At 36.4% G+C, this 72,089-nt stretch overlaps 4 protein-coding genes and 1 pseudogene across 4 annotated transcripts; 3 read left to right on the top strand and 2 right to left on the bottom strand.

The window, feature by feature from the left end:
* Positions 1 to 16,514: 16,514 nt before the first annotated feature.
* On the top strand, positions 16,515 to 17,555 carry LOC143564093 (uncharacterized). Its single transcript, XM_077051476.1, has one exon. It carries the CDS (start codon positions 16,515 to 16,517, stop codon positions 17,553 to 17,555), a length of 1,041 nt encoding a protein of 346 aa, XP_076907591.1.
* An 18,401-nt stretch (positions 17,556 to 35,956) lies between these two features.
* LOC143564086 (E3 ubiquitin-protein ligase UPL5-like) lies at positions 35,957 to 41,365 on the top strand. The gene is made up of 3 exons (XM_077051470.1): positions 35,957 to 37,856; positions 39,902 to 40,491; positions 40,942 to 41,365. The coding sequence occupies exons 1-3, from the start codon at positions 36,023 to 36,025 to the stop codon at positions 41,206 to 41,208; spliced, it is 2,691 nt and encodes an 896-aa protein (XP_076907585.1). The 5' UTR covers positions 35,957 to 36,022; the 3' UTR covers positions 41,209 to 41,365.
* Positions 41,366 to 42,625: 1,260 nt separating this feature from the next.
* On the bottom strand, positions 42,626 to 48,713 carry LOC143564085 (uncharacterized). The gene is made up of 13 exons (XM_077051469.1): positions 48,149 to 48,713; positions 47,979 to 48,063; positions 47,803 to 47,905; positions 47,640 to 47,724; positions 46,954 to 47,034; positions 46,471 to 46,874; positions 45,607 to 45,688; positions 45,350 to 45,526; positions 44,499 to 44,552; positions 44,315 to 44,407; positions 44,179 to 44,244; positions 44,042 to 44,088; positions 42,626 to 43,701 (listed from the first exon to the last, which is right to left on the bottom strand). Exons 1-13 carry the CDS (start codon positions 48,299 to 48,301, stop codon positions 42,738 to 42,740), a joined length of 2,394 nt encoding a protein of 797 aa, XP_076907584.1. The 5' UTR covers positions 48,302 to 48,713; the 3' UTR covers positions 42,626 to 42,737.
* A 5,626-nt stretch (positions 48,714 to 54,339) lies between these two features.
* LOC143564076 (acyl-CoA--sterol O-acyltransferase 1 pseudogene) lies at positions 54,340 to 55,480 on the top strand (annotated as a pseudogene).
* An 8,445-nt stretch (positions 55,481 to 63,925) lies between these two features.
* On the bottom strand, positions 63,926 to 64,657 carry LOC143564092 (uncharacterized). The gene has a single exon (XM_077051475.1). The coding sequence runs from the start codon at positions 64,655 to 64,657 to the stop codon at positions 63,926 to 63,928; it is 732 nt and encodes a 243-aa protein (XP_076907590.1).
* Between the last annotated feature and the right edge of the window lie 7,432 nt (positions 64,658 to 72,089).

The raw sequence follows: 72,089 nt of genomic DNA, 5'->3' as shown, positions 1-72,089 counted from the left end.
GTTCACAGGTCTTGAAGGAGCCACCGTGATGCTCCAGTGGCTTGAGAAGATAGAAAACACTTTCCTCCACACCCAATGCCCCTCAGACAGACGAACCCTGTATGCTTCCAGTGTCCTGGAATCCAGAGCGCTTACATGGTGGAATGGAGTAGCTCATGCGCGTGGCGCAGAGGCTGCTTCTAGCATGACATGGGAGGAATTCAAGGAAATTCTTACGCGAGAATTCTGCCCTCCCAACGAAGTTAAGCGCCTGGAGGAGGAATTTTGGAATCTTAAGCAGTACAGCGGTGAAGCGCGCGAGTACGCGATGCGCTTTCATGAACTAAGCCTGCTTGTCCCTCACCTTGTTACCCCTTCCCGCCGAGCCATAGAGAAATTCCTTGGGGGTCTCCCCATGGAAATTCAAGATTCTGTATGGGCCAGAAACCCAGTAACCCTCTCTGACGCCATCGAGTTGGCCGCTGTGCTCAGCGACAACCATGTCAGAGCAGGAACCCTGTTCCTGCGGGGAGCTGAGAAAACCAAACCCACCAAGACTGTCCCTGAACCAACAGAAACCAAACCTGAACCCTCAAACCGTAACAACCTCAAGCGCAGGCGCAAAGCCTATGCGCTTACCAACCCGCCCATTGCCCAGCAACCCATTTATCAACCTCCAGTTTACGCGCCTAACCCTCTGTCAGCCTACCCAACACCTCCTGTAGTCCACAACTATGCCTTAACCAATCCCGCACTCCCTGCCCCGCCACCTAAGAAACCTTACACAGGAAATCAACCCTTTTGCCCAACCTGTAGACTTCACCACCCAACCCAAACCCCGTGTCGACAATGTAACCGATGTGGCCGCGTTGGTCACTCTGCCAAATACTGTAGAGTCCCTCCCGCTAACCCAATTGCGCCAACACCACCAGTCTACCCGCAGAATCCACAACCAACCTACCAAAACCCACGACCCAGGTCGTGCTATAACTGCGGTGATCCCAGTCATTTCCGGAACGCGTGCCCGAGACTACAAGTTCAGATTACACAAGCGAATCCGGTGAATCAGATTTCGAACCAAGTGACGCGTGGACGAGCTTTTAACATAACCGCGCACCAAGCGCAAGCGAATAATGACGTAGTTAATGGTACATTTTTGCTTAACGGATTTTATGCTTCTGTACTTTTTGATACTGGCGCCGATCGAAGTTTTATCTCTCGCGCTTTTGAGCAGAAGCTTGCGCGACCGCGCATCGATTTAAAAGAAAATTTTTCAGTTGAATTGGCTAACGGTGAAACTGTTTTAATTAACTCTGTGATTAAAAATTGCACGCTTAACCTTAACGAAAACGATTTTATGATTGACCTCATCCCCATGCCTCTTGGAAGCTTTGATGTTATCATTGGTATGGACTGGCTTTCGCATAATCGCGCCGAAGTTATTTGCGCCAAGAAATTGATTCGCATACCTCGAGAGAATGGTGATCTTCACATCTACGGCGAAAAACCCTCCAGTGGTCTTAAGCTTATGTCTTGCGCCGAAGCCCAAAGACTCATGCGGAAGAAGTGTATTGCATTCTTAGCCCATGTGGTTAAACCTGCTGAAGAGAAGAAGCTTCGCGATATCCCTGTTGTGCGTGATTTTCCTGAAGTTTTTCCTGATGATCTTCCTGGTGTCCCTCCCGCTCGTGAAGTCGAGTTCCGTATTGATCTTGTCCCTGGTGCTTCCCCCGTAGCTAAATCTCCTTATCGTCTTGCACCCGCTGAGATGCAAGAATTGGCAAGCCAACTTCAAGAGTTGACTGCTAAAGGATTCATCCGCCCTAGCTCTTCGCCCTGGGGTGCTCCGGTGTTGTTCGTTAAAAAGAAAGATGGATCGTTTCGCATGTGTATTGATTACCGCGAGTTGAACAAACTCACCATTAAGAACCGGTATCCCTTACCGCGTATTGACGACCTCTTCGATCAACTCCAAGGTGCCTCTTGTTTTTCCAAGATCGATCTCCGCTCTGGCTATCACCAGTTGCGCATCCGCGATGAAGATGTTCCGAAGACTGCTTTTCGAACTCGTTATGGCCATTTTGAATTCTTGGTCATGTCCTTCGGTTTAACCAACGCACCCGCCGTTTTCATGGATCTAATGAACCGGGTGTGTAGGCCTTTCTTGGATAAATTCGTGATTGTGTTTATCGATGATGTTCTGGTGTATTCTAAGACCAAGGCCGAGCATGAGCAACATCTCCGATTGGTATTGCAAAAGCTTAGAGCTGAGCAACTCTATGCTAAGCTTTCCAAGTGTGAATTCTGGTCTGATGAAGTACAGTTTCTTGGTCATGTTGTTAACAAGATGGGTATTCATGTCGACCCATCCAAGATTGAAGCAATCAAGAACTGGATTACGCCATCCACTCCTTCTGAGATCCGTTCCTTTCTGGGCTTAGCTGGTTATTACCGGCGCTTCATTTCGAACTTCTCGAAGATCGCTTTGCCTTTAACAGCTTTAACGCACAAAGGTAAACCGTATATTTGGGGCTCGAAGCAAGAAGAAGCCTTTCTAACGCTCAAGCGTTTGTTGTGTGAAGCTCCTGTTCTTGCGCTACCTGAGGGTAATGATGATTTTGTCGTGTACTGCGATGCCTCCAACCAAGGTCTCGGTTGTGTTCTTATGCAACGAGGCAAGGTTATCGCTTACGCATCAAGGCAACTTAAGGTTCATGAAAAGAATTATACAACTCACGATCTCGAACTTGGTGCAGTTGTTTTTGCCTTAAAGATCTGGAGACACTACCTTTATGGTACTAAGTGTATCCTTTACACTGACCATAAAAGCCTTCAGCATATCTTTGATCAGAAGGAACTTAACATGAGGCAACGCCGATGGAACGAACTCATCAGCGATTACGATTGTGAGATCCGGTATCATCCTGGTAAGGCTAATGTGGTAGCCGATGCGCTCAGCCGAAAACCCTGCCAGCTTAACTGTATTTTGCCGCGCACGCATCTTCACTTTGCGTCGATTCAAAGCAACCTTGAATCGCGTATTCGTGACGCGCAGCGCGCATCCATCAGTAATGGTAACCTTCGCGCCGAGTTAGCGTGTGGCGCGGAAGCACATTTTGTGCCTAATCTGAGTGGAATTCTCTGCTATCTTAATCGCATCTGGATTCCCTTTGATGAGAATCTTCGCGCTGATATCCTGAGTGAAGCGCACAAATCTCGGTATTCTATTCATCCCGGCGCTGATAAGATGTACAAGGATTTGCGCATTACTTATTGGTGGCCCGGTATGAAGAAGGATATTGCTGTGTTCGTAGCTAAATGTCTGACTTGTTCTAAAGTGAAAGCTGAACACCAACGCCCATCTGGTTTGCTCGAACAACCAGAAATTCCTACGTGGAAATGGGAATGTGTAGCGATGGACTTTATTACCAAGTTACCTTTGACAGCAAGCAAACATGATAGCATTTGGGTAATAGTGGATCGTTTGACTAAGTCTGCTCACTTTCTGCCCATTCGTGAAAACTACCGTGTTGAGCATCTCGCGCAGCTTTATGTCAAGGAAATCGTCTGCCGCCATGGTACTCCTTTGAGCATCATATCCGATCGCGATGGCCGTTTTATATCTCGCTTTTGGAAATCTCTCCAATCTGCGCTAGGAACTCGCTTGGACATGAGTACGGCATATCATCCTCAGACTGACGGTCAGTCTGAGCGAACTATTCAAACTCTTGAGGATATGCTCCGATCTTGTGTTCTTGATTTTGGAGGTAATTGGGATTCGCACCTGCCTCTGATCGAGTTTTCTTATAATAACAGCTATCATTCCAGTATTGGTATGGCCCCATTTGAAGCACTTTACGGTCGTAAGTGCCGCTCCCCGATCTGTTGGAGCGAAGTGGGTGAAACTCAAATCACAGGACCCGAACTTGTTCAAGAGACAACCGATAAAATCGCCAAGATCCGTGATCATCTGCTGACTGCCCGAAGCCGACAGAAGAGTTACGCAGATCGTAGGCGGAAGCCTCTCGAATTTCAAGTTGGTGATCTTGTTCTCCTCAAAGTGTCGCCTTGGAAAGGTGTTGTCCGCTTTGGGAAGAAAGGTAAGCTTGCTCCTCGATATGTTGGACCATTTAAGATTCTCGCGCGTGTAGGAAAAGTTGCCTACAGACTTGACCTGCCGCCCGCGCTCAGTAATGTGCATCCAACGTTCCATGTATCCAATCTCAAGAAGTGTTTAGCTGACGAGAACCTTCACATTCCACTTGATGAAGTTCAAGTTGATGAAACTATGCATTTCGTTGAGAAGCCTGTTGAGATTATGGATCGCGAGGTAAAGCAAACCAAGCGCAGTCGTATCCCTATCGTGAAAGTTCGCTGGGAGTCCAAGCGCTGAGCCGAGTTTACATGGGAAAGGGAAGATCAAATGAAGATCAAGTACCCGCACATGTTCTCTGCGCAACCTACTTCGAGATCAATTTCGGGACGAAATTTCTTAAAGTAGGGGAGACTGTGACATCTGCCCTGATCCGACCCGACCCAGGTACCCGTTTCTCTGACCCGATCCCTTTCTTTTATGATTTAGTATTTATTTATACTTATATTTTACTTTTAATAATAATAATGTACTTTTCCTTCCCGCCTCTTTCTCTCTCTTTCTTTCCGCCGTCCCTCTCCTCCTCTCTTTCCGCCTTCTTTTCCCTCCGGGCGCCGTCCCGCCCTTAAGCCTTGTTTCCCTCTTTTTTCTTCTAACTCTTTGCTTGTCCTTTGTTCCTTCCCGCCTAAGGTTGTCTGCGCAGCTCCACGCGCCAGACCCCTTACAAGGAATCCTGCGTGAAGACCACCTGTTTCAGCGATTCGCGAGACGAACTCTTCTCGCAGCGCGCTAAGGATTTGTAATTCTTCTCGCAGCGCGCTAAGAACGGTAGTTCTTCCCGCGACGCGCTAAGGATTTGTAGTTCTTCTCGCAGCGCGCTAAGAATCGTAGTTCATCCCTCGACGCGCGAAGAATTATAGTTCTTCCCGCGGCGCGCTAGGAATTTTAGTTCCTCCCGCGGCGCGCTAAGAAATGTGATTCTTCCCGCGACGCGTTAAGGTTGGTTCTGTCTGCCTTCGCGCTCGCGCACTTTTGCCTTCGCGCTCCAGCCTTCTCGCGCTATGTCTTGAGTCTTTTCTTCTGTTTAATCCAGCCGTTTACTTTTGTGTTGTCTTATCTTCTGTGTTGTTGACCTGACCTATCTTATGTCTGAAAAGTTACTTTCGGCGCAGCATGCGCACCAACCCCATTGGTTGGCAGATAAAGTGACTGACATAATCTTTTGAGATCTGCTTTTGCCATGCTTGACCAGTACCTTTATCTGAACCGCCCATGCCTTTTTACTGTTCCCTGACAGCTTTATCTTGCCCCCTGCAGCTGCCATATCTTTTGATATCTTTTACTTGCTTTTGATATCTTTTGTTATCTTTTGTTTTGTCTTGTTCTGTTTGTCTTGAGATCCTTTCCCCTTTTCTAGGGATTGTGTCTCCTAGGGTTTTCTCTATAAATAATAATAATCTTATTTTTCTTAACACTACACACACAAACACTTAATCTCTCCTGTTCTCTTGCTCCTTGCTCTCTCTGCCGCCTCCTCTCTGCCTCCGTCTTCCTCTCCGTTCTGCCCTGCTTTTCCGGTAATATATATATTATATATAATAATTTACTTATTAATTATGCTAACTTATAATCAAGACTTAAATCAATTCATTAAAACAATAATCTTATTTATAGGTTAACTTGTGCTTGTTTAAAGTTGGTTCTTGCTTTATCTTACACCGCATCGTTTATCAAGTGAGTAATCTCGTACCTAATCCCTTTTTGCTTTTAATGTTTTGGGATGTTCATGTGTTCATACAAACTTAGTCTTAAACTTGTTTATGAACTTTAGTCGCGCAGTATCCCATGTGTTGAGGACGTTTACTTGGCTGTTTATTTGTATGTGTGTATCATTAACCGCTTTGTTCGGCCTATTCCGAAGTTTTCATGGATCCATTAGATGAACACGGGAGACCTATCGTTTACGGTTTTCTTGTTTTACACTTGCACAGATGTTTTCTCGTTTTTGTGCTCAATTGGGAGCACGGATTGAACTATGAACTATGAGCTATGATCTATCTAGGCTTGATCACAATCTGATTGCACCCTTGTTAAACACCAGACATACACGTGTTGCGCGCAGATTTATTGTTATCTATGTATTGTATTAAACTTGATTTCTCACCAACACGCAAGTGTTTGACGTTTATTTTAACACATGTTCAGGTTTTCAGTAGCTGTTTTGGAGCTTGTGGACACATAGGACGTTTTTACTTTTGGACCTAGATTAAAATGTATCAAGACAAGTTATTGCTGTTCGAATATTTTGATTTATAATATATTGATTTATGTTGGTTTATTTATATCTTATGTATACGTTGCGCATGCGTGAATGAATATATTTATTAAATATTGACACCCAATAGTGTCACGAGTAATGAAACAATATGTGGCGCCCCGATGTATAATCCGCCTTTGGTCGGGGTGTTACAATACACTTATCTTAAGTGATAAGTGTATGCCATATATGAATGATGTGAAATGTATGAATGATTGCTTGTCAGTACGTGAACGATCTTCGGATATTGCACGTACTGTCAGGTTGTAGTGTTACGTATAAGGTAAGTATAATGTATTTTCTCATATGTATGAATGCGATAAAGTTAATAAACGAAGGAAAGGCATGGTTGTATGGTAACGAAGAGGGACCAGACCCTAATAATATCTGTGATGTTAGGGACCAGACCCTAATAATATCTGTGATGTTAGGGACCAGACCCTTATAATATTTGTGATGTTAGGGACCAGACCTTAATAATATCTGTGATGTTAGGGACCAGACCCTTATAATATTTGTGATGTCAGGGACCAGACCCTTATAATATCTGTGAAGTTATAGGGCGAAAGGCTCTTTAAAACGTATGATTATGTATGTAAAGAAAGTATGAAGGTAAGAATGAAAGTATATGCACTTATGTGTGTATGAAAGAAAGTTAAGAGGTTAAGTATGAAATGTAAGAAGGTATTGTATGAGTATGTGATTAACTAGAACTCACTCAGCGTAGCTGACTTTTAGTATGCACGCAGGTGAGTAGAATGAGGCAGGTAGCTTGAGGAGGACACATGGCAGAGTTGGACGAAGCTGGCATCTGAAGATTTTGTTATGATGTTTTATTTTAAAAGACTATGTTTTGTTTTTAAATGACTATGAATGCTCGATAAGACAAGAATTATGGTTATGAAATGTAATGATTTGAATGTTTTTAATGTTCCGCGAATGTTTTAATTAACTCTGATATTTAGAACTGCGTTTATGAGTAAATCCAACACGAAAGTAGGGCTACCGGTAACGGGGACTTACAATTAAATCTCTAATACTTTTCTTATAAGGCTAGAATTTGTATATTGGAGACTAAAATTTTGTCCTTTATCCTTTCAAATACAAAAAGGCGTTCAAGACTAAATATTAGTCCCTCACTTGTGACTGAAATTTAGTTGTGATTAATATTCAGTCTCAAATAATGTTACCGGCTGATTATCAGTCTCTAACATCAGTTGCATAAAAAGTCAGTTGCCAATATTTTCAATAACTGATGCATCAATCCAAAATACTACGTATTCGAGACTAATATATCAGTCCCTAGAAATGTAGTCTCTAATGGTGACTTTATTAAGAAATGATTGTCAGTCTCTAATATGTTCCTTCCATGTTGGAGACTGGAGATTAGTCACCATGCTTTCGCGACATTTTTTGTCATCTATTTGGGAATGAAATTCAGTTGCAATAAATGTCTCATCAAAACCTTATATTGTCTACACCTATTTGAGACTGAAATTTAGTCTCAAATAATGTTAGCGACTGATTATCATTCCCTAACATCAGTCTCATAAAAATCAGTCCCCAATATTATTAGTAACTGATATATCAGTCCCAAATACTAGGTATTCGAGACTGATATATCAGTCCCTAAATGTTTAGTCTCTAATGGTGACTTTTTTTGTAGTGGATTGGTGGTTTGTTTTCTTTTTTGATAAATAATAATGAGATAATGATTGGTGGGGCTTCATCCACTACACATTTTTTTGTCAAAACGCTCCTATGATGACGTGGTGTCACATACCGCACAACGCCCCAATACGGGCTTCATCCGCTACACAAGGCCTAATTGATGAGTACACTGTTTATTGTAACTCTGTATGATTTGTGTAGGATTATATAAGTTACTCATGTAATTAAATTGCCTACATTATAAATAACTAAGGTTAATGTTAAAATACAAAGGGTTATAAAAATGAGAAGTGTGAGAAGCAATTTAATCCATTGATTTTATATGTGAATGGTTATGATTAATTAAGAGGAAAAAAATCATAAATGGGATAACTCACATTTGTTGACTTTCTTTCCTCACACGCAAGGCACATGTCAATTCCCGGCCATTTTAAAACGTGCATAACTTTATCATATAACATTTTAAAAAATGTTATATGATAAAGTTATGCACGTTTTAAAATGGCCGGGAATTGACATGTGCCTTGCGTGTGAGGAAAGAAAGTCAACAAATGTGAGTTATCCCATTTATGATTTTTTTCCTCTTAACAAGTGTTTTTTTATCTTCAATATGAGTATCATGTTGTTATATAAAAATAATAAATAAATTAGTGTGTTTTTATGCATTGTGTTTATGTTTTATCATTTTATTTTCAATTGGGTTTTTCTATGCATTGTGTTACATATTTTGATCATTGTGTTTTCCAATTTATACTCATATTAAAGATAATAATTAAAAACAAAGTTATGTCATTGTGACTTTTTTGTTCGTCATAATATCTTTGTCAGTGGCGAAGCTTGGACATACATGTCGAGGGAGACGGACTCAATATGTATAAAAAAAATCATAGACTAGAGGGGGGCGGCTTCAAAACTTCGGTCGGAAATTAGTGAATTTACACCATGTATAAAAATTTTTGGCTAAAAAAGGATAAATTCACACTACTGAGCAAAAAAACGGAAGAGGCCGAGCTTAAAATTTCAGTCAGATCGGGTAAATTTACACTGTGTATAAAAATTTACGGGAAAAAAACGATAAATTTACACTACCGAGCAAAAAACCGAGGGAGGCGGCCTCAAAATTTCGGTCGAAAACAGGTAAATTTACACTATGTATAAAACATTTCGACCGAAAAATGATAACTTTACACTACCGAGCGAAAAAACGCAGGGGGCCGGGGCTACCTCTAGCCCCAACTAAGCTACGCCCATGGTCTTTGTGCTTAAATTTTTTTGTTCGGCATAATGTCTTTCTACTAATCATTGCATTTTAGTCATTGTGTATCACATTCATTGCTTTTTGTTCGGGATTGACACGTGGCATCCATTAAATTTGAGAAAAAAAAGTATTACGTTCATTGTGTATTACGTCCAATGGTCCAGGTTATTGTGTAATATATATTATTGTGTATTACGTTTAGGTTATTCTGTATTATGTAGTTTCCATTGTGTTTTACGTTAATGTCATTGTGTAATATGTATTTTCCATTGTGTTTTACGTTTCAGATCATTGTGTTATATGTATTTACCATTGTGTTTTATGTTCCAGGTTATTGTGTAATATGTGTTCACCATTGTGTTTTACGTTTTAGGTTATTGTGTAATATGTATTCATCATTGTATTTTATGTGTTACATAATTTATTGTTATTTTATCACTATATTTACATATTATGATTACACAACAATATTATTAGTATTAAAAAGAAAAAAAATACAATAATGAATAGAAATACACAATGACAAAAAAAACAATAAATAAACAAAGAAAACATTATTTTTAAGTTTCCAATAATTAGTATTATTAATAAACATGTGTTTTTACTAATATAACTTCAATATTTAATTAAACAAAAAAAAACTATGATTAGTTAGAATATTTTATTGCACTTCTTACACTGAGAAATGCAATAAGATATTATATTGAGTTTAAATAATTGAATTTTTAAATGAACCTGTTTGATACCACTGAAAATAACTTCTTACACAAAGAAGTGCAATAAGCTATTATGTACATGCATGCTTGTGTGTGCTACTTCTAATTATAATTATAACTATATATAATTTACAAGTTTGGTGCCGCAAGTGGCTTATTAAGCCATTTTGTGGCACCGTATTGGCCATAAACGTAATGGACGCTGATCAAACGTCAATTTTTTTAATTTCGGTACCATAACAAATTTGAAAGAAACTGGCTGAGTTCGCGGAGACTTGCGGCTTTATTTAAAGCCCATGACCGACAACGCTACCGACCCCCCTCCCCCAAATTAGTCGTTGGTCCACCTCAAGTTTTTTTATTTTTTTCGTTTTTTAGTTCCGGTACCGTAAGGTACGTAATCAAAACCGGCCAAATTCGTGTCAAGTTACCGCCTCAATGCTCTGGACCGACAACGCTTTGGTTTTACCACCGCCTGGGTTTGCCAACCAATTAGACACCGTCTTAAATATTTTGTTTTTTTATATGTTAATGCTTTTATATGTTAATTTTGACGAATTAATATTTTGGGTTTTAAGCCTCAAATTTTACCAATGGTGTCTATATTGTTACGAACGCAGTCCGTACTGGCTGAATTTGTGTCGACTCATCGTCGTAACGTTCAGGTTTTACCAACGCCTGGGTTTCAACGTATGGGTTTTGCCAACTGTCACGGCGCAACGCGCCGAATTGAAAATCTAGTTATATACATAAGATATATAAGAATAACCGCGTACTCAACACATAGTTGTATCGAGGATCATTAAAAAAGACCAAATATGAAAAAACATTTGGGCCTTAAGCAAGAGAGTTTTTTTATTGAGTTTAAACAATTGAATTTTTAAATGGACTTATTTTTTTACGATTTGGGTTGTGCGGAAGAAAAAATTAACGGGCTAAAATGAATTGGGTAATTGGGTTTAAATAATAAGAATACATATTTTTGTCAAAAAAACTAGAGAAAAATGACTGTTTGCGTCTTTGTGGTTTCAGGGCGGAGGCACAATGAGTTCTCAAAAGAAAATTTGAAATGGTTGAGTCCCTGTTGTTTCAAAAGTGAACCATTTGAGTCCCTGCCAAATCTGGAATTACTATTTTACCCTTTTTTATGATCCATATGAGTTCTTGTGGTTAAGTAATTGCTTAGTTTTAGTCCTTTAAAAATTACCTCATTACATAATTAACCTCCAAACTCTAATCAATCAAGCCATAATCAACTAACCAAACTATAATCAAGCAAAAATAAATGAACCGGACTTTTCTTTAACAAAAATAAAAAAAAAACAAACTTTTTTTAACAAAAATAAACGAGCTGAACTAATTTTTTTAACAAAAATAGACAAACCAGACTTTTTTTAACAGAAATAAGAACCGAATTATCTTTTAACATAAATACGAACCGAACTACATTTTAATACAAACAAACGAACCAGGCTACTTTTTTAACATAAGTAAACGATCGAACTATCTTTTTTGCGAAAATAAACGAACTATTTTTTTTACTAAACTAAAAGAACGTAATTGGCTCTATAATAAGCTATCAAATCGCACTCCCACTCCACCTTAGAACAAGCTACGACGATATTTTTGTTAAAAATAAGTTCAGTTAGCTTATTTTTGTTTAAAAAACTTTTGGTTCATCTATTTTTGTTAAAAAATGTAGTTCGATTTGTTTTTTTATCTTTGTTAAAAATAAGTTTGGTTCGTTTTTTTAAAGTAATTCTATGTTTCTTTTTGTTTAAACGAATTGTTCAGTTCATTTAGTTTAGTAAAAAAAAGTAGTTCGTTTTGTTTATTTGTATTAAAAAAAGTATTTTGGTGTTTTCTCTTTGTTAAAAAAGTTGTTAAGTTAGTTTATTTTTGTCAAAAAAGTAGTTCGGTTAGTTTATTTTTGTTTAAAAATAAGTTTGATTCATTTAATTTTGTTTTGTTAAAAAGTAGTTGGATTCGTTTATTTTTGTTAAATGAAATGAACTAAATTGCTTGTTAAAAAAAGTAACCCGGTTCGTTTAGTTTAGTAGACAAAAAAAGTAGTTTGTTTCGTTTATTTTTGTTAAAAGATAAGTTTGGTTTGTTTATTTTTGTTAAAAAAACAAGTTTGGTTCGTTTATTTTTGAGGGAAAGATAGTTTGATCCGTTTATTTTTTTTTAAAAAACAAGTTCGGGTCGCTTATTTTTGTTAAAAAAAGAGTTTGATTCGGTTCGTTTAGCTTGCTTAAAAAATTAGTATTGTCCGTTTATTTTAATTAAAAAGTAGTTCATTTCGTTAATTTTTGTTGAAAAGGTGGTTCGGTTGTTTATTTTTGTTAAAAAAGTGGTTAAGTTTATTTATTTTTGTTAAAAGGTGAAAAGGACTCAATGTGACCAATTATGAAAGTTCAAGGACTTAGAATGACAATACACACACACACACACACACACACACACACACATATATATATATATATATATATATATATATATATATATAAGTGAAATGTCAAATCTACCTTAAAGCTAACATAGTTAAGTAACAGCAGGGACTCAAATAGTTCATTTTTGAAACCACAGGGACTCAACCAGTTCAAATTTTCTTTTGGGGACTCATTGTGCCTCCGCCCTAAAAACACAGGGACGCAAACAATAATTTTCTCAAAAACTAACTATAACATTTTCTTAAGAAACAAATTGGGCCTACCAATGATCGGGCATGGATAGTCGCTCCCCCACCCCCAAAACCGCCAGTGTAGCAAGATGCTACATATATCCATCCAAGCGATCTACAAACATAATAAATGCCTTGATAGTTCAAAGCATAACTATTCAATCATAATACCTGTATTTCGAATTTTTATCACGTTTAAGTATATTTCCCTTTTAAGTTGGTGTTATTAGATGGTAAACCAATCTTAAATAGACTAGTTATCTATATCTTTGGTAATGAATACCTTATCATAATATTCACTTAGTACTCTTAAACCATCCATAGTGGGTAAATTGTGAAGGTGTTTCGAAATGCTGACCGGGCGTCACATGACATAGAACGTCTGGAGGTGATGAATTTGACTACGCATGGTCTTAGTAATTGATGCTCATTTGTTTAGGTTAAAACAATGCAACTCGTCTAAAAGGTGTGGTGGTTATCATTGCCTTATAAGCGGGAACTTAACAATAGAGTTACCACTGCTTTAAATTTGTATTCAGCATTGTTATAACCACTGATTTGATAATCAAGTTATTAGCTTTGAATCACACAAGAAGCTTTGAGTTTTAGTATGAAAAAATGACAAGATATTTTAAGCATATTGTGAGTTGTGCTCGAAGGAAAAGTTAAATAATAAAGCTACAAGCACAAAGTGTATAGTAGTTGTACCGTTATCAGGTGCCTTAAAGCCACAAACATAAATCTAGCAACCATACATTCCTACAACTATTACGATTACTATTACTATATATAGTACAGAGAAATTTGGTGCCGCTAAATCTTTATTGGCTCAGGTGGCGGCATCAAACTTGTCTACACTATTTTGATTATCTTTTATAATATTGGTACCGTAATTAACGTAACGAAACTGATCGAGCGTTAATTTTGTTTTATTTACGTGACGGAAACCAACTGAATTCATGTAAACTCATCGCATCAACGTCTGGGACTGACAAAGTTCGGGTAATGTCCGGACCAACAAGGCTCGGGTTTTGACACCATTTTTTTAGGTCCGGTACCATAACGAAAACCGACCAGATGACAATTTTATTTTTGTTCTAGTTCCGGTAACGTAACATACGTGAAGGAACCCGACCAAATTCACGTAGAGTCATCGTGTTTTGTTTAGTTCCAGTACCGTAATGAAACCTACCGAATTCGCGTCGCCTTACTGTCTCAGCACTCGAGACTGAAAACGCTTGAATTTTACCATCACCCGGATTGCAATATGTTAAAATGCAAATATGAGAATTACCCAGCTTTAGTTTTTAGAAAGAAACTCAACTCAATCAGCAGCTATATTGGTTTATGTCGTTTTAAAGAGTTCATGCAACATTTTAGATTCAAACTTGTGGTGCTGCTATAAAGAGGTTAAACGTGTTAAATGAAGTTAATAGTATATCAAAATGGGTAATATTGTTGAAACATGACCCTATGGTAGTTATGTACTTAGTGATGATTGTCAAAGGCTATATGTAGTGTACTGTGATGTTTATGTATAAAAGTATGAATGAGAATCATCACTGTTGGCTCTGAGAATTGACAAAAAAAAAAAAAAAGAATTTGGGCCAAAGGCGAAAAATATTTTGAGCCTTAACTAAAAAGACGATTTTGTTGGGCTTAAACAATTTTAAGGGGTGTTTGTGATTGTTTATTTTCACCAACTTATAACTTATTAACTTTTTAAAAAGTAATAAGGTGTGAGATTGCTTATATTTTGAAAGGAAAATTTCCATAAGTTCCAATGTTGTAACTTATTAACTTAATGAAAAGTTATAAGAAGGTAAAATAAGGAATCCCAAACACCCCTTTAATTTTTAAATTGGCTAATGTACAAAAAATAGGCTTAACCATGTCTGAAATGAGACTAGAACCCACAACCTTTTGGTTGGAAGTCATATCTCTTTGCCACCAAACCACGTTAATTGCTATATAATTGAGTTTAAACATTACATATACATATTGTTTCTTATAAAAATACATATAATTAAAAAAATCGGACCTAACGGACAGTCGGGCCTATGATCGTCGACCACTTTGCCATAGGCCATGACCGGCCCTGAAAATCATAAGTTGATAGAATTGATAAAAGGTTAATTGTTCACATTGTAAATGGGTCAAAAAATGTTTAATTATTAGTATTGATTGTCAAGGCTATATATAGTGTAGTGTTATCTTATTGACCTATTTCTAAGCAATAGTTTGAATTAATAATGGAGTTGAAAATGTAATTCGAAATTTTAAAATATGTGTTTAACCTCATTGCTTGCAACTATGATGATGAGAAACAAGTACATGAAGCTCTGGATCAAGACGTGTGAGTTTAAGTTGAAATTTTTGATTCTGACAGGGTGAGCGTATTTTATGCCGGTCTTAGCAAATGAATTAGGGGTGTCTTCGGGAACCGTGAAAAATTTTAGGCCGAAGGCGGAAAATTTTTTTTGGAGTAACTGTGATTAAACAATAAGAGTATATGTTATTTTTAATATATATATATATATAATATATATATATATATATATATATATAATTTTTAAAAATAAAAAACAATTCAGACTATCGAGGTGTCGGGTCAGGATCAGGATCGGTCGACCACCGGGCTCTTCCTCATAGCCGGCCTTGCAAATGTATTATAAAGGGCGGATCAACTATCCAAGGTGTTAAGAGGGTGGGCACAGGCCCACCATGCAGCCCATGAATTCACACATATATTAACCAAAATGTTTTTTATTTTATTAAAGAATCAATCCAATTTTATAGAGATTTGTTTATAGATATATGAGGCCGGTTTAGACACTTATTTTCATCCATAGGCCCCCACTTCACTACTAACTACTCCGTATAATAAAAGGTTTTTGACTTTGATATTAAAAACTAAATTATTTAAAAACTTATATTCTTACTAGACCTCCCTCCCACCAAGACATTGACCAAGCAATTCTAAGCTTTTAGCCTTTTACTGGTGTTTTAAATTTTTTTATATTACCTTTTTAACCACACAGAAAATTTAAATAATTAAGTTTTGGTTTGTTTTTTTATAAATAGTTTGTAGGTTTGTTTATTGGATTAATTTCTATTCCGGGTCACAAGTCGGTGAACCGGGCCTAAGAGGTTTAACTAGTCGGTTAAAGTCTAAGGGGTATTATGAAACATTCTATATGTTTGGTGGCCAAGTTCACCTTGTTGGCAAAGTTGACCTTGTTGCCCAAGTTCACCTTGGTGGCCAAGTTGAGTGGTGACCACATCTTATGCTTGGTAACCAAGTTGGGTTACTAGTATAAATAGATGTACAAAATTAGTGTTAGATACAACATCAACAACAAACACAACAATCACCACCATCACTACCAAAGTTATTGTAATCAGTTTTTTGAGTTATATTTTCTGGTTATAATATAAGTCGGTTATTTATAAGTTATGCGTTAATTATCGTTTATCATTCTTGAATTGGTATCAGAGCTCGGTTCAAGAACGTGATAATTAACGGCCAACAAAGAAGGTGTCTCGATCGAACAAGTTGGTTTGATTTCCTGAAGAAGTTGTTATCGTGGTTGATCGAACAAGTTGGTTTGATCTCCCAAAGAAGTTGTTGTCATTGTCGATAGCATAGTTCGTTCAGTTGTTACTTTATTCAAACAGGTTGGGTTTGAGTAGCCAAGGGTGACACGACTCCACCGCCGCCGCCAAATGGGAAAGAGAACGGGCCATCTTCCGTTCAATGTCCAATGTTAACTACAACGAACTATACCGTGTGGGCTATGAGGATGAAATTAGTCCTAAGAGTTCACAAAGTTTGGGACACCATCAACTCGGGTGTCCCCGATGAAGACAAAAATGACATGGCTATGGCCTTGTTGTTTCAATCCATACCCGAAACCTTGATCATGCAAATTGGAGATCAAGAAACTGCTAAAGCCATGTGGGATTCGATTAAAACCCAACACTTAGGTGCCGAACGGGTTAGAGAAGCACGTCTCCAAACCTTGTCAATGGAATTTGACAATATGAAGATGAACGAGTCAGATTCCATAGATAACTTTGCGGGCAAGTTATCGAGCATTGCCTCGAAATCAGCGGCTCTCGGCGAAGTTATAGATGAAGCAAGGTTGGTAAAGAAGTTTCTCAAAAGTCTCCCAAGATCGAAGTATATTCAAATGGTTGCTTCGCTTGAGCAAATGTTGGATCTCAATAAAACGGGATTTGAAGATGTTGTAGGCCGACTCCGAGCCTATGAGGAGCGAATTCGAGAAGAAGAAATTCAAGGGGGTGACCAAGGTAAACTTTTATTCGGTAAATATGATTCATCAAGTCATAGAAGTTTTGAATCTAATAGGGGACGAGGACGAGGAGGTCGAGGTCGCGGTCGAGGCCGTTTCAATGGCCAATACCGAACCCCTAGTACTGAACAAGGGTCATCAAGTCGGGGAAAAGTAAGGGTGAAGAAAGATCTGTCAAAGATCTTATGTTACCGATGTGACCAGTTTGGTCACTTTGCATCCGGTTTCCCGGACCGAGTTCAAAAGGGTCAAGAAGCAAACAAAACCGAAGCCCGTGAAAATTTTGATGATGCGGCGTATATGCATCAAGTTGTGTTCTTAAATGAACAAAACCTAATACCAAAGAAATACGAGACCGAGTGGGTCGAAGATGATGTATGGTATTTGGATAATGGGGCAAGTAATCATATAACGGGAAACCGGTCATACTTTTTAAAGTTAAACGAGAACATAACCGGGAGGGTTAAGTTCGGAGATGGGTCATTTGTTCAAATCAAGGGAAAAGGCTCAATTCTTTTCTAAGGAAAATCGGGTGACCAAGACTTGTTAAACGAGATTTATTATATTCCGGAGTTAAAAAATAATATAATAAGTCTCGGTCAAGCAACAGAGTCCGGATGTGACATTCGGATGAAACACGATCTTCTGACCATGTACGATGAGAACGGGAGGTTACTCATGAAGGTCAAGAGATCCGAAAACCGACTCTACAAAATACGAATGTAAATTGGAGCTCCCGTGTGTTTGCAATCGAAGATTGAAGATGATGCATGGCGTTGGCACGCAAGACTTGGGCACATCAATTTCGAGTTAATGAAATTGATGGCTAAGAAGGATCTTGTACGAGGTTTACCACATGTTGAACACGAAAAATCAGTTGTGTGAATCGTGCTTGGTGGGTAAACAAACGAGGTGTTCGTTTCCGGCTACATCCTCGTTTAGAGCATCCCAACCTTTGGAGTTAGTTCATGGTGACTTGTGCGGTCCAATAACCCCATCCACTATCTCGGGTAATAGGTATGTCTTTGTTATTATAGACGATTACTCACAATACATGTGGACGTTTTTATTGAAAGAAAAAGGTGAAGCGTTTGAAAGTTTTAAGAGGTTTAAAGTCCTGATCGAGACGGAGGCGGGTTTACCAATGAAAACTCTCTGAACCGATAGGGGAGGAGAATTCACTTCACGTGATTTCAATCGGTTCTGCGATGAAAGTGGAATTATTCGGCATTTAACCGCCCCGTACACGCCACAACAAAATGGCGTGGTAGAAAGGCGAAACCGGACTTTAATGGGGATGGTGCGGAGTATTCTAAAGGCGATGCATGTACCGAATTATATGTGGGGAGAAGCGGTCCGACAATCAACCTTTTTAATCAATCGGGTCCCAACCCGGGCCTTGGTTGATCAAACTCCATATGAACGGTTCAAGAAAAAGAAACCGATTATTGAACACGTTCGAGTATTTGGGTGCATGGCGTATGCTAAAGTTGATAGTGTACATCTAAAGAAACTTGATGATAGGTCAAGACAGCTCGTTTATCTCGGGTCGGAGACTGGTTCAAAAGCATACCGTCTCTTCGATCCGAACACCCGGAAAATTGTTGTTAGTCGAGACGTTGTGTTTGACGAAAACAAAGGGTGGAATTGGGTAAAGAAATTCGAGAAGAATGACTACGAGCCGGGTATATTTTCTATCGTTTGGGGGGGGTGCGGTTGACAATGGAACTGGTCAAATCGAACCCACTATTAAAGAAACGTCTATAAGCAACCCGGGTAGCCCAAGCTCTGAACATACATCACCAGTTCAACACGAGTCCAACGACTCAACCGAACCAAGTCATATCGGGCCTAATTCCTCAACCCGATCCCAAGTTCAGTTGATGGGTAATGGGTCACAGGTCAATTCGTGTGAAAATGAGGCCCAAACGGGTCTAAGACGTTCAACCCGAGTCTCGATATTACCAAGAAGATTACAAGAAGATTATGTGTTACATATTGACTCTGACTATGACCAATTTCTTCTTATAGCAAGTGGTGAACCGAGTAGCTATTTTGAGGCTAAGTCGAACCAACAATGGGTTCATGCTATGAATACCGAGTTCGATTCGATAAACAAGAATGAAACATTGAGGTTATTCGAACTTCCAAAGGGTGCAAAATGTATCGGGTTGAAGTGGGTGTTCAAAATCAAACGAAACACGGATGGAACGATAAACAAGTACAAAGCAAGGTTGGTTGCAAAGCGTTACGTGCAACAACCCGGGATTGACTTTGATGATGTTTTCGCTCCGGTAGCCCGAATCGAGACCGTTCGGCTACTAATCGCATTGGCAGCATCTAACGGGTAGGAAATCCACCATCTTTATGTAAAGACGACTTTTCTACATGGTGAATTGAAAGAAGTTGTGTTCGTTTCACAACCCGAAGGATACGAGAAAAAAGGCGAGGAGGCAACAGTTTACAAGTTGTCAAAGGCCTTGTACGGGTTAAGGCAAGCTCCCCGAGCTTGGAACACAAAGCTCGATAACATCCTACGAGATATGAAGTTTCAAAAATGTTCCAAGGAACAATCGGTTTACCGAAAGACGGATGGGAAACATTTTTTGATCGTAGCCGTGTATGTGGATGATTTATTTGTGACAGGTACAAGCTCGAGTATAATTTCCGATTTCAGAAAGGGTATGGCGACCAAGTTTGAAATATCGGATATCGGGAAGTTGACCTACTATCTCGGAATCGAAGTAGTCCAACAAGAGGACGAGATAGTAATTACACAAGAAGGACACGCCAAAAGGATTCTAAAGGAGACCGGTATGCAAATCTGTAATCCGTCTCAAGTCCCGATGGATCATGGTGTGAAACACTCAAAAGCCGAGAATGAAGTCGAACTCGATGCGACCGAGTATCGAAAGGTAGTGGGTTGCTTACGGTATTTATTACACACTCGTCCGGATATTGCGTACTCCGTGGGTATTGTTAGTCGATATATGCAAAGCCCACGAGAATCTCATGGTATGGCAATACGACACCTATTGAGATATTTGAAGAAAACGACGAGTTATGGGATCAAGTACGGGAAGAACGGGTCTAAACGACTTGTAGGTTATAGTGATAGTAGTCACAATATAGATGAGGATGATGGTAGAAGTACCACTGGCCACGTGTTTTATTACGGGCAATCTCCAATTATATGGTGCTCACAACAGCAAGCGACAGTTGCACTCTCATTGTGTGAAGCTGAGTATATGGCGGCTTCAGCAGCCACATGTCAAGCTGTATGGCTCTGAGAGTTGTTGAGCGAGTTGACTGGAGAAGCATTGCAGAAAGTTATGTTGAAAGTTGATAACACGTCCGCAATAGCCCTTGTGAAAAATCCGGTTTTTCACAACCGAACAAAGCATATAAAGTCTCACTTTCATTTTATCCGAGATTGCTACAACGACGGCGAGGTCGATGTTGAGCACATTAACGGGAAAGAGCAACGAGCCGATATCCTCACTAAAACACTCGCAAGAATCAAGTTCACGGAGATGCGCGAGTTACTTGGAGTTGAAGACCTTACTAATCCGAATCAGAAATTAGGGGGGTGAATGTTGGATTAATTTCTATTCCGGGTCACAAGTCGGTGAACCGGGCCTAAGAGGTTTTAACAAGTCGGTTAAAGTCTAAGGGGTATTATGAAACATTCCATATGTTTGGTGACCAAGTTCACCTTGTTGGCCAAGTTGACCTTGTTGTCCAAGTTCACCTTGGTGCCCAAGTTGAGTGGTGACCACATATTATGCTTAGTGACCAAGTTGGGTTACTAGTATAAATAGATGTACAAAGTTAGTGTTAGATACAACATCAACAACAAACACAACAATCACCACCATCACTACCAAATTTATTGTAATTAGTTTTTTGAGTTATATTTTCTGGTTATAATATAAGTCGGTTATTTATAAGTTATGCGTTAATTATCGTTTATCATTGTTGATTGTTTATGTTAGCCGTTCTGTATGTTAGGTTAATTTATATGTTTATGTTAATATGTAATTGTTTAGTCTTTTTCTTTTACATTTAATAACCATTTTTTTAAGTTATAGTTAATTGCTTAATATAATTGATAGTCACTTGTTTTTGACCCGGACTGTTTTTTATTGAGCCAATTCTGACCTACACATATTCCCCCTGTACTCAATATTTCTGTATTGAATGTAACGTCGAAATAGCCCATGTTTGACGATTTTTATGCTCATGTGCATAAAATATGTCATGCATTGATCGATTATTTAAGCGTATTCCTCTTACCTAGTGATGGTTGTGCATGAGTATACTAACCTTTTGCATTGCAATACCACATGTAAATCTTGATGTTTGATTTGGAGGACGCTGATCAAGCTCCCGGAGACAAAAATGAAAAAAAAAACGAACACATATCTTGAACTTGCTTATCGTTTTCGTAATGTGTTAAGGACTAGTTTGGTTTATTGATGGATTTCAAACTATTGGTTTATTGATGGATTTCAAACTAAGGGTAGCTAATTCATAATAGAGTTTTGTTTGTATATCTTTAAATACTATTAAAGCAATGCAATGTGGACACATGGCCTTCTTCTAGGTTGTCCACATGTGCAATCCAGTCAGCATGTTTCCATTCTCATGTGCTCTAATATTCTGTCACGTGTCATCAAACCTTTTTTTAATAAATCAAAAATTAGTTGCGTGGACTGGGATTCGAACCTGGGTTTTGAGCGAGATGAAAGTCTTTAATACATAGCACACGAACCATCCAACTAAGCTATCTTGATGTCTTTAAGAATGAAAAATATATCCTATATATTAAAAATCACATTGTATTGGAAGTGGACAATGGAAATTAACTCAAAAATAGAAATAAATCCTATGTATCTTTGAGTTAATAATTCATAATTTTTCACCTTGAACATATTTTTCGCTCTTTCTCTATTAGCCGGATCTCTTTTCACCCTCTAATATATTCCGGCTACTCTTGATCTAGATTTGTATTAATCGTTTTCCGGTAAGTTTATATTTTATAATAAACTTTCGATTGTTGATATATGTATTTCCGGCAAAATTATATTTTCTTCCGGTTATTGTTTCCTCTAACCTTTTTATCTTTATTTTCATTGTCAACTGATTTTATTAAAATCAGTTTAGGTTGTAAATCAAAATCGGTGATGAAGTTAATATGTGGACGTATTTACGTTTTTCCGGTAAGTTTTTCCGTTAAAGTTTTCCGGTTATGTGTTATACCTATAACAATGAGTTTATACTTATTTGAAGTTTTATATTTTTCTTTCCTCTCAAATATTCCGACTAATCTAGATCTAGATTTGTATTAATCGTTTTCCGGTAAGTTTATATTTTATAAAAAATTTCCGATTGTTGATATATATATTTTCGGCAACATTATATTTTCTTCCGGTTATTGTTTCCTCTAACATTTTATCTTTATTTTCATTGTTAACTAATTTTATTAAAATCAGTTTAGGTTGTAAATCAAAAACGGAGATGAAGCTAATATGTGGACGTATTTACGTTTTTCCGGTAAGTTTTTCCGTTAAATTTTTCCGGTAAGTTTTTCCGTTAAGTTTTTCCGGTTATTTGTTATACCTATAACAATGGTTGTTTTATATTTATTTGAAGTTTTATATTTTTCTTTCCTGTTTTTTTGTTTTACATGTTGTTCTTCTAGGTTATAAATAAAAAATCACCTTCATCCATGGAAAATATCATTATTTCGTTTTTCCCGTAAGACACATTTAAATTATCCGGTTATAAAACTTTAAATACTATTTAAGCAATACAATGTGGACACATGGCCTTCAACTAGGCTGTCCACATGTGCAATCCAGTCATCAAATTGCCATTTTCAGAAGCTATAATATTGTGCCATGTGTCATGTTGACCAAACACCAAAAAACTTATTTAAACCGTAATATTTTCCTCCAAAATCATTTTAATTTCTCTCTCTCTCTCTCTCTCTCTCTCTCTCTCTCTCTCGGCTTACTAACTCCACCATCTTCTATATTCCGGTAATGTAGATCGGGATTAATCGTTTTCCGGTAAGGTTATATATTATACTCTAATGGTCAACAATGTTATTTGATTTTCCGACAAGGTAATATCTTTTTCCGGTAAGGTTTTCCGATATGGTTTTATATTTATTTTAATTGTTATATGATTTTGTAATAATATCTTTAGGTTGTATATCAAAATCCAAGATTGAATTGATATTTTGAAGTTATTACGGTTTTTCGGTAAGGTTTTTCGGTAAGATTTTTGTTTTCCGTTTTTGTTTGTATTTAATCTCTATCTCTCTCTCCCTATCTCTCTCGGCTTACTAACTCCACCATCCACCATCTTCTATATTCCGGTAATGTAGATCGAGATTAATCATTTTCTGGTAAGGTTATATATTATACTCTAATGGCCAACAATGTTATATGATTTTCCGGCAAGGTTATATCTTTTTCCGGCAACATCATATTTTCTTCCGGTTATTGTAGATCTAACCTTTTTATCTTTGTTTTCATTGTTAACTGATTTTTTAGGTTCTAAATCAAAAACGGCGATGAAGCTAATATTTCTACGTTTTTACGTTTTTCCGGTAAGTTTTCCCGTTCATGTTTTATACCTATAACAATGGTTGTTTTATATTTATTTGAAGTTTTATATTTTTCCTGTTTTTTTCTTTCACATGTTGTTCATCTAGGTTCTAAATAAATAGTTTCATCCATGGACATTATCATTATTCTTTTTCCGGTAAGCCTAATAATAAATTGTAAATCAGTGGTTTAACATTCCATAACATGTAGCATTACCGCGACTAATTTTTTTATATTTCTAAAACGATTACAATTTCGAATTTTAAATTTCAAATTTAAGTTAAAGTTGAAATTTGTAAATGGTTGGTCAATATTCCATAACATCTAAACTTACCATCATTACAATTTATTATTTTCTAAAACTATTTAATTAAAAAATTTTAACTTTCCAATTTAAATTAAAGTTGATTTTTTTATTTAATTACTGGTCAAACGTTTAAGTTGGTCAAACATTTTTAAATTGTCTGGTCAAACATTAAAGTTGATTTTAACTTTAAGTTGAACTTTTTAAATGGGTGATTAAACAAACATTTATAATTTATAAAATTACCATCACTAAAATTTATTATTTCTAAAACGATGTAATTTAAACTTTATAAATTTCCAAATTTAAATTAAAGTTGAATTTTATGGATTACTGTGTAAATTTTCATAACATGTAACATTACCATGATTAAAATTTATTATTTGAAAAACGAATATTAATATTTAATTTTCTCATTTCAGGTTATGTTACCAAGTTGATATAGCTAATTTCATGGGTTGAAGATTTGTTGATAAGATATCTTATTTTTTGTTTAATATTGATGTATATTTTTATTATTATTCATGTATTTATGTATTTTTCACAATTCATGTAATTTATTTGATTTTTATATAATCAATCATATATAGTTGTTGGTTTTGTCCATTTAATATATTTTAATCAGAACCGATGTATTAAAGAAAAATTTTATTTTTGTATATTATAATTATCTATTTATTAATGATAATCTCTATAATTTATAATAATTATTATAATTTTATTAATTTTGTTATTATTAATTAATTACCTTTTCTAATTAGTTGTTACATCTTATTTTGACAGAAATAATAACATTTACACCTTACCATTTTTATATTTCAATATATTTGACTTAAAACATTATTATGTTATTATATTGAAAAATACATTATATTTTTTATATATAACCAATTACGTTATATATAGAAAACCCAACAAATAAGTTATAAAGTTTTCATGATTTTAATTACAAGATATTTAAACTTCTTTTAAATTCGGAAATGACCAATCTTTTAACAAATTTTTAAAGGTTTTAATACTCTCCACAATTTTAAACTCATTTCAAAATCTTTCCATAATTTTTTTAGGTTTTCAAAGTAACCGATTTGATTTTCATATTTGTAGTTATTTCTAAATTAATTAGCCATATTATTAAAATTAGAACATATTTGATTTTAATATTTGTGATTTGGCATTAACTAGAATAAGTTATCATTTTAATATTCAAAAAACTGATTGTCAAACTAAAAATACTTACCATAATTGTAATGTAATCTTACTTTAATTTACGTGAATATTAATTATTAATTAATGCTAAAATAATAACCGTGTTATTTTAGAACACAATATTCAAATTGACATAATTTTTAATAATCAATACTTAATATACATAAACTAAATAACCGTTTTATCATCATTTTTAAATATTATTCGTCACATATGATTTAGAGAATATTATTAAACATGACAACTTTTCATAATTTATTAATATTATTATTCCGTTGAATCAAGATATTTCAAATTATTTCTATCTTTACATAGAAGACCAAATTTAAACTTAAAACTACAAAATTTAAATTCCTTTTTAATTAACATATTTAAACTCTTTTTAAATTCAGAAATGGACCAATCTTTCAACAAATTTTTTAAGGTTTTAATACTCTCCATAATTTTAAACTCATTTCAAAATCTTTCAATAACTTTATGAAGTTTTCAAATTAACCGACTTAATTTTCATTTTTGTAATTATTTCATATTAGTAAAATTAAAACCGATTTGATTAATTTTTTTGATTTGGCATTAACTAGAATAAGTTATCATTTTAATATTCAAAAAACTAATTGTCAAACTATAAATACTTACCATAATTGTAATGTAATCTTACTTTAATTTACGTGAATATTAATTATTAACTAATACTAAAATAATAACCGCGTTATTTTAGAACAAATATTTAAATTGACATAATTTATAATAATCAATACTTAATATATCATAAATTAAATAACCGTTTTATCATCATTTATTAATATTATTCGGCACATATGATTTAGTGAAAATTATTAAAAATGACAACTATTCACAAAATATTAATGTCACTTTCTATTTCAAAAATTAAATTAATCACATATTAATTTCTTATTGTTATTATTTATAGTAGATTCAATTGATTATGAGATTCCACACCCGAAACATAAGTTTCTTTTTATATTCACCGTTTTAAATTTGGTTATATATGTTCAATATTTTTTTGAATTTGTGTTCACAAAATATTAATGTCACTAAATTTCTCAATAATATATAATAAACACGTATTATATTTTTATCCATTTTAACTAAAAAGTTTTTTAAACATAATATAAATCTTCTAATTATAACATCCAAACAATTTTATAGTCTAAGGTAGCGTTTGTTATGCAGGAATGGGTGATGGAATGGAATGACTCATTGTGAGGGAATGAAAAATAGTGTGTTTGGTTGACCAAAGGAATGGAATGACCCATTACCCAGTCCAATTCGTTCCCTCTAAAATACCCCAATTTCATTCCATTCGTACCCCATGTTTTTTTTTTCATTTCATTCCCTCCTTCACCCTATATCACCTCCACCACCCTCCCAACACCACCACCACCAACATCAACACCCACCACCACCACCACCAACCGCCGCCGCCACTGACATTAGCCACCACCACCGCCGCCCACCGCCACCACCAACAATCACCATCGGTGCCAGCCACCCAGCACTACCAGCAGCCCGCCGCATATATCAACCATCGCACCACCATTACACATGCCGACCCCCGTCACCGCTGCCCACCGCCGCCGCCACTGCCACCAACCACCACCATTGGCGTCCACCGCCGCCACCGCCACCAACCACCACCATTGGCGTCCACCGCCGCCACCACCCACCTCCACAAACCAACGCCATCAGTGTCAGCCACTCACCACCTCCAGCCGCACGCCGCCCACCGTCACCGCTGCCCACTACCACCTCCACTGTTACCGCCACCACCACCTCCACCGTTACCGCTGCCCACCTCCGCCGTCAATGCCACCAATCACCACTATCAGCGTCCACCGCCGCCACCACCCACCTCCACAAACCATCGCATCAGTGCCAGCCACCCACCACCTCCATCCGCCCGCCGCCCACCGTCACCGCTACCCACCACCATCTCCACTGTTACCACCACCACCTCCACCGTTATCGCCACCGCTCCCACCACCACTCACTACCATTTTAATTTAATTTTTTTATTTTTTTCTTACCTACCAACAATATAAAGTAATGATTCATTTCATTTTCATGTGGTAACCAAACATTTCATTGGAATGGTAATAACCCATTCCATTCCTTTGTCCATTCCATTACCACGTCCATTCCATTCCGCCGCCATTCCATTACCCCATACCAAACAGACCCTAAGTCTTCATAATGTTTTTAAAGAATATTAAAAATATTTGATAATTTATTTCCTATACGTTTATATTTTGTTTTCATTGATTTTGCATCATATTTTTTCACCTTTAATTATTTTCAAAGTCAACATAAAATTTTTTAATCTTTCGAAAGTTATTTGAAAATTCATTTATTGTAAAATGTTTTCAAGTTTTCCAATTTTAACAAAATATTAATGTCAGCGATTTAAAAGTTTGTTGCAAGATTGGTCAAAAATCAAACAAAATTTCATAATTTTTTAAAGTTGACTAATTCCAATTTTTTTATATTTTGTAATTATTTTGAAAATATTTTCAAAACAGGTTGTTTTAGAAGAGTATAAAATTTGTTAGGTATAAAATGACGGCCAAAAAATGTTTTTATTGATATATCTTTTTGATTTAATGGTTTAAGTTAAAAACATTTTATGTTGTCATTTTACTTTGTTTGTTGTTGTATGTTATTTTGTTTAAATAAAAACAAAAATTTAATAAAAACAACTTTATTAATGTTCAAATGTTACTCATTATTAAATATGTTATTATGGAATATTTAATTTGGATGATATTGTTTTATTATATTTTTCATGTGGTGAAACAAAATGAGTTTCTTTTGATAGAATGTTTAAAGAAGTTGATGGTGGTTTAATATGAAAGTACATGTTTATGTGTTTTGTTGATATTTTTTGGTTGTTCGATGTACATTAACTTATTGTAACTTTTAACTTTTAAGATCTAGACAATGTAAATGGTTAAAGTTTTAGTCCGAAAGTTTGAAGAAGTATTGTGTTGTTTGAATTTGTTGTTTAAATTTATTATGTTTGTTATGTTCAAATTAACTTCCTGTAATTTGGAAGTTTTAATATTAAGACAACGTAATCTATTACTTTTTGGTTGGTATGGTGATGTGTTAAGTGACAATATAAATCTATCAAGTTTTAGTAGTTAAATAAAGTATGTTTGTTTAAATTGATTATATTTAGTGACAAGTTTTTCCACCTGCGTATCACACGGGCATATACCCTAGTTACGATAATACGATGATACTTAGAAACCAAGAATCTATTGTTTTATTTTAAATTTAAAGTAGAAGTTATAAAACATTTTAAAAAGCTAGGACTGAATTTCGCAAGCAATTAAAGTTAATAATTGATCTTTTAAAATATATTTATATGATATGATTGTACTGAAAACATGAGTATATATTAATCAATAATGTAATGCCACCTCATTTCTACCATTAACTATCTAAAAACCATAAACTTACAGGGAACACTTACCCGTAAGTACCCTAAAACTTCATTAATTCATTTCAATTTTTAATGGTCAATAATGAATCAATGTTGTGTGACAAACCTTTGTCATGAAATGAAGCCATGCACCTTACCCACATGGGATGGGGTGGTGTTACCATGTGGTTTGTAAGCCATACACCCTACCTATATGGGTGCCCCTTCCCCGTGAGTGTATTAAAAACAAATGAAAATAATAAAATAAGTTTTTATGATTATGACAAATATAGAGAAGGAATAGGACATGAACGAAAATTATCACAATTTAACTTTCATAAACTTGATTAATAACAAAATTCATTCAATTATGTTGTATTAGAAGTTATAAGATGTTTAAATAATATCATGGCTATTAAAATCACACATAGGCACCGATTAATCACTATTTGGTTAAAGTCGGTGAAAATTAAAAAGTTGTATATATAAGTTTGGTATATAAATTCCAATCCAAATAATCTCGATTAATCGCTAGTCTCTGCCAACGCTGACTTACGCCTAGCAAGTTCTGCAACAATGCATAATATCTATAAAGATGCTATTAAAATATATAGATAAACATAAGAATTTAACGTTAGATGTAAATGAAGTTAGTGAAACGATTGGCTGTGTCGACATTCAGCAATATCAGTTAGACTAAGGGTGTTGCTCGTGCTAGAGTGATAAGCTACGAACTCTTTTAGCAGTTTGGTTGTCAAAAAAACATAAAATATGGCTCGAATTTCAAATGCAATATAGCATATTATAAATTTTTCGGACATCACATGACACGTGAGTACATGAAATCTGACGCTAATGAATTAGATACGCTTTTAAAGCTTATTATTCATTTTTTAACTTTATTGATATTACAATAAATTTTCCTTTAAACCAGATTAAAGGAAATAAGTTTCTTAAATCGTATCAGTGGTTTGTCACAAACCAAAGCTTCATAGGTATGCGTAACCCCACCGTCTGCTGCCTGAATGGTCAACCTGTGGGTGAGCCCCGGAAGGTGGTCACATGTGATCACCTTCTGGAACGTCAGCTGATGTTTGGACACAAGGTTGTGACATGCCACCGCGTACTTCCCCAAGTCTGTAATGTAAGACTTCTCAACAGTCCAAGCCCCGTCTTCATACACCAGGTCGGTACCCGTACCAGACACACCTCCTCCACTAATGAGGATTGCACCAACGAAAGCTATTGTCATAAGGAGAAGGGGTTGAGCCATTTTGAATATGAGTAGAAGATTGATTTCATATTCTAAATTTATAGTGATGAAGTTGCTAGATATGTATTAGATATGTATTCATTTATGAGATTTGACCACCACGTACACATTTGGTGCATTCTCAGCTAAAACCTAGTCGTAATCCAAGACGGTGAGATACTAAATGTATACATATACGAAGTTACACATGTATACACATGTGATATGATGGAGTAAGCATAATCAAAAACATTAATATATTAGTTACTCCTATTATCGGCCAAACTATTTAGTGATTATATAGTGTTTTATATGTATTTTTATAACTTAACCTATAATTAATTTCATAACCCAAAGGAAAATGTTTTATATTTTTTATGGTAACCATGTACGTGGATTATTAATTTAATGTATTATAACATAAAAAATATATTTAGGTTTTTTACAGTGAATTTATTTTATTTTTTTTGTCGTGTGTGAGATTTAAATCTAAGACCTTTCTAATGTGAGATTTTTTTTTCTTTTTCTTTTTTTTTTATAATTTGGAGTATTGAGGTACATAATTATAAGTTTTGGATTAAGTAGTTACTCATAAAGATAAACTGTTTTATTTGGAGATTATTGTTGGATCCGATCGTGACCAAAAGTGCGTTAATTATCAGGGATATTAATGTTGGGAATGTGAACTGTCCGATATGTGGTTCATGTCCGGAGACGATACAACATATGTTTGTATATTGAGAAGGTATTAAGGATATTTTATCAATTATTATGAATTGGTAAAGCTGTCTAAGTGTGCAAACTGTGTATCAGTGGAAGAAATTTTGGAATACCCGAACAAATTTATTAAGTGTAATAATTCGCGTTTGGCGGTTTAATCTATTTTGGTAGTGACGTGTTGGTATATGGGTAAGTAGGAACGATCTCATTTTTAATAAAGTACACATTGTCATGTCCAAAATGATGTATGAGATCAAATCGGCATCTTTGCTTTGGCTCAAACAAAGGAGCAAAAGTTCATGTGTTGAGTGGGATAAGTGATGCTGGTTCAACTTCGTGAATTTTTCTGTATAAAAGGTTGGTTGTTTTATTTTATGTATTTTTTGTTTTTTCTTTGTTCTGGGCTACTTGTCTCTTGTACGTGGTTCTCTTTTAGATTTTTAATAAAGTTAGCCTTTTCAAAAACAAAAAAAAAAAATCAAAAAACACTCTTTCAATTTAAAGTGTTTAAAGATTTTATCTTTGTTCATGAACCATCAACGCAGGGTTATGTTTCGGAGATAAGTAAAAACAGATGTATTGTTTTACTGGTAGTTAATGAGCGGTGGATAAGGGAAATTGGTTGGGGGTAAGGAGTTGGTGTGGTTGAAAATACAATATCAATCAATAGTACATTGGACCTCATTATTGTCTACAAACTGTCTACAAGCATATATATGATCGGTGTCAGCTTTCAACTACAACTACAACTACAACTACAAATCTTGGAATTCCTGATATAGGCGATAAGTATAGTAATATTAATATTGATTAATGTAAATCAATCCCTAGACTAGGATTAGAGGTTGCCGTATGAATGTGTTAAATATTTTTTTGTTTCATCTACATTGTCTGTAACTTATGTTTCCATAAATTAATACTACAAAATCGAACAATCTTTATATCTTATACTAGTTTAATCCTCCCGTGTTACGGGAGTTGTAAAGTTTTGTTTTTAATCGTTTTGCTATTTTATGATGATTATTTTATTTTTTAGCGTTTGAGTTTTACGAGTTGAGATGTTTAGGTTTTTTAGAATTTTAACAAACAAACATAAACGAACACGGGCAAGCTGATTTTTTTAAATGTACAAACATGAACACAAATATTTGTCTAATGAAAAAAGAGGTATTGATGTAGTTGACGATGGTGGGTGGTATTGGAAGTTTACCGACGATGGAGATGATAGACCAGCAACAAAGAACATGTAAAGCAGATAAATTAAATTTGGGTTTGTAATGAAAGTGTTTATCAATAATGAGACCTTATAACCCATTTGAGGGCTATTAGAGTTTGGTAAGACACATAAACTGTGAAAATTATTCTTTGATAATTAAGAGGTTATTTCACAATTAAATGAGATGTTATAACCCGTTTAAGGGTTATCCGGGTTTGATGAGACCCATGACCCGTGAAAATTATTGTTTGCTTATGAAATAGTTATACAAATAAATGAGATGTTATAACCCATTTAAAGATTATCCGGGTTTGATTAGACCCATACTCGCGAGTTCGGGTCAAATGCATGAGAAGCCTCCATTTATAAATCAAACAATCTGGTGGCTCTAGAGAATGGGGGTAACAACCTGAGAGTGACACCTAGGATTTTATGGTAGACAATTATATAGATAGTTAGATATTTGAGTGTGGTATTGTTATATGATAAAATAATATGGTTTCAGTTGGTATGAGTTAAGTTCGTTAAGATACCAAAACTAAAAAAAAAATTAATATGTCAACATAGAAAATAGTTTCGATGCCAATACACCTAAAAATATAAAATCATATTAAAATGTTCATAACAGTAAGGATGGTATTCGTTTAGTAAAATGCGAGCGTTGCAGATACGAGTCAACACGAATTTGATAGGTATTGGCTACGCTCGTTACGATACCGGAACTAAACCAAAATATAAATTAGTCAAACATATTTTAAATAAAAAAAAGTAGCAATACTCGTATAACGTATTATAAAAAATTTAGCATTGTTAAAACAATGTTTATTCGGTCGATAAAATTTGAACATTGATAAACCCACAAATTAAATTATGTAACCTTTTGATGTCCTGCTTTCTTTTTTAACAACAATATATTGATCAAATAACTCAAGTACTTAACTCTTTTATCTTTCTCGTGTGACGAAGGAATTGATCGGTTAGAGATCTTCAAGTAAAAATGGGAAAACCAATCTAACATTTGAAGAATTTTTTTCTCAAATGTTTCTCGATGACCCCAAACTTTAGTGGCTGCTTCAATTAAATCAAGTAAATTTACACATTCATCAAATAAACTGAATTCGAGTTTATCAGTAATCGCTTCACTCTTTTGAAATTTGCTATGATCAGTAGTCTGCTTTCTTTTTTTAACAACATATATATCAAATAACTAAACCCTTTTATCTTTCTTAGGTGGCGAAAGAATTGGTCGGTTAGAGATCTTCAAGTAAAAAATGGAGAAACCAATCAAACATTTGAAGAAATGTTTTTTTGAAATGTTTCTCGATGACCCCAAACTTTAGTGGTTGCTTCAATTAAATCAGGTAAATTTCCACATTCATCAAATATATTGAATTAAAGTTTACCAGTAATCGCTTCACCCTTTTGAAGTTTGTTATGATCAGTAGTTCGCTTTCTTTTTTAACAACATATATATCACATAACTCAACCCTTTTATCTTTCTCAGGTGACGAAGGAATTAGTCGGTTAGAGATCTTTAAGTAAATATGGGGAAATCGATCTAACATTTGAAGAAATTTTTTCTGAAATGTTTCTCGATGACCCTATAGTTCAGTGATTGCTTCAATTAAATCTGGTAAATTTTCACAATCATCAAATAAATTGAATTCAAGTTTAATAGTAATAACTTACTCTTTTAAAATTTGCTATGATTATGATTGTTCATTAAGTCATTAATATATGAATCTAAGTAATCCCTTTTCGAATTCATCATGAATATCATTATCCCTTAATTTCTCATTAGATCTTGCACATCGTTACGTTTGCCATCAGCGGATGTGGCATATGTTCATCCTCATTGAACATCTTCTTGATTTGGTAATTGTTTTCATTTAATTTCACAATAAAACCTTGAAGCCTTAAATTGTTCAAGGCTTATAGAGTTTCTATCAATATTAGGAGTGTAAAACATGATTTGGTCAGAATTGCCCTTTGTGATGTGTTAAAATGAGTGGGGATCTCGGCAAAAAAGAAGCTCGAGTGAATTTCCCGTTGGATTCCCTTGAAAGGAGGTCTACTCTCCGGCCAGCAGACGTTCTTATGTTTAGATGGGCAGGAATAAGCACGCTTATAGACCTTACTGGAGTATCTCCCCTTGTTGGGCTTAGGGATACCGGGTTTGTTGTTAGGTAGGCTGTGTTGAAGGCGAAATAAGGAATAATTTCTAAGCATGAGAAAATATGTGCCGAGAATCAACACGTCTTCATTCCTTTTGCTTTTGATACATTTGAGTCCCTTGCTCCCAAAGCTATTACGTTTACTTAAAATAGTTCCACAGGCCGTGCACGGTAACTTATCGACGCCAACGAATTATATCTTTGTTTTCAGTATGATCAGGTTTGCCATTCAAAAGGGGGTGGCGACGTATCTTGTTGCCCGCTTACCCGCTTCATATTTAATATATGAAGGAAATACATGGTATCACGATTTGTTTGCCATATAAATTCAATCTTACTCTGTATGTCCCACGAATGAATAAAATCTATGTATTATCCATTCTTGATTCAACCCCAAAGGATTCCTTAATTTTATGAATGAGAGGGAGAGGGACAGGGGGAGAGAGAGAGAGAACATGCAAAGTGATTGTGTAATTTGGAATTCACTTACCGTATTTCACTCTATAGGTCGTGATATGTGCCATCAATAGGGATGTAAGCGGAATGAACCGAACCGAACGGGACCTTGTCCGTGTTTGTCCGTTAAGCTTGGTCGGACAAACGGAGGGTTCACGAACACCTTACCGAACGAAAATTTGTGTCCGTCATTAAGGAATTGAATTTGTCTGTGTTTGTTTGTGTATGTTCGTTAGTATTGTAAACGAATGCTAATGGACACCAATGGACAACTGAACACTAACGGACACTAATGAACGTTAATGGACAAACAAACATAAACATATCAAAATATACTTGACATAAAAACTAATGAACATTACACCACATGATATCCAAAAATACTTAACACTTAACATAGTAACCAAATACATAATCATATCAAACTAATGCTTTAGTATTCAGAATCTACAAACTTCTAGCATTTCACGATAAACAAGCTTCAAATTCTTCATTCTTCAAGGAATTTAAACATACACGACACTATTAAGCGGACGTTATCAGACAGATGTTACCGGAAGTAATCGGACGGGCGCTACTGGATGTTCACGAACACTATTTAACGAACATAAACTTTTTCCGTGCTCGTCCATTAGGCTTACTGAACAAATTTTTCTTGTCCGTGTCCGGTTGGTTTATTAAATGGAGAAACATAAACGAACTTCCTATCGAATAGACAGTCGGACGTCTGGTTCGCTTACAACACTAGCCATCAAGCACGTGCTTCCTCATATCGATCATTTTCTAGCAAACCTTGAATTCCTGTGGCAATCGCTTGTCAGGTTAACAAGGAGGCTTCATCCCTTTCTTTTAGCATGCATCGTTGAATCAAGTGTCCGAGTTCCCTGCTATGGTCTCCTTTCTTTTAGTTTGCATTATATGCCACCACCATTGTCATTGCCTGACCACCACCATCGTCGCTGCCACCATACCATCGCTATCACTACTAGTGCTTCCACCGCTTAACCATCGCCACCTCGATCACCACAACCACTGTCCTTGTCGCCTGCCCGACGACCGCTACCACCATAATCACCACCGTCGTCACCGCCACCACCACCACCATTTTCGTCGCCGGAGCTACCACCACCGTCACCATTGTAGATTTTTTTTAAAATTATTTTGAGATATCAGTGTTTTTATTATTTCTATTTCATTCCTACAATTTTTTTAGTATCAAACAACATAAAATAATAATTTATTTCATTCTCATGGATTAACCAAACATCACAAAGAAATAATAATTCATTTTTTTTCTCATTTCATTCAATTTCATTACATTATCTACAACCAAACATACCCTTAGTTTCAAACCAGTCAACCTCAATCCAAAACCCAAATTTTAACTTTTGCTGACCCAACCCGAAACCGATCCGGGCCCGAAAAACCGAAACCCTAGAAAAATTCGTCCCTCAAATGCCATCCAATTCCATCCGCACCAAGCAACTAACCGGGTAATTACTCTACACCCTCTACTCTACCCACTAGTTCGAGTCCTTGATGTTTTATGTTCTTCTTCTTCTTCTTCTTCCTATGGATTTGATTATCCTCTGATCGATAATGAGTCTCCTTTTCGATGATTATGATTTTGATTATGATTATGATTATGATTATGATTATGATTCCATCCAACAACGCATCAAACGCAAGCTCGATGATTACGTCGACGATGACCTCTCTTCTTCTTCTTCAGTCAGGATGAGAAAAGATAATAATAATACTAATAATATTAATAACCCTAATCTCAATTCATCCACTTCTTCAATTGATAATAATATTAATAATAATAATAATAATAATCAAAACCCCAGTTTATCCTCTCACTTTAGAGCTTCTAATCCCAATTCCACCCAAAACCCTAGTGTTTCATCACACCCAAATCGCATCTATTTCTTCGTTAAAACCATCTCTCACGGCAAAACCCTTGTGTTACACGGCAACCCGGATGACACCATCAAGTCCGTCCACGAAAAGATCCATGCCGCCACCGGGATACCGGTCATCGAACAACGCCTCCTTTACGCTGGTAAACAGCTTCAGTGGGAGCACAGTCTCCATCACTGTAGGATCACTAATGACGCCGGGTTGGTGTTAGTCGCCCGGATGCGCAGCACGGGCCATCCGCAGGCGTGGCAGGTGATTGACGACCTTGTTTCGATTGCTTGCAGGATGTGTAAAGGCGAACGAGCTGGGCTTGGGTTGATTAAATCGAAATTAACCGACTTTTTGAATATGATGCCTACCGAAGGGGTGGATCACCACGCTGCACCGTATTTGAATGTGTTTTTGTCGTCGTCGGCGCCTGCGGCGCTCGTGATGTTGTACGTGTCGCCGCTTTATGGGAATAAGGATTGTGCGCAGGATGCGATTCAGCATTTTATTAAGTCGTTGCCGGTGGTTTTGTACTCGGAGTTTGCTCCTGTGGTGTTGGAGTTTTGTAAGTTGCTTGCGAGAGCGGCGTCTCGTGATGACCCGTTGTATAGACTGTGTCGGACGAGTTTAGGGTCGATGGTGGAGTACGTTAAGTTGGGGAGGAATTCGAAGGTTTACGAGTCCGGTTGTTATAAGAAGGTGGTGATTGCGGTTCAGGAGATGTTTCCGTTTGTGGTTGAGCTTGCGACGAAGTTGTCGGAGGATTTGGTTTCGAGTATGGAGTCGGTTGTGAATTCCGGGCCTTCGCAGAGTGACGTGAATGATTTCGGGGTGTTTGTGCGGCCTCTGAGAAACGCGATAGTTGACCAGGTGGCGTATGGGAATCTGATACCGTTGCGTTACAGCCATACGCCTTGGTATAGTGATGAAGTGAGTTGTCTTTATACCATATTTCTCGATCTTTTAGCGAAATTACAATTGTGTCTCAACAAAGTCGAGGACTTTGTGAATGCGCGGAAAGAGAAAGGAGACGGTGGGTGGGATCAGTATCTTTGTATCTTACGGGAGTTGCATAATATCGCGGTATTATATCAAGGTGGAGAAGACAAGTTTTGGATGAGTTTGACGGGTAACAAGGGTTCGTTATGTTATCTAATTGTTAGATACGCTAAACGAGGAGACGATTATAAATGGATTCTTGAGCGTAAGGAGCTCACGGACTTTGAATCGAGGCGGCATTTGGTTATGATGTTGCTTCCAGAGGTGAAGGATGAGTATGAGGAGCTTCATGAGATGCTTATTGACCGGTCGCAGTTGTTGGCTGAGTCTTTTGAGTATATTGTAGGAGCAGAGCCTGGAACGTTGCGTGGTGGATTATTTATGGAGTTTAAAAACGAGGAAGCTACGGGACCTGGTGTGTTACGGGAATGGTTTTTCTTGGTGTGTCAAGCTATATTTAATCCTCAAAATGCTCTGTTTGTTGCGTGCCCCAATGATCGAAGACGATTCTTTCCTAATCCTGGTAAGTTTCATCTAGCGTTGATCTGTGTTCTCGTATATTGTTATGCAAGTTTGTAAATTTGTATGTGTGTAATTAAATATTACTACAAGTACTAGGACATGAATAGACAAGTGTAGCGTAATCAAGAGTAGCAGAAGTAATAGTCGGTAACGAGTTTGTTGCACATAGACGGAAAGGAAAAGGTCTACTAAAAGCACACGCGCCTAAGTCCATTTTTTTAATATTTTTCCTTTTTTTATTTGTGTAAGCTGCTGCTTTTTTTTCTCTTTTTCGCACAAGGATCACAATTGTTGTCCGAGTCTTTATATTTTTCTGTTTATCTAGTCAAATGACACACTGTGTCAGTGGGTATGCAGAGCGTTTAATGTACTCTCTGTAATGGCACACTTTGGCTAGTTTACCTAATGTTACTCGCAGTAATTTATTTATTACACTAGCTTATAATTTTCAACAGGGTACTTGATTACCTGAACACTTTAGGTGAATTTGTGAGGGTGATGTTTATGATTGTTTTATTTGTGTCAAAAAGCAAGTTGGACAGAAAGAACTAGATAATTTTGAAATATGTATTGAGTATATTTAGTTTTGAGAAAATTAGAGGTCAGGTGAACTTAAAATATAGTGGAACCTGAGTATATTATATGAGGAGATGATTTGGTGGAATTTAGATGTCCAACGTGTTATCCAGTGAGCTTAGTACTATTTGTTACACCTAGGACTGTCATTTTTAACTGTAACCCAAACCCGAACAAGTACTTGATTAGTCTGAAACTCGAACCCGACCTTCAGTTAAATGGTTCGATAACTTGTTAGTTTTTTGTTTTTTGCGTTAACCCAAAAAAACCCAAATTAAAGTTACTGGGCATTTCATGTACCGGCACTGCAAATTGCATTTTTACTGTTGATTTTGACTTTCACTAAAGCTCTGTTTTTTCACAACTCCTGAACAGAAATATGTTGGCTTTCTATGACCTATTTGCATTTCTAACAGTCCTCTAGCTTTGATAATGATAAGCTTTACAAAACACGAGTCACTTGATTTTATACATATATATGACTAAACTTAGAACACCACAGTTTTACAGTAAACATACATAACATGATTTTATAAACATATAATATTAAATCAAGATTTACAAAATTTTTAGCATTGGACTTTTTCTTTAATTTTGAGGGTGTGCGTGGTGCGGTTCGGTGCGATTTTTGACTAAAACCGAACCAAAAAACCAAACTTTCGGTTTTATGATTTTTTAAAACCGTTCGGCTTTGGTTTTTGGTTTTTCGGTTCGGTTTTGGATGTGGTTTTTTCGGTTTTGCTAATCGAGCCAAAACTTTTTAGGCCAAAAAAAACTTGACCCAAGATATTGAAATTGGGCATGATATTTTTTTTTCTTTAATCTAATCTGATGATTAATAGAATTAATAGAGTATTCAATATTTGAACTTCAAATGTTAAAAGCTAATAAAAGATACATTTAAAATTAAAATTCAAAATCAAAACTAAAAGTGTCAGTATCATTTGTTATTAACTATATGTTAAAACTAAACAACTAGTCATTGTCAGAGTTTGTTTTAATGGTTACAATTAAGATATATGCCTATTTTAATTTTTTGGTTATTTCGATTTGGTTTGGTTTTTCCGATTCGTAACAAAATACAAAACCGAACCAAAACCAATATTTCGGTTTTTCTAAAGTTCAAAACCGAACCTCCGGTTTCTAATTCGGTTTGATTTTTCAGTTTCGGTTTTTTGCACACCCCTATTTAATTTTACTCGTTCAGAAACCGGATAAACCCGACCCGACAAAATTGTAACCCGAACCTGATGTACCGAATAAATATTTGGGCCGGTTATCGGTTATAGTTTAAAGTTTTTGAAACCCGGTTATCCCAACTCATTTACAACTAGGGCTGTCATTTTTAACCGTAAACTGCACAACATGGCTTGAGAGGCCCGAATCCCGATGATCAGAAACACCTCATCATGTTAGTGTAGTATCTTATTCTCCAACTCCATTAATTATTGGTTATGTTTGATGTTGCAGCATCTAAGGTGGACCCGATGCACCTCAAGTATTTTAAATTTGCTGGGAGAATAATAGCCCTAGCCTTGATGCATAAAATGCAAGTTGGCATAGTATTCGATCGGGCATTCTTCTTGCAATTGGGCGGGCTAGACGTGTGTCTGGAAGACATAAAGGATGCAGATCCATACCTGTACAGTAGCTGCAAACAGATATTGGACATGAATGCTAATGCAGTGGACGACGACGCCCTTGGTCTAACATTCGTTTGGGAGGCCGAAGAACTCGGATCCATGAAAGTTCTAGAGCTTCTACCCGATGGCAGAAACATTAGCGTGAACAGCAGTAACCGGAAGGAGTACGTTGATCTTCTGATCAAGCATCGGTTTGTGACATCCATTTCCGAGCAGGTAACTCATTTCGCTAGAGGATTTGCAGATATAGTTACAAACGAAGAAATCCGCAAGCTATGCTTTAAAAGCTTAGAACTTCAAGATCTTGATGGGATGTTGCACGGAAGCGAAATTCCTATCTCAGTTGATGATTGGAAGGCGCATACAGAATACAATGGCTATGTAGACACAGATCCTCAAATACAATGGTTCTGGAAGGTAAGTCACTTGCCCGTTTTCTTTAAATAATTGTGCTAAGCAGTTAATGCGGAAAAATATCGGATATCGGTCAAGGATCGATATCGGTTATCGCAGTGGGATATCGGTAATTTCAATATCATGTAAAATTCATATATATAGCAATTTAACACTAATAATTCAGTATAGTCTCCTACCATTAACAAATTAACCTTTTGCAAATTGCAAAACACTAACAATCGTAGCAAGTAAGAATTGATTAAGACTTAAAACACTGATATCGGGAACATCGGTGATATGTTGGTCAAATATCGGTCAATATCGTCGATATTATCGGTACCGATATTCTGAACCGATATTCTGATTTATATATCGCCAAGGGACCGATAACTGATATATCACTGATATATTGGTGATATCGACTGCATAGTAATTGTGTTGGATTTGCAGTTAATAAGTTAAGCGGTGCAGATTGTCGGTGAAATGACAGCAGAGCAAAGAAAGGTTCTGCTGTTCTTTTGGACATCAGTGAAGTATCTACCGGTGGAGGGTTTTGGTGGTTTGGCTTCAAGGCTTTACATTTACAAGTCGGGCGAGAACAGCTTTGACCATCTGCCATCTTCGCACACCTGCTTCTACCGCATCTGTTTCCCGGCTTACCCGTCAATGGAGGTCATGCAGCAACGCCTAAACATCATCACTCAAGAGCATGTGGGCTGCAGCTTTGGAACATGGTGACAGACGAACACAGCGACAGTTTTGTCACTTATTTGTAAAGATTTAGGGTGCTAAATTGTCTATCGTGAAGGAAAAGGGTGACGTTAGGTCTGTTAATATATATGTACTTAGCGGGTATATATATAATAATAATAAATAAAAAGGCGGTTGATTTTTATTTTGGTTTTTGGTTACAGTTTTAACAGTTTGCATCTTTGAAACTAGTTAATTGAAGTAAGGTGGTTTTGCATTTTAAACAGCAGGTTGACTGATGATTGATCTTTTGACTTACCGGGCTGGTCAGGTGGGTGCGGGTGACAGATTAAATATGTTGAGTTAAAATGGGTAAAATAAGTGTCTTGTTTGGTTTGTGTATAAATGCGTGTTAACCGAAATGGAGTCGGGTTGAAATTGTTTGACGGATGGTGGCGGTGGAATGCTAATGAATAATGACAGTGGTTGTTGCAGACTTGCAGTACCTGTTAAGCCTTAACCTAAAGTAAGATTTTTCCGATTTATAAAATAAAATGAAAGTATTCTTACCAAAATCACATCAGTAAATTGTATATACCTGATGTAGAAAATAAAGAGAACTTTTGAATAGTAAGTAAACCAAACACTGAATCAATAAAAATATTTAACTAATGAAAATTTTTTTAATAAAAATATTAGGAGAACGCATAAAACTAAACCAGCAAGTTAGGTGGTTACAGTGGCGAATCTGGCGATGAGTGGTGAACGCAATGGTGTTGGAATGCAGCAGTGCCGGTTGTGGCAGCGGCAACAAGTAGACGGAGAAAATCAGAGAAACAATGATAATGTAAGGTGCTAATCAAATTTGATTTGGACCTTTTATTATGAACGACTATATATTTGCACGTTGTGGAATTTAGATTTTTTTCTAACTTCCGTTTAAGACTAATTCAAACAGAACCAAATTGACCAATTAACTAAGTTTAGGTGGCCCAAATAACACCATATACAATTAAGTTTTACCCAAATCAACCTATTTAAAAAACAAAAGGGTCACAATTGTCGCCTATACTCATGTTTAAACAATTTGGTCATGTGCAAGTGTTTGTTTTCTAAACCTGTAACTTTCTAAGGGAATGAGTTCTTATGTTTCAAGATTCACCACTAACCAAACTTCATTCTTCAGCAAATGTGAGAAACATTCATACTCTAATACCATGAACCAGGTCCAAATCAACCAAAACCATGACACAGTAGATAGAATACACTTACTAAGCTAAAGCACTCGCAAAACAGATATAATTATGATTACAAACGATTAATGTATAGCTTTGCTAAAGTTATGGTCCCACACCGAAATGTTTCCTGCAAAAAATAAATGAATACTCAAAAACTTAGTGTAACAGAATCCAATGGCTGTCCATCCATCAAACAAAGAATCATGATAAAAACTTGTGTACCTTAAGTCACGGAGATCGTTGACAAGTCAGCCCATCCTTTTAACATGATATCAGTTTCGTTCGATGCTAAATGTGTTCAGCTATATACATAAAGATGGAGTGGAAGCCTCCTTGAATCTATACAGGTAGCGTTGACAATAGAAACTCGGGCTGCAACCTTTGCAGCAGTATCCCACAAAACAGACACAACGGTTTTGACAATATTATCTCACCATTCTTGTCCACAGATGGAGGAGGGCATCTGACCAATGTAAAAAGCGTCTCGGGGGCCAAATTCGAGACTCGTCTGTTGCAAGACACGCAAAACCACAATGGAGTAAGCGGGCACACAACCATAGAAACCGCACATCTAGTCAGTTTATGCTTCTCGTCTCTCTCACAATATGCAACTTCTGTATCCTCAAATGGCACCCCTGCTGAACAGTAGCTACAATGCTCCTCGGTTTCTGCTAGATATCTTTTCTCGGTCTTTTTAACTTTAGAAGCAAGACGTTTCACGTAATCTTTAACCATATTGTCATTTTTCGCGACCCATAGTCTCATTTGTGCCAATCCAGCATGCTCCCAACCGCCATTTAGTGTAGCGGAAAAACTACAACCAATAAGCCTTTCTCGAATATGTTTTTCACACATTTCAAGAAGGTTAATCCATAGTCCCGGTTCCTCCTCAGATGCATGTTCTTCATCATTCAACTTGACTTCTTTAAGTACAACATGTCTAGTAACAACATTAAGTAAATGCAACTGGCGTGAACTTAAGTCCGAGAGACACGCAACGACACGTGGCAAAACGTTTCCAACAGAAGGACCACACTCAAACCCGAGACTCGACATCAGCCACATGACCAGTAATTGCTTTACGTAGTTAGCTTCAGATTTTGAGAAAGTGGATAATGCTGATATAATGTCCCATATAACTAAAGGCTTAGCAAGATGACGTTTATACTGATTTAAAGACCATAGTATGTTATGTCCCCAGCTAACTAAATCCGTGTTAGGAAAACCAGGGAAATTTTCATCCACGGTATCTTGAAGCTTTTGCCCGCCGATCCAGAAGAACTCAACAACAGCCTTCTGTTGCCTGCAATAAATATTACTAGAAAGATCAAAACCAAGAAGCGTTTTTTATTACTCCCTCCGTCCCATTAAAAGTGTCCATATTTCCTTTTTATTTGTCTCATTACAAATGTCCACTTTCAAAATTTATTAGCCAATTTCCAAGTTTACCCTTAAACACACACAATTAGCATTAATAAATAATATTGACAGACCAAATTTACAAGGGCATTATTGTCATTTGGTAAACAAAAAAATAATCATTCAATCTACCTTAAACTTTGTGTTTTTCAAACTATGACACTTTTAATGGGACGGAGGTAGTACTTAGTTTTATTTTAAATACATTGTAGCATTAGACTTACCTTGCCTGATACATTGGATTTAACAGATTAGCATCAAATACTCGAACCTGCAAAATTCGGAAAAAATAATCCAATTTAAGAATATCTCTAGAAATAACTGAACTTATTTAACAGACTCACAAAAGAATAAATCGTACCACAGCAATCGCAAGATTGGCAGGGGATATTGCTATGCCAAAACAGGCATCCGACACATTAGGAACCTGCAAAAAAAAATATTATTTTGAGAACAAAAAATGCAACAAATAAAGAAGAGAGTCGATGATATCATACATCGTTGGACATCTTAACACCGAGAATATTTGAAGGTAAAGGCGCTTCATGCAGGGAATTTCCTTTTATGATCCAACTGCGCAGAGAATCATCCTGTCACAAGCGGACAAAAAAAGGAAAAAAACACATAAGTTTTACTATGAACAAATTTATCAACGGAAGATGAAATACAGACTATGAGTACCTGGCTACAGCTGTACAAACATTTTCCATCATAAGCCCAAGCCAAACCTGTAACCTGATTCATCAATCGTCACCAACAGAAGAATGTATATACTTTGTGCACATTAATCACTATTATTAGAAAGTTAGGCCTGTAAACGAACCCCGAACGTTCGGTGAACTGTTCGACGGGAAGTTCGTTTATGTTCATTTATTTAATAAACGAAAGAACATGAACAAAAAGTTCGTGTTCGTTTAACTAAACGAACGGACATGAACACATGTTCTGTTCGTTCATTTATGTTCATGAACGTTCATTTATGTTCGTTTATGGCTATTTATATATGTTTATGCATCAATAAAAAATAATTAAATATTATTTGGATGAGTCATCTACTTAAAGTATTATATTTGTTAATTTGTGTTCATATATGTTCATTTATCTTTGTTCAGTTATATTCGTTTAGATTTTAAACAAATGAACATAAACGAACACAGATGTTCCTTTTTTAAATAAGCGAACATGAACATAAATATTTGTTTGATTAAGTGTTCGTGTTCGTTTAAAGTTTAATGAACGAACACGAACATGCCCTTGTTCGTGTTCATTCAATTTGTTTACACGCTTTCATTATTCACATTGATGAATACATCGGTTTCAATCTCTAATCTCTGCCGATTTTATTTGTGTTCGTTTGTGTTCGTAAACCGTTTGTGAACACATTAATTTCCTTAATGAACGAACACGAACATAAAATCTCGTTCGGTAAGTGTTCGTGAACACATTATTTCCTTAACGAACGAACACGAACAAGGCCTTGTTCGTGTTCGTTCGGTTCGTTTACAGCCCTAAAGAAAGTTGTGGAAGCTTACAATTTGGTCATGTGCATAATGTGAACCAGATGCATCAAGCGTTCCTATCGACGTATCATAAGTCAACATTTCCACCGATCCAGAACCTTTGCCAACCGCCAATAGTATCTTGTGTGGGGAAGAGTCTGGAACAAGAAGTGAAAGTACAGACGAAGGCCCCGACCCAACATTTATAGGCTATTTACATTTAAAAAAAATATTTAAATCAATAAAGCTTCTACGAGAAAAATGGAATTCGACTGGCACAAAACACTGACCTCCTTCAACAGAGAAAACGAAGCATGCTCGTCTTCAGTCGACTTTAGCAGGTCATCAGTGTATCCCCGCCACAGTTTCACACTGAAATCACCAAAAACCATAGTTATCAAATGCGCTAGGCGCACTCAAGGCGCATAGGACTTGCCTTGGGCCTAGGCGCAAAAAAATTGAGGGCCTGAGAAAAAAAAGCGCACAATGAAAAAAAACTAAAATTTTATTATATATTCAAAAACTTGAATAACATAGTTCCAATACGAAAAGCAAATTAAAGTTTAAAAGCATCATAGCATACATAAATTACCGACTCACTGAAGTCATTTTCTACACATTTTAGGTTAAACTGGATACTAATTAACCTAAGTTAAACAAAATCAAATTTGTATTTGCCAAATCTGGAACAAATAATAATAAAAAGTTAGTCATTCTAGATTAAAAAGTCCACCTTTAATATATTAGTTTTAAAGCTTCAATCATATAACAGGAAACATAAATCATAAAATGGAAATTCAGCAAAGAAATCTAAAATAATTATTAAACAATAACAAAGTTCAATAAGCATTCAACATCTAGAATAGTCGATGATTATATAGGCAGATTGAATTAAATTAAATATATTCCCCTTTTTTAGGTAATTTTTTATGACTCAGTTAGTAAATAATAAAAAAAATTCATAAAATTTTAAAAAGACCAAAAAAACCAGAAATTAACCCTAAATTGCGCCTTTCCTATAGAGTCGCTAAATGTTCGTCTCGCCTAAAAATAGCGCCTAGGCGCAGTGGGCAGACGATTTTAATTACTATGCCAAAAACATAATAATATGTAAATTTTGGCTACTGAACACTTAACAGTAAATATGAACTCACCTGCCATCAGAGGATCCTGTAGCTAACAGAAGCTGATGCGATCCATCAGAAACAAACTTTGAGAAACTGATTGCTGTGACCCAAGAACCGTGGGCCTCGATAACACCTATGAGTGATGCAACAGGAGGATCGTTTCCTTGAGTGATGGAGTAGTATTGCGGTTCATGAACTCTCCAAAACGAAACCATTCCACTTTTGGCACCAACAGCAAGTATACAACATCTCCTTCCCGACTTACTATCAAGCATCGGGGACCAACAAACAACAAGTGATGATAGCAGTGCACTACGAGAAGCATACTGCTCTGCACTTATTAAGCGGACTTTACTTTGTCTTCTGTCTTTGCTTTTTATTCTTACGGGAGTTATTGGTTCATAGTCACTGTCCTCTTGCTCTAAACCAGCCTGGCTAGATTATTGACCAAGCATCAGTGCGACAACACATAAGATACCAAGTTATTACATATATTATTAGTCAACTTACATTTTCTTGAGAAGGAATGCTGGCCTCCTTGTATCCGACTTTTGCAAAATAAGTAAGTAGCATTTCAGATATATCCATGACCTATATAAACAAAAGAAAACACATTTTTCAATACTTTATATCAACTGTTATGTACATTATAACTAGGGGTGGCAAATGTGACCCATTAGGTTGTATTAAAATGTATATAATGGGTCAAAGTAAAAAAAGAAAATGATTGAAACGGGTCAAACGGGTTTAAATTTCTCGAGTTTTTTTTTTAATTGGAACGAGAAAAACGGAGGAAACTTTTTAGTACTTTTACTTTTTTAGTTTTTGATTTATATTTCGAGTTATGACTTTTTAATTATTTTTTTTGAAAATGAAAGGTTTTTGAAATGGGTCAAAATGGGTTGAGCTTTCAAAAACCCATTGACCCATTTCAAAAACCCCGCATTAAAAAATTCAAAAAAAATAATTAAAAAATCATAACTTGAAATATAAATCAAAAACTAAAAAAGTAAAAGTACTAAAAATTTCCTCCGTTTTTCTCGGTCCAATTAAAAAAAAAGCTCGAGAAATTTCAACCCGTTTTGACTCGTTTCAATCATTTTCTTTTTTTACTTTGACCCATTATATACATTTTAATACAACCCAATGGATCACATTTGCCAACCCTAATTATAACAACTTAGGTGAATGCGCACCTGTACCCATGCTGAAGAATATTCACAAAATGGAGATCGGTAGACCTTAACTACCCCTTTAGTGGTGCAAACAGCAAGCAAACACCTATACAGAAATAACTTAAATAAGTTAAACCTTTTAAGCTATAAGTCACTTTTACACTGCTAATGGATTAGATCATACCCTGCATTAGAAGCCAATCCAAGTGGAGACCAAGATACTGAACGTATAAAAGCATGCACGTCATGAGACAAACACGTAGGCAACATACAACCAGCAGCCAAATCTGTCAACATACAACATTATATAAGATTCAAAAATGATAATAATTTTATTAGATTAGAGTAATAAAAATGCACCTTCTTTGTTTATAACACCAATTGGAAAAGGTTGGCTATCAGGAATTGTGATTAAACCTTTCGGTCCAAATAGTTTGGCGGGATTCTGCCAAGTGATGAATATGAAAAGTTGAAAGTTTTAGGCTTCGAGCTATGATAGTAACTAACACGATTGTAAATGACAAAATTACCATGATAGTAACACATTGTCCAGAGGCGACTGCAACCAAGTTTTCTTCAGACCATGCAACCGCATTTGAGCACATAGGTGAAGATACAAGTGCCGCTGCCTGGAATCTTGAGGCCATCACTGTGCTAAAACAAGAACCTGCGTACACAAACATGAGTTTGAACGGAGGATATTAGTATATATCTAAAACTTAGAAAATGATATAAAAAATGTATGCATACATCAACAAAATTATAAATTATGAACTTCAAATAAGTAGGACAGTCAGTATATCATAAAATGGCTTTAACTGAAGGGCTTGCATAGGTTTAATCCCGACACGTATACTAAGAGAATCATAACGCATGTGAATTTGCCTCTTGAAGACTAAAACTTAAACAAGCTCATAAGAAAGAGAATCAAAATGATTAAGTAGGCATTATACAAATACTCTTTTCCATGCTATATTACTTTACTCGTGATGCATCTAAATAGTTGAACCGTAAGATAAGTAATAGGTCATCATCTGTAACGCCAATTTTCAAGCAAAATAGTGTAAAAATTCTACTCCAACCATGATAGATCAAAAACAATATAAATCAAACAGATAAAATCCTCAAATAGATAAATAAAAATCTATTATTAAATTACAAATTTAAATATTGTTATTAAATAAACTCTTAGCTTAATATATGCCTTATATAATAAGTAAATCAATTTTTTGAGAGATGGTTTAAGTTAACGAGAGAAAATGAAGTAGAAGAGAAAGGAAAGAAAAATACGTAAATTTATTCGTGTTCCCGAGTTTAATGGAAAGGAAAGGAATTCACACAATTTATGTATTCCCGAGTTAGGAGGAAAAGAGAAAAAAAGAAAAGAAAAAAAATTGCAATTTTACTATCATACCCTTTTAGTAAAATTAGTATACAAAATACATGAGATAGCATTTGTTGGCTGGCTCTTCTCGTTAACAAAATTGAAACCGACTCGCATTTTGGATGCGTATTATGGCTTAGTTCATAGAATTTTTAATTTTTGTTAATAAATAACAAAAATGTTTAATTTAATTAAAAGGATCCAATTACAATATAAAGACGGGTAAGCGGGCAACAAGCTGCGCCGTCACCCCCTTCTGAATGGCAAAACCGATCCTACCACTGAAAACAAAGTTATCGCTCTTCGACATCGAGTTACCGCTGATGGTCCTAAAAATGAATGAGTGGTTTAAATCTCCATAGAGTCAGTGGCGGATCCATGAAATTTTCTCACAGGGGTCGGGAATTTTTATGGTCGGTACTAATACAACTGTCGGGTCGAATCGGGTCGGGTCGAGTCGGGTCATATATATATATATATATATATATAAAAAGGATTACCAAACAAAATATTAGATAACAAATACATCAAAGTTGTTCTCTACGAGTTTTCATTTTTTGAAATCTAACCATTACATCATCTACTTTAACTTTGATAAGCAAGTCTTTCTCAATGTAACAAATACAACTATCGCTTAAATTTTCAGAAATACAACAAACTTAGCAAGTGATCAAACTATTAACCTAAAATCACAAAATTCCCCCATTTTTTTAACATAATCTAAACATCATTAACCTAAAAATCTTAAAGCCTAACTAAATTAGACATAAATTAAATGTATTATGTATTTATGTTATACCTTATCACGAACGTACCAGGCAGAGAGAGGCCGACGCCGATCAGAGGGACGACTGGACGAGGGTGTGACTGATTATGTTTGTTCTGTGTTCAATTGTTCTTGTTCAGTTGAATCAGATGTTTGGCCGATCAAATTCAGAGGCGGTAAAGGGGTAAAAGAAAATATTAATTTAGAATAGGAATGGGGTATAGGGCTAAAAACCGAGTTTAAAATTGGATTGGATATTAGACTAATAGGCTTATTGATATTAATAGGAAAAATTGTTTGTATAACATTTATATAATTATATTTATAAAATTTTCATTGTATTTTTTAATACGGTTAGTCTCAAAATCTCATGGGAGTCGTCTTGAAATTATACAGGGTTCAGCTTCAAAATTTCACAAGGGTCGATCGGGAATTTTTCGGCATATTAACACTAAAAAAAGATTTTTCACAGGGGACGAGGGACACCCCCGGCCTATTACTATCTCCGCCCCTGCAATCCTGCATAGGGTAATTATATGATATATCTGGCAACTAGGAACTAGGGGGTTCATTAAGGTCCAATTTTTACAACAAAACCGTTGAAAATTGTAACCGACTCGCATTTTGAATGTGTATTATGGCGTAGTTCATAGAAATTTATTTATTTTAATAAATAAAAATGTTTAATTTAATAAATCCAATTAAAATATAAAGGCAGGTAAGCAGTTAACAAGGGGTTAGATGTAGGGTTCCGATAAGCTGATAACAAGGGGGTTTTGGGTTTCTTATTTTTATTTTTTACCTCAACTTATTAACTTTTACTGGGAAAGGTACTGTGTTAGTTGTTACAAAACCGATGAAAAATATATAAAACGTCAAATATATGTATGTGTTATAGGGGAAAGTTAACGTACAAGTGAAATTAACGTGCTAATTAATGAGCCACTATTTTATGGAAAAATATATAAAACGTCAAATGTATGTATATATCATAAAATGTCACTTTTTACACATAATTTCAATTTTTCCTCAAAAAATCCAACTTTATTTTTATAAAAAACACCTCTAAAAACCTAATTAAAAAATATTAAAACTATATGTATATGTTGTATATGAGAGAAGAAGAGAGAAAGTGAGACCATATGTGAAATCCTATTTGCAGACAGACTTTATTCACAAATTTAATGCCTACAATGATGAAGTGGAGATGATTTCATACTTGTCTACCATGTTGCCAGGTAGATTCAGAAAACCCTATTGTTATAGATGTTCTTAAGTCCAAAAAAGAGAAGTTGGTTTCATACTTGTCTACCATGTTGTCAGATAGATTCAGAAAACCCCATTGTTGTAGTAGATGCTCTTAAATTAAAAAAAAAAAAAAAAAAAGACTTCCTAACTTTTGGAGGAAAACAAAATCCCATGACTTATTAAAAGTTCTTTATTTACACTATTTATAACTTAAAATATATATAAAAGACCTTATGAATTTACCAAACACCTTATCAACTTATTAAGTTGCCCTTTTCTTTTTAAGAGAAAAATGAAAAGAAAAGAGATTGCGAAGCTTGAAACGTGAAAGGCTCTAAAAATTTTCATAAAATATTCACAATCATAAATTTAACCCGTTTGTAATTTGAAAAAAAAGAAAGAAAGAAAAAAGCACTCTACAAAGAGAGTTTGTAAGTATTCATTCTAGTTGGTACCCACAAAAATTGACAACAATAAAGGCATGATAAACACATATATCTAATTGTTGTTACAATGATTTACATTATTTTTTGGTATACCTTATATGTTTTGAGTTTGTGTTTATATTTTACCGTAAGTCCATAACTATAACTAAAGGCAATAGTCAAATATTAAACTTAAGGAAAATGCTTTGAAATCTTTACTGCTTTCATAGTTTCATATATTGTTATTATTATATAGATTAGCATGACAATTATCACTAATTAGTAATTATATTAATTGTTAGCAAAATAGAAAATATTAAACAAAACAAACTAATAGCCAAACGATTGTAAGAGAGAAATCCTTCAAGATTAAATAAAGAATTATTCTCCGTGATAGGTCGGAAAACTGGAATTATCATATGACTTGAAGTTAATTTTCTGAAATGTCAAATTTTTATGACGATTCTAACGACTTAGACTCAAACATTTGATGACTATATACCAATGAAATGAGTTATGTGTTTAATTTAAGAAAGAGAGTAAATGGGTTTCAATGAACTTTAACTTAGACTCAAAAACCTTGAACAATGTCTATGATTAGTGTTTTATGTTATAAGAAACTTGCAAATGGTATGTAGAAACTACTTGAAATCATAAAGTTTGTGTGTTGAACCTAAGTTTGTATGTATGGTGGTTTTGTTTGAACAAATGGTTTTATGCACGCCAGGTGTCGATGAAATGCTTCCATTTTAAAAGTTTGATTTAAATCGTTAATTACATTTGTTAATATATAAACCAAGCTCATCCCATTACACCCATTTTGGGTATTTATGAGTGAGAAAAAAGTGTGTCTGCGTATCACCTACTTGAAATAACCTTTTTATCAATCAAGCCCTATAACACATAGTCTCGATTAACACCTTAACACACACCATTAGACTACAAGCTATCTGGTAAAAATATGATTAAATGCTCGTTCCATTACCATGAGTAGTCTATCATAAACAAACACTAAATAACTAGCAATTAAATAAGACAATATGCACATGTTGCTACAAAATGGAATGATAAACATAATTTTCTTTAGAACTCCGAATTAACATAAATATGGGTGATGAATTTTGAATGTTCTCCTTTAATATGTCATTCTTTATTCTTTATGGAATATTAATAAATCTTCTTATGCTATGATAAAATCATGAAAAAAAAGTCACCTAAGTCTTTAAACTTTTAACTCAAGTTTTTTTTACATCAACCTCTTCAAAACTCTCACTTCTCTTCCTAGTTAATGATGAAAGTGTTTGACAAGTCAAACAAATCGTGAATTATTACATGCCAATACGAGAAATGACACAGGTTCAACTTCTAACTTATACATGCCCAAATCACATTCATGTTTTGCATCAAGGACTAGGCTTCTCGAACTAGAAAGAGAACACATGTTATGTTTGTTAGTGTTACATGACTGTTTAAATGTTACATTACACGTGTCTGTAGATAAAAGCATCCATTGCGCAATGCTCTCAATGCCCCAAGCCTTCAGGAGTTAGGGACACTCTCCTAATGTGTTCATGGTGTGACAGTTACTGGCTAAAAAGGACGACACACAACGCATGGAAGATGAATTCATGACAAGTAACGCTAGGGCAGGTCGAGTCTTCAGAAAGTTAGACATGTCAAAACTGTCATTATCCTAAATGTTTTTAAAACACACTTAAGCAATGATTGTGAGAAAAGATCAACTAAAGTGTTCATGCCTCCATGCCCATGATTCAAGATGGTGGGTCAAGAACTTTGTTCCTTAAAAGTGTCACATGGCCCATGGGGTAAGATGAGGCTGAGGGAAATTGCGTGCTTTGCTTGAATTTCTAGAGAGACATAAAAAAAAGATTTGTTGGAAAGAGTTATTGACCATTTCTAGTATGAGCATTGGTTGTTGTACACTATAACTTGGTCACAATAAATGAATTTTAGACCAATCCAAGAGATGGAGCATGTGCGAGTGTGGTGGGTGAAAGAAGTTTTTGTGGAACTAATAACACCACCTGTAGTGGCATGTTATGGGCGGAATTATGGGCTAAAGTGCTGGGGGGCACACCGCCCCCCCGGCATTATGGTTTTTTTTGGGTGTTTTGTACATAACGTGGGTGGAAGGCAAAAAAAATAATAAAATAATAAAGTCATGACTTTACGGAGGCTTTATGACCACACCCTATTTTTGTATAAAACCGTAACTCTGACTGGACGCCATCAATTCACATTGTGAAGTGTTCCTTAAGCCAATGTATAAGCATTAACCAATCTTATGAAGTGTTTTCGCGAATGTATATTTTTCTAAATTAGACTCCTAAACATTTTGCGCTTGGATTCATATTTATAAAATTTGATTCTTTTAAAACATTTTGCCATTTACAAAAGTGTGCATTTTATATAATAACTTACGAATAACTATTTGTACCGTGGTAAACTGATAATCTCAAATACCTAAAAGTCTTAACAAATACAACATAGATGAAAGAATCATTATAGTTGACTTCAAATGTTGACATCTTCAAAACTTTCCACCCAAATAAAATAGTGCACATAAAACATAAAATGAATTTCTAATTTGAATAAATACGTAATTAGGGTCGCTGACTAAAATTTTAAAAAGAAAACAAATCAATAATACACAACAAACAATATTTTTTTAGTCAAGTCAAATCAGAGGTGCTACATAAAAAAGTAGATTACAAAATCAAACCAATGAAATCAATCCAAATACGTTCACAGAATATTAAGAATATTAAAGCATAATTAGAAAAGATATAAAAAGTTAAAAACATCTTAGATGAGGTGTTGTGCACATGACCATATATTTATTTATACTCCCGACAATCATATAAAAAGTATATATTCACATAAAAATACCATAAACCTCAAAATCTCAGATCTGCAGCAATGGAGGGTGAGATCAATAACTTAATACTAGTATGGGCAATAACCATCACCTCCATAATATATTGCCGCATCATCACCACCTTCACTGCACCAGGTACAACTCGCTTATGCGCCTTCATCCCAGTCATCTGCATATTCTTCTACCTCCCACTTGTGCTCACCACCGTGCATTTCACCGCGACCACAGCTTTTTTCCTCACATGGCTCGGGACCTTCAAAGTGATATTATTCGCCTTTAACAAAGGCCCGTTGTACTCCAACCCACCACTCCCATTAACCAAATTCGTACTTACAGCATGTGTCCCGGTCAAAATAACAAGCAAGCAATTTGTAACAAAATCGTTGAGGAACTACTCATTAAAAGTTCTCGTGTTTGTGTTGTTACTGAAAAGTTATGAATACGGCGAGCAGTTTCACCCGCTTGTTAAGTTAACTTTGTTTTGTGTTCATATATATCTGGTGTTGGATGTAGGGTTGGCTCTCGTCGCGTACGCGGCTCGAGCTGTCACAGGATTCGAGCTCGAGCCGCAGTTCGATGAGCCCTACCTGGCTACATCTCTACAGGATTTTTGGGGGAAAAGATGGAATCTGATGGTGACAGGTATACTACACCCTACGGTGTATGTTCCTGTCAGAATAGTTTCGGGTAAATATTTTAATAAAAAGGTGGCCCCGTTGCCAGCTGTCATGGCTTCGTTTATTGTGTCTGGGTTAATGCACGAGTTGATATTTTATTATATGGGGCGGTTGACACCCACATGGGAAGTCACGTGGTTTTTCGTGATTCATGGGGTGTTGACGGGAGTGGAGGTGGTGGTGAAGAGCGTGGTTGGTGGGAGGTTTCGGCTGCCTGCGGTGGTTTCGGGTCCACTGGCGCTTGTAGTGGTGGTTGCGACTAGTTTTTGGTTATTTTTTCCGCCGTTTTTGAGGTGGGATACGGAGGTTCGATCGTGTAAAGAATTTGTGGCGTTTATGGAACTTGTGGCTCGTGGAAGGTTTGTTGGCCCAAATGACGTTTCTTGTCCTTACATTTTTAGCTAAATGTTCAAAGATTGGAGGGTAGGTTGGTAATTTTTGCTTGGCCGATGTACTTTATTTTTATTTTTATTTTTATTTTATTTGAAAAAAATCTTGATTCAACTTGGTAGTTGGTAGCAATATAACATCAAGACCTTTAAAATTCTCTTTTGTTATGGGTGTTAAAGAGGCTGTAAAGATGAGATGGTCGGCCCTTAACGTTGGCCAAGCGGCTACACTGTGTTGGTTTGTTAAAGTCGTGGCATTATGGTGGGTTCGTTAACACGATAATAAGGCATTTAGCAAGGAACTAATAAGGTTATCCTCAAATAACCAATTACACTTTTTTTTTACTTTATTCTTTTATTTAATGTCTAGTTAAACAACAACGCGTGAGTTGACGGATTCGCTAGTTAAGACACGGTGTCTATGTGACAGTGACGTGACGTGACGTGACGTTTTAACTAACCAGGAGATCATTTTTTACAAAACCAGCCTAATACGTTTTGGTGACGATGTTCTTTTTTTTTGGCAATTTTATTATTAAAATATATAAATTAGAAAGTAAAGTATTAAAGTAAAATTTATTACTCTAAAGTTATCAATGATGTTATAATGTCGGAGAGCATAACATTGAAACTTTTGACTTTTCTTAAAATAAATCTACAAATTAATGAACATAATCTGGTTTTGTTTAAAAAGATACATCTACAAACGTTTGAAATTTAAAGCTCGTAATAATTATAGCATATTTATCATATATCATATTTAATGTAAACTTAAATAGCATTTATTTGAAGTTTGAGAAGCAACAAAAACGTGGATGCCGATATTTGTAGGTTTATGACCACATATTGTGTAAGCTACGTTTAGTAGAGTGGCTATAAAAAGGGAGGCGAATTACGACACGTGGCGCTCAGTCAGCAAATTATGAATTTTTATTTTGGGTGTAATGGTGTTGTAGCCTAACCTTTACCATGTCACCTTTTTTTTATTATTTTTTTTATAATTAAATTAAACAAATACAAAAACCATTATAATTTATTAAATAAAAGAAAAATAAATAAAAATAAAAATAAAAATAACAAAAAATAAAATAAAAAATACATATAAAAATACTAATTTACTCGTCATTCTTCGTCTTCGTCCTCCTCCTCGTTCTCGTCTTCGTCTTCGTCATCGTCCTCGTCTCCGACTTCAACGGAACGATTATCCCAAACGTGTTGAACCAAATCCGCCTTAAGTTGGTTACGTATCTCACTTGATGTGAGCTCGTGAATGTGTCGTGTTCGTTGTTATTTGGTTGGTTTAGGGAATTGTTCTAGAACGATCCTTGGTATATAGTGTTGGCATATTGCTCTGCCCTTGTCTTCTATAAATATATTATGCAATATGATAGACGTATACATGGCATCGCTCATTTTCGCCATCGACCATGCACGACATGAGTTTTTCACATAGTGCCAACATTGTTTTAGAACCCGAAAACACCTCTCAATATCCTTACGCGCGGACTCTTGCTTCTTCTTAAAGTATTATCTTTTTTCTTTGATCCGGTCTTGAAACGTTTTGACGATGATCGAGTACTCCGTATATATCTCATCTCCCAAATAGTACCAGTGACGATAGTAGGTACCGATGGCATAAAACGGCAAGACCGGTATGCTACGGCTCATTTAATACTCTGGCAAGGGCGACGCGTTGAGAACGTTTATGTCGTTGTTGGACCCGACGGAGCCGAAGTAGGCCGATCAATCCAAAGGTTGTGTGAACAAATGCCTTAAAAACTAACCGTTGGTACTCCATGGTCACCACGAGTGTATTGAGCTCGTCATGCGGTTGGACAGTTGACTCTAGCAAGGGCGGTATGCTACGGCTCATTTAATACTCTAGCAAGGGCGACGCGTTGAGAACGTTTATGTCGTTGTTGGACCCGACGGAGATGAAAATCGGATCTTGGTTATAGTTAAACGAACTGAGTTATAAACAATCTGAAATCGCAGCTCGTATGGTTGGGCTGTGTGTGTATCAAACTTAGGTCGCGGGTTCAAATCCCCCTCAACCCGTTTTTCTTTATTTTTTAAAGTTTTTTTTTATTATTTATTAACTAATATGCTTAATAATGATAATATCAAAATAATAACCAGTTCACTAAAAACCAACATTTGTTTGTACGCGTTCAATTTCCGTCTTAATTCGTATACGTGTTATACTTAAAGGTATAAGTGTGTGTGTGTATATATATACATATTTATAAAGTGTATTAAAAAATTAAATACTAATGTTTTAAATCAAGTAAACTAACTTACAAATAATATTTTATTAAGTACGTATCCATAAATTAAAATAATGGTATATATAATAAATCCTCATGTAAACTAGATGTTATAATAAATCTTATACTTAGCATGTCCGGTTACTCTCGTTTCTCATAGGTTCTAACGTTCGTGTGTAATTCTCCTCTCATTCTCACTACCTTAGTCATCCTCGTTTATCCTTGAGGTGAGTATCACATTCCCCCTTTTTACTCGTTTTATCACTTTTGGGGACATATGCGTAACTTATTATATTTTCACACTTTATCTATACACAAAACTGCAATTGTTGTCTTATGTGGTTAACTAATCTCATGCCATACTTGCTATATGTTTATGTGCTTAATGTGAACCGCATTCGGAGAGGTCCGGCATAATCTCAGAAAATAGTATGATCATACGCCAGTCGTTATAGCCTTGTGCTTTTCGACATCTCATTTTATTTGCTCATTGGTTTATTTGTTAATCTCATTTGACTCGTTGCAGCTACGTATTTTATTATATATGTATAACTGAACTGGTGTGTTGCTCACTCAACCTCGTGTTGACAAACTATATTATTTTCACGCATATGCAGGTTACCGTTTGATGTGAAGTGTGGACTTAGAAGGATTGTTTTTAAGTACTTAATGCTAGAAGATTTATTTGAGACTTTAAATTTTCATTTGAATTATTTTGATATTTTGTTTACTTTGGCTTTCTTTTTGTAATGAATAATGGTGTTATTTGAATTAAATAAATAGATATTTAAATTTTAATATTTGCATGATAGTAACCTTACGAGCTGTGACAATCAGTCCACGCCCCGGCATTTCCGCCGTAGGTTGGGGTGTGACAGATTGGTATCAGAGGCGAAGGTTTAAGATAGGTCGTTAGAGATTGCCTTAGACACATGTTTAGGAGTCCTGTACGTGCTTATCTGCTTACCTTACGTGTTCTAGTTGATTGTTACTGCTTTCCCTTAGTTGATAAGTTTTCTTATTATATTATTGTCATGCACACACGCACTGCTCCGGGGCTATGCCTCAAAACTTAAAATTTTATCTAAATTTAAAACCAATATTAGATTGTCTTTTATTTACGGGAAATTCCATAAGAATTCCCACATGTTGTTTTCACTCGTTCTCCTTAGGGCTAGGTTATATGGCATGTCCCAATCATAAGAAAAGGGGAGAGAAACTGTGAGTTGGGCTGTAACATCACAAAAATTTCGGACCAAAAATACAAAATTTCAAAGCCCAAGGACTAACAGAGAAAATTATGTTCCCCTGTCCGATCGCGATACGCGACGGATCAGACGGAGGCCCATCGCGTACCGCGATGGGTATGTTTTCAGAACCCAAGAAATGGGCAGACGGCGATACGCGACGGATCAAAACCCAACGTCATCGCGATACGCGATGACGTGGTCTGACAGCACGACACGTGTCAAGCGGTGGCATCATGACCCGCCACGTGTCACCACGTGGCACTGCGTCCGCCACGTGACAGATCTATGGTTGACTCATCATGCCTACATCACGATACGCGATGGCATGATCAGGGGACCATCGCGTACCGCGATGGGACCCGGTTCAGCCTATAAATTGGAAGGCCATGGCACCTTCATTTGCACACCAAAACTCTCTCTCTCTCTTGAAATACTTTCTCTCTCTACCTCGATTTCCGTGCCACCGACCCGACAAATCATAACCTCGTAATCCATACCATATACCGACGACATCTCGAAGTTCGTACCGAAAATCTCGACGACCGACGAACCTCGTTTTGCGCGCCGACTTCGTAACGCGTGCCGACCTCGTAACGCGTGACGACCCCGTAAACCGTGCTGACCCAAGACGACCCGACGTCTCGCCTCGAAGTACGTGCATGACCCGGCGACCCCCGAACGTTGCCTCGATTTGCGTGCCGAGGAGTTGTTGATCAAGATTCTCATTATACGTGCAAGCGTCGAAGTGCTGCCCGAGAATCTATAAAATAATAAGCCGAACAAGGTAAGGGTTCTGCCCAAATAAAATATTATTATTCTAAAGGCTTAGACGCTAGTCAGGGGTATAGCCTAGACCTTGATTAAAGTATAAACAATTAAATAAAATTTCTTTATGATTAAGAAATACAAAATAATATAAACAAAGATTATAGTAAAAATATAGTTTCTTTATGATTAAGAAACTTAAGCTTTTACATATAAATGATATAGTTGAAATGTTTAATGAAAAGTAAAAGTTTATGAACAAAGGTTATAGTTAAGATAGTGTTTCATTATTTTTATGAAACATAAGACTTAACATACAAAGACTTTAGATAAATGACGTTTCTTATTGAAGAAGAAACATATCATAAAGATTTTTTCTTTTAGAAGAAGCATAGCACATGGTTAGCAAATAAAGAGAAATAATTCATGTCCAAAATGTTTTATTCAAACAAACAATCAATCAAGGTTTAAGCTAACAAAACCAGATTAAAGGTCTGTAGCAGTTAAACAAAGTAATTGTATCGTATATTGTATTATGATAATATGATGATTACATGGGATATATATATATATATAGAATATATATTTACACTTGGTATCCATCTAATAGTAAGCTATGTCATTAACTGTCTAATATCCCCCCACAAGCTAAGGCCGGGTAACGACCTGTAGCTTGGAACGTAACTCGGCAAATCGTTGTGACGACAACGGCTTGGTAAAGATGTCTGCAATCTGGTCATGTGTGGAAATGAATTGCATATCGAGTTTTCCTTCAGCAATCTTTTCTCGGACAAAGTGGAAATCAACCTCAACATGCTTCGTGCGAGCATGAAATACAGGATTCTTAGATAAATATGTAGCACCCAAGTTATCACACCATAGAACTGGAACCGATGACCTAGGAACCTTAAGTTCTCGAAGAAGAGCCTCAAGCCAGGTGAGCTCGAATACTGTATCAGCTAAGGCTTTGTACTCAGATTATGTTGATGATCGAGAGACAGTTTGTTGTTTCTTGGCTGAACATGAAATAAGATTGGAACCTAGATAGATTGTAAATCCCCCAGTGGATCGTCGGTGATCAGGACAACCAGCCCAGTCCGCATCCGAGAAGGCATTCAGAGAGGAATTATGAGCATTAGTATAGGCATGAAGAGTGGAACCTGAGGCTTGTTGGATGAGGAGACCATAATCAAACGTTCCTTGGAGATACCGAAGAATACTTTTGACTGCGGACCAGTGGTTTTGAGTTGGAGCATGCATAAACTGACAAACCTTATTAACTGCAAAAGTAATGTCCGGGCGAGACAAGGTGACATATTGTAGGGCACCAACAATCTGACAATAGCGAACTGGATTGTCAAACAAAGGACTGTCACCAAGAGACAAATTAGCAGTGGGAGTAATCGGGGATGTGACTGGTCTTGCCTGTGAAAGATCGGCCCGGTGTAGTAACTCCAAAATATACTTCTTTTGAGATAGAATCATATCCGAACCCCGAGGAACAACTTCAACCCCCAAAAAATAAGAAATATATCCCAAATCCTGAATGGCAAATGTTTTGCCCAGACATTGAATGATCTAATTAATTACATCAGGATTGTTGCCCGTAAGAATTATGTCATCAACGTAAACCAACATGTATAGGAGAGTTCCATGAGAGGAATAAATAAAAAGAGAGGGATATGTTTTAGATCCATAGAACCCAAGAGAATCTAAGGCCCGGGTTAGACGATTGAACCATGCATGCGGAGCCTGCTTGAGTCCATAAAGGGCTTTATGAAGCAGACAAACATGATTCGGTCTCTGTGGATCAATAAAGCCTTGTGGTTGTCTTAAATAAACTGTCTCAGTTAGGTCTCCTTGCAAAAATGCATTTGAACATCCAATTGTCGAAGTGTCCACCGGTGTGTCACGGCAAGAGATAGAACCGTGCGAATGGTAGTGTACTTGACAACTGGACTAAATGTTTCATGATAGTCCACTCCTTGTTGTTGTTTAAACCCTTTAGCCACTAGGCGTGCTTTGTGACGAGTAATGGCACCTGTTTGATCCCGTTTGAGTTTGTACACCCATTTACAATCAACCACATTTGCATTAGAAACAGGTGGAACAAGGGACCATGTGGAATTCCTAATCAAGGCTGCATATTCTTCGGCCATGGCAGCCCGCCACTGAGGAGATTTGTTGGCAACAACAAAGGTGGTGGGTTCAATGTCGGAAGGAGTGGTAGAGGCAGTGTATGCTGATGATTAAAGGGAACCCGCTTTTTAGGATTCTGGCGAAGATTGGCAGGCCGACTGTAGGGGACGATAGGTCAGCAGCTAAGTCAGCCACTGCTGGTGGAGCTGAGTCAGCCACAGTTTGAGCTGGGTCAACTGTTGCAACAGGTGTGGTCTGGGCAGGTTGTGTGGGACAACGGCTGTAGGTTTTAAGAGGAGGTGTGGGTTGATTGGTAACTGGAACATGTGTAGGGGATGTGGGAATTGGGGGTGAGGTAGCAGGTGAGCTATGAGCTGGCATTAAAGGATCGATGGGTATGATGGGTGAAGGATAGCTGGTGATATAAGGTTCTGGTGTGGGAGGGGAAGGTTGGGGGGAGGATATTTGTAGAAAAGGAAAGTGAAACTCATTAAAACGAACATGACGAGCGATATAGATGCGGTCAGTTTTCGGGTCAAAACATCGATAGCCGTGGTGGATGGGGCTGTATCCGAGAAACACACATGAGAGGGATCGAAATTCCATTTTGTGTTTGTTGTACGGACGAATGGAGGGTAACATTGACAACCAAAAACACGTAGAAAAGAGAAATCGGGCTTGTGAGAAAATACATGTTCAAAGGGAGAAATTTGGGAGAGGTGCGAGAAGGCATTCGGTTTATAAGATAAACAGCCGTATCGAACGCAAAATGCCAAAAATGAGATGGAACACCGGATTGGGCAAGTAAGTTGAGGCCGGTTTCTACCACATGTCGATGACGGCGCTCAACGAAACCGTTTTGCTCACTAGTGTGTGGGCATGAGCGTCGATGGATTATGCCAAGTTGAGAGAGAAAATTGGACAGGTTCCTAAATTCTCCACCCCAATCTGTTTGGACAGACTTAAGTTTTGTTTTAAATTGCCGTTCAACCATAGCAACAAACTGTGTAAAAATTGCAAATACATCTGATTTTCGTTTTAAAGGGAAAATCCACATAAAACGAGTAAAATGGTCAGCACAAAATAAAAAATAATTATGTCCATCATAAGAAGTAACAGGATCCGGTCCCCAAACATCACAAAAAACCAAATCCAAAATAGATGTGCTTTTAAAATTAGAAGATGACAAAGAGAGTTTCGACGATTTCCCAATATGAAAAGCATTACAAGGAGTACTCGAACTTTTATTCAAAACAGGAAGACAATACTTAGATAACATGGAATGCAAAAGTTGTGGATGAGGGTGACCCAGCCGTTGATGCCAAGTGTGGACAGGAGCACGAACAGCAGTGAAAGCAACTTTGGAGACAAGTTGAATATGAGGAAGAGGGATGGAATAGAGCCCATGTTCACTTGGACCCGTGAGGAGGGTAATGCGTGTAACCTTGTCCTTCACAGCAAAAAAAGAATCATGAAATTCAAAGAAAACATGATCATCGTGACAAAACTTTTGAACAGAAAGAAGATTTTTTTTAATTTGTGGAACATGAAGGACATTTAAAAAGGAAAAGGTTTTGTTAGGTGAATAAAAGCGAGTGGAACCAACATGTAAAATAGGTAAACCCTCGCCATTGCCAACATGAAGAGCATCCTCGCCATAGTAAGGTTCAGCAGTGCCAAGGCAAGAAAGGTCTGGGGTTACATGGCTATTTGAACCAGTGTCGGGAAGCCATGAGGATGCTTGAGAACGATAGTCAGCATGATTTGCCGAGGGTTGTTGCCTGGACCGAATGGTGGCGGGGTCACGATTAGGACAATCTGATGGTAGATGTCCAATTCCACACCTATTACACGTGCCATATACTGTATTCTGATTGGATGCCCAGTTAAACTGACTTCGGTTTCCCCCAGACCCAGAGTAACGATTGTTCGAACCACGACCACGACCACGACCACGACCACGATTGTTGGTGGTACGATTTCTTCCACGATTGTTCTGATTGTAGGAAGTAAAGAATGCCTGTGATTGTTGAGTTGTGGGTTGTAACTGAAAACCAAGCTGTGAAGCAAGCTGAGTAAGAGCCTGCAAGGAATCCTGTTATAAGGCACCTGTTGCAAGAGGTGTTCTTGTGGCAGCCACTGCAAAGGCATGTGGAGGTGGCACAACTGGTGCAGATTTTTTGACCATGTAATCATGATCCGAGAGCAGGCCATGGAGCTCGGTAAAGGCTGTGGGAACCTGCCGACCAAGAATAGTGGATTTGAATCCATTATACTCGTCAAGCAAGCCAGAAATCACAAGCATGACGAGGTCTTTTTCTTTAAAAGGTTCACCAATATTAGCAAGGGCATCGACATATTCTTTTGCCCTGTTGAGATATGCAGAAGGGGTTTCATCACCCTTCATCTGGAGCTTCAAAAGTTGAGTCTTCAAAGTGTATTCCCGAGAAGCCATATGAGGCGCATAAGCATGTTCTAAGGAAAGCCATAGTTCTCGAGATGTAGTACCTTGAACATGTGAAAAGGAGGCTTCTAAGATAGTGGAGATAATCAGCATACGGACGTGGGCATCATTAGCGACCCATATCGCATGATTAGGGTTAGGTTGAGATGCTTTGGGAGGGTCCTTGTCTGATGCAGCCGGTTGTTTGATCACAGCTGGTGGACAGGGAATTGTGCCATCAACATAGCTTATCAAATTGTTTGTGACAAGAAAAGGGTGGATCATCGTCTTCCAAAAACCATAGTTTGATAGGGATAAAGTAAAACCGAACTTATGAGAGTTGTGAGAGGTTTTCTCAATTGTGGAGAAGGCATCAATCAAGGCCATTGTTCAGCCAAAAAGAAAAAAAAAATTCAAAGATGTGAGATTGTAAGAGTTGGCGGCAGTTAGGGTTAGCGTGCATGGCTGTGATACCAAGTTAAACAAAGTAATTGTATCGTTTATTGTATTATGATAATATGATGATTACATGGGATATATATATATATATATATATATATATATATATAGAATATATATTTACACTTTGTATCCATCTAATATTAAGCTATGTCATTAACTGTCTAATAGTAGCCGGATTAAGAGACAATCCGGGTATTTATATAAACCTATTTTGTTATTGGTCAATCATTCAATCATTCATTCATTCATTCATTCACAAAGGTTTTCAAACGAGGTCACCACATCATTCACAACAGACAGTCACAGGTGAATACGTTAAACGTTTTTCAGTCAAGATAAACGGGTTGTTTATCTTAAATAAAGACAGTCAAATAAAGGTTTAAAGGGATTACGTGATCCCTAATTAATTACAAGATAGAAAATAAAAGCAACTCAGACCGAGTACACATGTGTCTGGATCCAAACATAATTAATCTAGTCTATCAGTCAAGGCTACGTGGCCGCAGACTAGAGATCATAATAAAAGTTCTCCAATGGGCATCAGTTCCCAATGGGCGTCAGTTCCCGGAGAACCGTAATTGTGTGTGTATGGCAAGTGGTACAAATCCCAGAAATAAGAGACGTTTCTGCTGAGGGTGTTTCATGAAAACTATCTTGTCAGTCAAAGAAAGATTTATAAAATGTTTTTAGAGTCAACGATTCACCAGCATATCGCTGACGTATTTCCCCCCAAATATTACAGGAAATAAAGTTAGCACAGGTAGCAAGGAATTAGAGCCATTCAAGGAGATAGACGCTCGCAAGGTAGAGATGGCTCGGTTTTAAATTATTAAAATATTGCAAACAATATTCACACAAGTTTTATAAATCAAACAAGAGTTTATAAATCAAACCCTCAAATATTTATTATTCGAGAAGCTTTCTATTAAATCAAATATTTTATCATCTTTTACAAATAAACTAATGTTTCAAAATATAAATTAATATTTTATTATAAACTAAAGACTTCCGCTAAAACTCTGATATATTTTCAAAACAGGTACCAACTATTGGTCACACGCCTAGGCCCTAAGTGAGGGTGTGACAGGTTGGTATCAGAGCCATCGATCTTTGCGAATTAGGTATTTAATCATACCTAGGCTTCGTTCAGAAATAAGTTTGTAATAATCATTAGTATCCAAGTAAGGGTATCAAAGAAATAATTGAATGAAAAAAAAAATTAATACCAATAAAATAAAACAAGTACGGATAAGATAGGAAAATGCGCTCCAATCCCTAATATAACCTCGAACATATGTGCGATCGTCAATCTAGCGAAGAATCCGTTCAGCTTCGATCCGGTAAAGGGAAAGGCTACATGGGGACATCTTTCCTCCTAATTCCCATATCATGTGATGAAAGCTCATACCAAACAGCAATGGAGGAAGATACAAATTCGTTTGATTCTAACATTTCGTTAGATCGGATTATTCCAAAGATGCAAGAACTCTCGAGCCAACTCCAAGAACTTTCGGAAAAGGGTTTCATTCGCCCAAGTTCTTCTCCTTGGGGTGCACATGTGCTATTTTTCAAGAAGAAAGATGGTTCATTCCGCATGTGTATTGACTACCGTGAACTCAACAAGCTTACCGTTAAGAATCGTTATCCGCTCCCTCGAATCGATGATCTTTTCGATCAACTTCAAAAAGCCGCATGCTTCTCGAAGATCGATCTTCGTTCGGGTTATCATCAACTCTGAGTTAGTGATGATGACATCCCCAAGACCGCCTTTCGTACTCGTTATGGTCATTACGAGTTCTGTGTTATGCCTTTTGGGTTGACAAACGCACCCGCGGTGTTTATGGACCTCATGAACCGTGTTTGTAAACCTTATTTGGACAAGTTCGTTATTGTTTTCATCGATGACATTTTGATCTGTTCGAAATCCGAGAGCGAACACAAGAATCATCTCCATACCATACTTGATCTGCTTCGAAAGGAGTATGTATGCCAAGTTTTCTAAATGCGAGTTTTGGTTGAAAGAAGTTCAGTTTTTGGGCCACATTGTTAACGAAAAGGGTATTCATGTTGACCCTGCAAAGATCGAAGCTGTTAAGAATTGGAAACCGCCTACGACTCCCACTGAAGTTCGTTCTTTCCTCGGTTTAGCGGGTTATTACCGTCGTTTCATTCATAACTTTTCCAAGATCGCATTGCCCCTCACCGCTTTAACACACAAAAGCCTTTGAAACTCTTAAGGACATGCTTTGCAATGCTCCTATCCTTGCTCTTCCGGAAGGAAATGAAGATTTTATCGTTTTCTGCGACGCTTCAAACCAAGGTCTTGGTTGCGTTCTCATGCAACGAGGCAAGGTTATCGCTTACGCTTCGAGACAACTCAAGGTTCACGAGAAAAATTATACGACGCATGATCTCGAACTTGGTACTGTCGTATTTGCCTTGAAAATTTGGAGACATTATCTATATGGTACGAAGTGTGTGGTGTATACCGATCACAAGAGTCTCCAACACATTTTTGACCAAAAAAAACTCAATATAAGACAACGTCGATGGGCCGAGTTGCTTGGCGACTACGAATGCGAAATTCGCTATCATCCTGGAAAGGCGAATGTCGTGGCCGGCACTCTCAGTCGTAAGAAGCCCTTCAAATCGATACTTCTTACTTGCGTTCTTGTTCAAAATGATCTCGAAAAGCGTGTTCTCGATGCTCAACACGAATCCGTCACCGAAGGCAATATGTATGACGAGATGTCGTGTGGTGCCGAAACCCAACTTGAAACGAAACCCAATGGTCTGCTTTACTTTTTGAACCGCTTATAATCCCTAATCGTGATGATCTTCGCACATTTATTATGGACGAAGCTCACAAGTCACGATATTCCATACATCCCGGTGCGGATAAGATGTACGCTAACCTTCATTATGTCTATTGGTGGCCTGGTATGAAGAAAGATATCGCTTTGTATGTTTCTAAATGTCTCACTTGTTCCAAAGTGAAAGCCGAGCATCATCGACCTTTCGGCTTACTCGAGCAACCTCCCGTCCCCGAGTGGAAATGGGAAGGTATTGCTATGGATATTATCACTAAGCTTCCTTCTACCCGCAAGCAACATGATAGTATTTGGGTAATTGTTGATCGTCTGACCAAGTCTGCTCATTTCATTCCCATCAAGGAGACGTATACTGTTGATCAATTGGCGCATATTTACGTTGAGAAAATTGTTTGTCATCATGGAACTCCGTTATCTATTATATCTGATCGTGATGGTCGTTTTACTTCTCGTTTTTGGAAGTCGCTTCAATCCGCTTTGGGTACTCGATTGGATCTTAGTACTGCTTATCACCCGCAATTTGACGGTCAATCCAAGCGAACAATCCAAACTTTAGAGGATATGCTCCGTTCTTGTGTCCTCGATTTTGGAGGAAATTCGGATATTCTTTTACCGCTTATCGAGTTCTCTTATAATAATAGTTTTCACTCTAGTATTGGTATGGCACCTTTTAAAGCGCTCTATGGTCGTAAATGTTGATCTCCGATCTGGTGGAACGAAGTTGGTGAATCTCAAATCACTGGTCCTGAATTAGTCCAAGAAACGACTGATCGTATTGCTCAAATTCATCAAAATCTACTTGCTGCTCGTAGTCGTCAGAAGAGTTATGCTGATAAGAGACGTAAACCCCTTGAGTTCAGTGTTGGTGATTTTGTTTTACTCAAAGCTTCCCCTTGGAAGGGAGTTGTTCGTTTTGGAAAGAAGGGAAAACTAGCTCCTCGTTTCGTTGGTCCTTTTGAGATTATTGATAGAGTTGGTCCTGTTGCGTATCATCTCAAACTTCCTGTTGAACTCTCTAACATTCACCCGGTGTTTCATGTTTCTAACCTCAAGAAGTGTCTTGCCGAGGGTAATCTCCACATCCCTCTCGACGAAGTTAGTATCGATGAGACTATGCATTTTGTTGAGCAACCCGTTGAGATTATGGATCATATGGATAAAGTTACTAAGCGAAGCCGCATCCCTTTGGTTAAAGTTCGTTGGAATTCTAAGCAAGGCGCCGAGTTTACGTGGGAGCGTGAGGACCAGATGAAACTCAAGTATCCTCATCTTTTCGTTGCTGATTCTCTAATTTCGGGATGAAATTCCCAAAAGTAGGAGATACTGTAACAATTCGGGTTTTCCACCTTTTCATTTGTAACCGTTACCCGACCCATTTATGGGTCCGGGCTCGTTCTTTAATAATATCCGCATTTATCGAGTTTTAATTATTATTTTTTTAATATTGTAATGATCCATTATTATACCCAACCCGTGTTCATGCTTTTGGTATACCCAAAACAAATCAATCATTGATTAGCTGTCCATGATCTGTTTATAATCAAAGTTTGAATTTGGAAATCGTTTATTTATGTAAACCGCGCCTGACCGACGATTTGATTAAGTTAATAACACCAATTGATTCGTTTTTCCTTCTTTAACATAACCGAAAACCCTAAATCACGGATGAACAAGAAATCGTTGATATTATTCCAATTAATTGAAAGGATACCTTCCTTGTTCGATCGCCGACAAAACCCACCTATTTAATTGAATTCATTCGACCATTTCATGACTCGTTCATATCGTTCTTTGGCCGGCCCTGTTCCGCTCTCATTCTCCCTCTTCTGCTCACCAATTAAGGTAATTAAATACATGTTTTAGGTCGCGTTTACATGGGGAACAATACCCCTAAACTCGTTTTCATTGTTGGTTAACGAATTGGGTTAATTGAGATTCTAGGGTTCTTGGTTAAGGGGGGCGAAAATCGGATCTTGGTTATAGTTAAACAAACCGAGTTATAAACAATCTGAAATCGTAGCTCGTATGGTTGGGCTGTGTGTGTATCAAACTCAGGTCGCGGGTTCAAATCCACCTCAATCCGTTTTTCTTTATTGTTTAAAGGTTTTTTTTATTATTTATGAACTAATGTGCTTAATAATGATAATATCAAAATAATAACCAGTTCATTAAAAACCGACATTTGTTTGTACTCGTTCAATTTCCGTCTTAATTCGTATACGTGTTATACTTAAAGGTATAAGTGTGTGTGTGTATATATACTAGACGAATGCCCGCGCGATGCAGCGGGGAACACAAAACCTTGATAATCACATAATAGATTTATGGGTGTTCACTGTTCAGTGTTTCATTTTAAACCGTGAAACTGTTTATTGGTATAGGTAGATTAGTAATTCTTATTTTAAACTTAATTTAGTATCGAAGTACAAACGAAACCGGAACCTAACCATTGCTAATGGTTTGGTTTTATTGAGTTAAGTTTTCAACGGTTCGGTTTTAATTTTCGACGACAAAAACGTTATTAACAGCTTGGCTCACAGTTTAGTTTAAAACCATCAAAAACGAACCACAAATACATATACGTAAAATGTTATTTTTAACTGAAAAAAAAAACTATGACATTATCATACTCAAATTAAAGAGAATTAAATGCTCGTTTTTATGGTGCAATTTTTTTTAAAAAATATTAACGTACGAAAATGTTATGACCATTTAAAAATCGCGGGTGAATTTGGGTTAAAAGTGAAAATATAAAGAATATATGCATAAAAGATGAAGGATCAAAATTGTAACTATTATTTAATTTTACAAAAGTTAAGGGGTAAATATTGTAAATGTTTTGGAAAATTATGAAATGCACGTGAGTTTTTATGTTAAAAAGACTACTTTGTCCTTCTTTATACTTGTACAATATGCTTAAAAGTTTGTAATTCCCTTAAAACCACCGTCTTAATTTACCCTTCACTGCCACATTATATATAGTAGAGATATACATATTTATAAAGTGTATTATAAAATCAAATACTAATGTTTTAAATCAAGTAAACTAACTTACAAATAATATTTTATTAAGTACGTATCCATAAATTAAAATAATGGTATATATAATAAATCCTCATGTAAACTAGTTGTTATAATAAATGTTATACTTAGCATGTCCGGTTACTCTCGTTTCTCATAGGTTCTAACGTTCGTGTGTAATTCTTCTCTCATTCTCACTACCTTAGTCATCCTTGTTTATCCTTGAGGTGAGTACCACATTCCCCCTTTTTACTCGTTTTATCACTTTTGGGGACATATGCGTAACTTATTATATTTTCACACTTTATCTATACACAAAACTGCAATTGTTGTCTTATGTGTTAACTAATCTCATGCCATACTTGCTATATGTTTATGTGCTTAATGTGAACCGCATTCGGAGAGGTCCAACATAATCTCATAAAATAGTATAATCATACGCTAGTCGTTATAGCCTTGTGCTTTTCGACATCTCATTTTATTTGCCCATTGGTTGATTTGTTAATCTCATTTGACTCGTTGAAGCTACATATTTTATTATATATGTATCACTGAACTGGTGTGTTGCTCACTCAACCTCGTGTTGACAAACTATATTATTTTCACGCATATGCAGGTTACCGTTTGATGTGAAGTGTGGACTTAGAAGGATTGTTTTTAAGGACTTAATGCTAGAAGATTTATTTGAGACTTTAAATTTTCATCTGAATTATTTTGATGTTTTGTTTACTTTGGATTTATTTTTGTAATGAATAATGGTGTTATTTGAATTAAATAAATAGATATTTAAAATTTAATATTTGCATGATAGTAACCTTACGAGCTGTGACAATCAGTCCACGCCCCGGGATTTCCGCCGTAGATTGGGGTGTGACAGTATGCGAGGATGCGTAGCAACCGAAGTACACTTTTGGATGTCGGTGAATCCTAAATATCCTCTTGCTTCGGGTTTTTGTTGAAAATGCATATGCTCGCTCTACAAATCTCTCGCATTGCGCAAAAATAAACGTCTAGACATCCGAAAACGACGTTGAAACGTAACGTCGTCGAATCTAGGTATGTCTTTGAAGTAGTCCTTCATCAAACTATCGTTCTCATCCAGACAATCTCGAAGGATATACAATCGCCTACGGCGCGACGAAGAATTAGTAGAGCTAGACGCTATCTTATTGGCGACGGCTCGCATTGCCTTCATAACCTCTTTCCTCCTCCTCCTCCAATGACTGCTGGTGCATCTTATGAATATTCTTCGTATCCTCAACCCAAATGTCGGAAGAGTTCGGGGAATCCATTTTGAAAAAAATAACTTGATTAATATAGGTTTTGTATTAATGAAGAAGTATGAAAAGGTGAAAATGGTTGATCTGGTTTGGTATTTATATTTGAGTTTGTATATCAAATGGTGAAAATCATTGAATTGGTTTGGTATTTATATTATTAATTTTTTTAATTGTTATCACCATTCAATGGTCAATTTATTAAAATATTATTACTTACGACGATAA

This window comes from Bidens hawaiensis, unplaced genomic scaffold, assembly GCF_021521415.1.
Source record: "Bidens hawaiensis isolate Kalapana, Puna unplaced genomic scaffold, B.hawaiensis_p1.1 tig00021713_1, whole genome shotgun sequence".
Classification (NCBI taxonomy): domain Eukaryota; kingdom Viridiplantae; phylum Streptophyta; class Magnoliopsida; order Asterales; family Asteraceae; genus Bidens; species Bidens hawaiensis.
The sequence above is the reverse complement of the archived record's forward strand: the minus strand, read 5'-3'. Positions and strand labels throughout refer to the sequence as shown.

Bases quoted from the DNA above. Each gene is read 5' to 3' on its own strand.
- LOC143564085 (XM_077051469.1), bottom strand. From the start codon at position 48,301: ATGTTTGTGTACGCAGGTTCTTGTTTTAGCACAGTGATGGCCTCAAGA. The intron at 47,906-47,978 runs GTGCATTTTTAT...GTATGTTGACAG, and splicing joins TGGTGTTATAAACAAAGAAG to ATTTGGCTGCTGGTTGTATG. The intron at 44,553-45,349 runs GTAAGCTTCCAC...TTGATGAATCAG, and splicing joins ATTATGCACATGACCAAATT to GTTACAGGTTTGGCTTGGGC.
- LOC143564086 (XM_077051470.1), top strand. From the start codon at position 36,023: ATGAGTCTCCTTTTCGATGATTATGATTTTGATTATGATTATGATTAT. The intron at 37,857-39,901 runs GTAAGTTTCATC...TTGATGTTGCAG, and splicing joins ACGATTCTTTCCTAATCCTG to CATCTAAGGTGGACCCGATG. The intron at 40,492-40,941 runs GTAAGTCACTTG...TAAGCGGTGCAG, and splicing joins AAATACAATGGTTCTGGAAG to ATTGTCGGTGAAATGACAGC.
- LOC143564092 (XM_077051475.1), bottom strand. From the start codon at position 64,657: ATGGCCTTGATTGATGCCTTCTCCACAATTGAGAAAACCTCTCACAAC.
- LOC143564093 (XM_077051476.1), top strand. From the start codon at position 16,515: ATGAGGATGAAATTAGTCCTAAGAGTTCACAAAGTTTGGGACACCATC.